The sequence below is a fragment of the Pseudonaja textilis genome, chromosome 4, assembly GCF_049901715.1.
Source record: "Pseudonaja textilis isolate UNSWEBS1 chromosome 4, rPseTex1.2, whole genome shotgun sequence".
In the NCBI taxonomy this organism is placed as follows: Eukaryota; Metazoa; Chordata; class Lepidosauria; order Squamata; family Elapidae; genus Pseudonaja; species Pseudonaja textilis.
The window spans coordinates 72,559,134-72,631,222 of record NC_141993.1 but is presented as its reverse complement, the minus strand read 5'-3'; the positions used below and the strand labels follow the sequence as shown (position 1 = coordinate 72,631,222).

Genomic DNA, 72,089 nt, shown 5'->3' with positions numbered 1-72,089 from the left:
TTGTTTTAAATCTTTCTTTCTGTGGGTTCCAAATGCATTCACAACTTGCCTTGGGCAACTTAGATATATGTTCCAAATGTAGTCAAAATGTCCATTAGAAGCTACTCATATTATCACTGAAAATATAAATTTGAACTGTATGGGACTGGATGCTGTCCACTCCTCTTCTTGTCAGAAAGAAAGGAGTCTTATACCTATACTGTCCTATGTGCAGGTGATGTCTTCATACTATAGGCAGTCCTCGACTTATGACCACAATTGAGCCCAAAATGTCTGTTGTTAAGCAAAACATTTGTTAAGTGAGTTTTGCCCCATTTTATAATCCTTCTTGCCAAAGTTGTTGAGTGAATCATTGCAGTTGATAAGTTAGTAACATAGTTGTTAAGTGAATCTGTCTTTCCCATTGATTTTGCTTGTCAAAGGTTGCAAAAGGTGATCGTGTGACCTTGGGACACAGGAAGGATGGAGAGAGGGAGGGGGGAGGAGGAAAGGAAGGAAGGAAGGAAGGTAGTTAAAGTTGTTAAGACAATCTTTCCAAAAAAGAAAATTAGAAAAAAATTACAAGCACTTTCAAAAATCCTACATAATGCTCAGCTTCTCCCATAGTCAAATGATTATCTTTCTCACATTACCACAGAAAGAAGAAGAAGGACACAAAAATCAGAAGAACTGAAAAGAAAGAGAAATTATCTGCTACAATGTCCTACCAGTCAATGGCTACTTCAGCTTCAACCGCAACAATACAAGAGCACACAACAGATACAAACTCAGTGTAAACTGCTCCAAACTTGACTGCAGAAAGTACAACTTCAGCAACAGAGTGGTCAATGCCTGGAATGCACTACCTGACTCTGTTGTTACAGCTTCTAACCCCCACTCCTTTAATCTTAAACTATCCACAATTGACCTCACTCCATTCCTAAGAGGTCTATAAAGGGACGTGCATGAGGGCACAATTGTGCCTACCGTCCCCATTTATTGTCCCCATTTATTTTTATCTATTTCCTGTATTCGTACTCAGGTTTATATTTCTACCTATTATCTTGTAAGCGATTGACAAATCAAATAAATAAATCAAATAAAAATAAATTGGGGCGGGGGGGGCAAAACCAAACAGAGATTAGGCAAGGGGAAAGGAAGAATTAGGGCAAAGAAAAGAAAAAAAGATAAAAGTTCTGCTTGGGTGATTTGTTCACACAGTATGTAAAACTCAGTGTCCAAGTAATACTGACCATCTCCTCACATTAGTGAAATTACCATTTGATTCAAATGTAGTATGGTCAAATGCAATAAGAAGCCTTTGCTGCCAGATGATTGGATCCAGTGCTACATGGTTTGCATAAATAGCATATCACTAATTCCGTTCTTTTCTAGTGTTGTTATATTTAGAAAAAATGTACTTGTGTGTATGTATGTTTAATGTATTTGAGTTTAGGAGCAAAATGGTAATTTAAAAAAAACCATGTTTACTTCGTTATCATCACAGAGAGACAGAAGTATAAGTAGTTCACTCCAGAGAATACTTTGTCCCCAACGTGGTAAGAGATCTGTGTTGCCAAAAAAACGGATAATAAGACACCAACCTCAGGATCCCCAGCTTTAAGGTAAGCCAAGAGACAAACAAGAGAGAGGTTGTTTCAAAGACCCTGACAGTGGGTTCATACAAGATGTGAAGGCTTATGTGGTCAGTCTACTTTTCAGGTCTGCTCTGATATGTTCTAATCCAAACAACTGTAGACAATCTGTTGCATTGTAAGAGTTCCATAACTCAAACAATTAGCAAGGTAACGGCCTTTGGGCTTTACTGAAGCAGAACGCCAATAGAAACATTCAGGAAAGGACCTTCAGATAGACTTGTCTCTATCAAAGTCTAACCTCTGGCAAACAGAACTGAGCAGCAAGGATGGCAATACATGATTAAAAGTGGGAAGGGGGAGGCTTAAAGCATCAGCAGTATACATTATGAAAAAAAGTGCATGATAAAGACATATAATTTTTTTTAAAAAAAATTCACACCTCCCCTGGCCTCTCTTTTCATCTTCCCAAAGGACACATGCCTCACAGTTTGGAAATCTTGCTCTGCTAAATGAAATGATATTTTTGGAAAAGAGAATCTCTGCATCCTTACTTGGCTGTATTTGTTGTATTGTTGCATCAGTTCTTAATTTTATAGTGTGTTACATGATGGTTATGCATGATTTATGCCATTCATATAAGATCAACATGTTTTTATGATTAAAAACACAAATTGTTCTTAATCATGCACACATCTATACTATTAGCTGAATGAGGGCATTGATGCAATTCCCACAGCTCCCACATAGCCATAGACTTTCAGTAGTAATGCTTGTTCAACAAGCAGGAACTTGCTTGGAAAGCCACTGCCAGTCAAAGTTAGAACTTGAAATTAGATAATCAACAGCCAGATGGTACCTTCCTCTATTCATAATGAACAGCTTTTCCAGAGAAGATCTACAATTTGTTTTATTGGTTTCCTTTGTGAAATAGATTGTTTTATATATCAATACATATACTTCATATTTATATTTAATCCTCTATTCAAAGGTACCAATCCTAGAGAAGATACCTTCCTGATGCATTAGGCAACAACTCTCACAATCTCTGTCAAAAACTGGCCATTTAGAATTTTTGGGAGTGTCAATACCGGGACAATTTCTCTATTACTCTCGAACCAACATTCTTTTACTTTAAAACTCCGTTCTGTAGAATTATAGACTCTATCTGGATTTTATACAATTACAGAATTTACCTGAGCTTCCAGCATTTTGTGATCCTTAATACATTTTCATCCTTAATGCTTCCATCCAAAATTTTGTAAACGTGAAGCTAACTTCTAGTCTATGTACCAGCATGCGAGCTCTTTCAAGCCAGAGATATTAGAATGTCATTTATCAAAGGTGGTTCACCACATGTACTTTCTGATATGAATGTGATAATATCATATGTTTAGAGATGAATATTTATGGCAATAGATATGTCCAGATGAATATCTATAGGTACTTAGCATGTATATGTCTTACTAAACATGGGAACTACATAACAAACAGAAATGACTGTTTTATCATCTAAAAATAGGTATTGGCACATTTCAAAATCATATGGGATTCTGACCACATTTTCTTTTAGAACCAAGTAGGCAGACAATTTATTTGTTTGTATCATTCCCTTATTATTTTTACAAATAAGTCAAGGGGGTGAACATATCTTAAAGAAAAGTGTGACTGAGTCTATATATTGGGAACTAAATTCTAGATTTCAATCTTAGATTTAATATTCAAGAGCTGCTCAAATTAATGATATATAATTGTAATGAATGCATTCCATTCAGATTGAACAAATTATTCTTGCTTTCTGCTTATTCCCTTTGCTTTCTTTCCTTAGTGACACCTCCTCTGCATGTCCAAGTAGGACTTGGAAGGTCTCTTGTTTGTTAACTGCTGCAAATTAACGCAAAGAATGGTGAGTTAGATGTCTGGTGTTGATATAAACAGCTTCCTATCTTCCTAACTCATTGATATCTGGAGTGATCCATTTTCTATTTTTTCATTTCATATTTATGTTCCTCAGCCTCTTGATACATTCTGTATAAAATACCATATTACTTTTACAGCATTGCACTTGAAGTGTTTGGTGAACAAAATGGCCCAAAATATTCTAACTAAAATATTAAGCATCTATACTTCATAAATACATTTTGTTATTGTTATTAACAATATATATATTTGTTTAGCTTCAGTATCTTCTTTTTAGTTCTGGTTTAATATGCATATTAAAGTGAATTTAATAACTCTGATGTTGCGTTTGTTTTCAAAAGAAAATTATCAGGATTGTTGTTTGTTTATTTTTAACTTCATTCTGACAACTTCCATCTTGACTTTTTCCAGAAAAAGTAGGTCATCTTTTTGCAGTCATTCAAATTCTTTTTGTATAATTGCTTTGGTGAATTAGCTTCAACTGACAGCAACATCAGAAGTCCCAATATTTCTTGAAATACAGACATCATTTTAAAAAAAGAAAGCTTATTATCTCCTACCTTAAGAATATTCTTATCAGGAGTAATCACTCTGTAGAGTACATTGCAGTAGACAATCTTAATCTTCAGTGCTAGTGAGTTATTTTGTTTCTTTTATTACTTTAATAATGGCCAATGAGAGAATGTAGAAAGGAAAAAAGAACTGGGATTGGTGACTTTTTCAGAAAGTCAACAGTATGACACTGAAATTGGAGAAAATGTAAATTCAGTGCCCTTCACAGATCTGAGTTATGTGATAGGTTTCTTTAGTCAGGTACTTGAAAGATGAGTGGATTTCAATTAAGCAACTGTGATGTGATTCTTTTTAATAAATGTTAGATTTATAGATGGCTTTTCCTCAAAAGCCTTCATGTGTTCTATCTACAGCATCTTTCCTCACAAGTTTATCTGTATGACAGCATTATGACATAAGTTTGATGAGAAAGAAATGACCAAGTGAACTTCCAAGAATGAGTGAATATGGATGCCTGTAATCCTAAATTTTACAAAGTAAATTCCCTTCAAGTTGAATTCAGCTCCTGATTAATTCATGAGTACATCTTTACTGTTTTCTTGACACATACAATACATACAATAGTGATTTTCCATTGCCTTATTATTCTGGGATATTTTTATGTAGCCCCTTGGATTTCCTCGTAGCTTGTCATATGAGTACTAACTAGGCTTGACTTGGCTTAACTTCTGCTCCCAAACAATGCCAGCCAGGTGCTGCCATATGTTGAGATGTAATCTGATTTACAGCACCTTAACTGAGCCATCTTACTAGTTTTATAAAATGGAATGGAACCTTAACTACCATCTCTTGAAGGAAATTGTCAGTTTTGAGAGGCAACTCTACATAGAAACATATAATGAATGCAAGACTTATTGCTAAGATCTTTTGAAAACTTAATTAATTACACTGCTCAAAAAAATAAAGGGAACACTTAAACAACACAATGTAACTCCAAGTCAATCACACTTCTGTGAAATCAAACTGTCCACTTAGGTAGCAACACTGACTGACAATCAATTTCACATGCTGTTTTGCAAATGGAATAGACAACAGGTGGAAAGCATAGGCAGTTAGCAAGACATCCCCAATAAAGGAGTGGTTCTGTAGGTGGTGACCACAGACCACTTCTCAGTTCCTATGCTTTCTGGCTGATGGTTTGGTCACTTTTGAATGCTGCCGGTGCTTTCACTCTAGTGGTAGCATGAGACGGAGTCTACAACCCACACAAGTGGCTCAGGTAGTGCAGCTCATCCAGGATGGCACATCAATGCGAGCTGTGGCAAGAAGGTTTGCTGTGTCTGTCAGCATAGTGTCCAGAGCATGGAGGCGCTACCAGGAGACAGGCCAGTACATCAGGAGACGTGGAGGAGGCTGTAGGCGGGCAACAACCCAGCATCAGGACCGCTACCTCTGCCTTTGTGCAAGGAGGGACAGGAGGAGCACTGCCAGAGCCCTGCAAAATGACCTCCAGCGGGCCACAAATGTGCATGTGGCTGCTCAAACAGTCAGAAACAGATTCCATGAGGGTGGTATGAGAGCCCGACGTCCACAGGTGGGGGTTGTGCTCCCAGCCCAACACCGTGCAGGACGTTTGGCATTTGCCAGAGAACACCAAGATTGGCAAATTTGCACTGGCAACCTGTGCTCTTCACAGATGAAAGCAGGTTCACACTGAACACATGTGACAGACATGACAGGGTCTGGAGATGCTGTGGAGAACATTCTGCTGCCTGCAACATTCTCCAGCATGACCCGTTTGGCAGTGAGTCAGTAATGGTGTGGGGTGGCATTTCTTTAGGGGGCCGCACAGCCCTCCATGTGCTCACTAGAGGTAGCCTGACTGCCATTAGGTACCAAGATGAGATCCTCAGACCTCTTGTGAGACCATATGCTGGTGCGGTTGGCCCTGGGTACCTCCTAATTCGAGACAATGCTAGACCTCATGTGGCTGGAGTGTGTCAGCAGTTCCTGCAAGACAAAGGCATTGATCCTATGGAGTGGCCCATCTGTTCCCCAGACCTGAATCCAATTGAGCACATCTGGGACATCATGTCTCCCTCCATCCACCAATGCCACGTTGCACTGCAGACTGTCCAGGAGTTGGGGGATGCTTTAGTCCAAGTGTGGGAGGAGATTCCTCAAGAGACCATCTGCCACCTCATCAGGAGCATGCCCAGGCATTGTAGGGAGGTCATACAGGCACGTGGAGGCCACACACACTACTGAGCCTCATTTTGACTTGTTTTAAGGACATTACATCAAAGATGGATCAGCCTGTAGTGTTTTTTTCCACTTTGATTTTGAGTGTAACTCCAAATCCAGACCTCCATGGGTTGCTAAATTTGATTTCCATTGATAATTTTTGTGTGATTTTGTTGTCAGCACATTTAACTATGTAATGAACAAAGTATTTAATAATAATATTTCATTCATTCAGATCTAGGATGTCTTATTTTTGTGTTCCCTTTATTTTTTTGAGCAGTGTATTTGTCCACCGTTCACAAGATAAAGAAGACCATTTATCTGGCTTGACTTTAGTATAGTAGCATTTGTTTATTTATTCCCTTTAAATACTACAGTTGATGAATCCAGGTGTTTCCTATTTACCTTAGAGAAGACATGCACATATCTACTCACTCAGCTTAAGGACATAATGCAGGTAAGTAAGTGGTAGGAATTGGGTCATCTCAACTTCATTAATTTATTCATTCATGCATTCACTTTTGCCATATAAAATACAATAATCATTTTAAAGCTGAAAAATGTAACCAAAACAACCTGCAGAAATACATCAAATAGAATTTATTGCATCAGATGTAGTGATGGTCACTAATGTAGACAGTTTTAAGGAGAACTGGAGAAATTCATGACAAAACAAGTTATTAGAGTGATAACTATTTCAAACAGCAGTATTGCCTCCCCAATCACAGGCAAGACAACTTACTGAAAATACCCATTGCTAGGAAGTAGACAGCCTACCTCAATTATTACTCAGTTATGAAAACTAAAATAGTTCCCTATTTTAAGTGCTAATTACAGGTTTTTTTAAAAAAAAATCTTTTTTCAGACAGACACAAAATGTAGGTATACAATTAATTATATTTTGTGTTTTTAAATATTATATTTGATTAACTGTATTTTCAATAAACACTGCTCTCTGCAGGCAGTTGGAATGCCACTATTTTACATTAAATACAGGACATAAATTTACCTCTATAGTTATAAATTAGGTGTGCAATTTTTTTTTGCAGATTTGCATTTGCAGGGGCATTTCGTCCACATTTGAGATATGCATAAGTAGACAATCTACAGAGAAATCTACAGAAAAACGTTGAAGTGGAACTATTATTTTTGCCCATTATTTAGATTTTCATAATTTTATTTTACTGGGTGGACAACATTCAAATATGTTATCCATTTACTCACCTTGAGCCTGAAATGGCATAAGTTAGGGAAATTCTAAACACTTTACATTACATTGTCATGGATTGCAACAATTCATTTTAATATATTTATTATATGTTTCCTCAGCAGAGCTTAGGGATAGGTTTGTGATCCCTTTGTTTTCATTATATAATACTAACAATATTTTTACAAATATATTAGTTTCAATTAAACTGAAAGCCAGGGATTGTTTGTTGTCAAACACACACCTATATTATCATAACCCAGTTCTCCAATCACTATACCATACTGTCTCTCACAAATTTGTGGCAATCTGTTTTCACACTATTGGATAGAAAACAATAAAAAAATCATTCGTATATGATATGACCCAACTGTTTTGAGATCATCTTTACCTTATTCTGATTTTTACTGCCCTAGTTCTCTGAATTTGTGTTTTGAAGGTCACTTACTTCAGCATATTTGCTAAAGAGTTTTCATTATTTTTCTTCATTTACACATGATAAAAACAGAATAAGCATCGAATTCTTAATAATTAATAAGAATGAATAATAAGAATGAATAATGAATAAGAATAGAATTAGTGTTGACCCTGAATAGAATTAGAGTTGACCCATATGTGTAGCCATATTTTATAGTAATCTTTTTCTATTAGCATTTAGGTTTGTAGTAACTGAATTTAAAAACACTTTCAGGCTTGAAAGCAGGGTGTAAAGATAAGAGGGGAATGTTATATCTAGGTGGCATTCCTTTCCTGTTGGGAAGAGAGAAGAGGCCTGCAGCTGGGCAAAGGAGTTTGGAGTTTGGAGTCACTGGGCCGTTGGACTGACAAGTGATTGGAGATTTGACTTGGGGGAAATTTCACACTTTTCCTTTTATTGGGTGTAATTCCAGATCCGGTTCAGAGTTGGAATTACACCAAGTCCATGCCAATTTAATGTGTTCCTAATAAATGGATTTGAAAAGGATGATGGATGCCTTGGACTTTATTTTTAGGGGGCACGTTATCTGGCGGCTTGATAATTAGAGTAATGGAATAAGAAATATACTTTATTTTCTCTTATCAGCAAACACATATTTATTCATATATAGTCCTTCAGAACAAACTCTTTGCTCTTTTCTGGAATCAGTTCCAGATTTACCCATCACCATGACACTGAATTGTTTTGAGGGCTGAATTGCCATTTTTTTGCAATTTATTTCAAATCAAAACAATAATGGAGCTGATTGTGCCATTGTGAGACTTTTATTTTCCTTCACTGTGCCTCCTAGCTCCTGGGCAGAAGCAAATCCTCATTCAGCATCTGCGGTGGCCTACAGTAACTGTACTAGAAAAAGCATATAGTTAACATAGCATCAGGAAACCGAATTTAATCCATTCAGTCAGTTTCAAGCTAGTTTTGGTTTATATAAGCAGTGGGTACACAACCCTTCCCGAACCCTACCACCCACTCACTACCAAGACTACAGCCATTAGTGCCCATTCTTCCAATGACTGGGACTACAGAAAAGTATGCCAGTATCATATTAACCATGATAAAAGTTTGGCACAGAAGTATAATAGACAAGTTTCCTTTTAAAAAACGAAATTGGGTGTGATGCTTAACTAAAAGAAAATATTTTTTTAACAGGAGTCGGAGATTATTGTCCAATCAAAATACAATTGGAAGAGACCAATGTCTTCTAGTCCTTAACCCCTGCTCAAACAGAAGTCCCTATATCATTTCAGACAAGTAACTATCCAGTCTCTTCTTAAAACTCTCCAGTGATGAAGCATCCACAACATCTGAAGGCAAGCTGTTCCACTGGTTAATTGTCCTCACTTTTAGGAAGTTTCTCCTTATTTCCAGGTTACTTCTCTCTCTGATTAGTTTCCATCCACTGTTTCATGTCTTGTCCTCTGGTGCTTTGGAAAATAAGCTGACCCTCACCTCTTTGTGGCAATCTCTCAAATACTGCTATCATATTTCCCCTAGGTTTTCTCTTCTCTAGACTGGCCATACCCAATTCCTGCAACCATTGTTCATATGTTTTTGTCTCCAGACTCTTAATCATCTTTATTGCTCTTCTTTGCACTTTTTCCAAAGTCTCAACATCTTTTTTGTAATATGAAGACCAAAACTGGATGCAATATTCCAAGTGTGGCCTTATTAAGGCTTTATAAAGCAGTACCAATGCTTCACGTGATTTTGATTCTATGCCCCTGTAATACATACAACCAAGGATTTTATGTATTGGCTTTTTTGGCTGCTGTTGCACACTGATGGCTTTTTTTTAAATGATTATCCAGTAGGACTCCAAGGTCCTTCTCACAGTTACTCGGTTTTTTTTTTGCCAAATCTGTATAAATCCTTTGAGTAACTTTTATCGTTCAAAGAAAAATCACAATGAATCAAAGCATAATACCTTTAGGAGTTTCCCTAAAAGTCCACAATCTTATTTAAAATCCACAATCTTATTTAAAGTCCACAATCTTATTTGAAGTCCACAATCTTATTTAAAGTCTACAATCTTATTTAAGGAGGCTTTTATTTTAAAGACAGAAAGATATAAGACCATAGTTTTTTGAATGGCCTTCTTTCGCAGAACCATAGGATTTGAAGAGACTTCTAGTTCAATCCCCGGCCTAGGATATGGGTCTTCAGACCATCCCAGACAAATAGTTTCTCTATGTGTAAAATGTCTACCCAGTATGGGTTCTTGTCCTACCTTTAGGAACTGTGGATAATAATCTATACCTCCATTACTGCTTTTCTGGTATTGGAAGACTGCTATCATCTTCTTCACTATCTCTTCTTTAGGCTAAATATGTATAGTTCTCTTAACAGCTAACTGATCTTCCTAGGCTTTCAAGCCCCTCGTCATATTTGTTGTTCTTCTCTGCACTCTTCCCAGTTCCTCATCATTCTTAATGTATTGTAGCAAGGAAAAGTGGACCTGATTAATGCACCACAAACTGACACTGTCATTTCCTGTGGTCTTGTCACTCTGTTCATATAGCCCAAGATTGCACTGACCTTTTAAGCAACTGCAGCACACTAGTTAATACTTGATCTGGTCTACCAGAATTATTTAATAAGAATTTTCAAGTAAAAATGAAGCAATAGCTTAAATTCAGCAAATTTAATTGATTGGAACACATTTATATCATTATGTTTTTTGCAGTTATTATTACATCCATTACATATGTGCTAATAATATCTTTAATCAGTCTTTTGATAACTTACATTACATGATCCCATTCAATTTGAAAGGTATTGGAATTAAAAAAAAATCATATTTTGGATTTTTTTTAGTAAAGGAAAAAAATCTGTTTCCTAGAATTTTTCAATAAAATCACATCTAATCATATTCAACTCTTAATCAAATCAATATCTTCATTTTTTATTTACACACTATAACTATTTACCCATAGTAAATACACATAGGTCTTTTCCTTTATCTTTCCAACACTTTTGTGAGAAACAGTAGGCTAAGAGATGGCAACAAGACTGAGGATGCCTGGTGAAAAATAGGGAGAACTGGAAATTTGAACCTTGGGGGTTTGGGGTGTTTTGTTTTGTTTTGTTTTGCTCTGGTCTAAATAACTGGCCTCTACATTGATTCTTTTCTTGATCTTCAAAGCAAAGAGATTACAGGCTAATCAGAAAACTAAAGGCTATTAAACTGTTGTCCATTAAAATGTGTACAAAGCTATTGTCAATTAAAAACTGAACAATTCATCCTTAACATTGAAGAACTAGAAATCTAGTATAGTACTGTACAGTATCAATATCGTGAATAGGAATAAATGCAACTGGAGACACAAAGTCTGTGGATTTAAATAAAAACTGACATTGTGTCCAACTTTAAGTGATGGATATTGTATTTGCATTAATAATTATGTTTCCTTTGTTTTTATTAATCAGGGTATAGCAAAAACCCTGAAAATACTGAATCAGTACTTTCATCAGCCACTAAGCCATTTTGAGAGGCATTCAAAATTTGAAGCCAAATTTCATCATCTTCAGAAAGTTGAACCAACATTGACCCAGAGACCTGACTAATGTTAGGTGAGGGCTGTCTTACACCAGACATTTGCTGAATTTGTTGGTCATTATGAAAAAGTGCAGCCTTCAGTGATTTGCTAGAAATGCTGAGATGATAACTAAAATAATAAGTACCTCCAGTGGTGGCTATAAATCTGCCAGATCTGCATGAAACCCATCATTTTCATTCAGAAAAACCTTATCAAATCTCACTGGAGATCCTGGCAGTGGGAAACTTCTCCTTTCCTGAAGACCAGCTGAAAATGCAATGGGTTCAACTGCTTTGCAGTTCCCCTTTTGCCCCTTTTCTCCTTTTTGGCCTTGAAGACCAGGCATTCCTTGGATTCCAGAAGAACCCATTTTTCCTTGTCTTCCTGGATCTCCTTTGATACCAGGAGGCCTTTGAAATCCCGATGACCCTGCTAAGCCTTTTGCTCCTTTCCTACCCACAGAACCTCTTTCTCTTTTCTCTCCAGGATTCCCTTTCAGTCCAAGGTCACCTTTTGAACCCAATTCACCTTTTTCTCCTTTGTCTCCTTTCAGCCCCTGAAAGCCCCTAGGGCCACGATTCCCAACCTCTCCTTTCTCACCTCTTTGACAAGGAGAATTATTAGACCAATCATGTTCTTCTGTCTGACCACTAAGTGACACATGTTCTTCTGTCTGACCACTAAGTAATTTGGAACTGGAATCCCCCCTTTATGCCATAGGCTCTTGTCCAATGCCTGTCAAATGTCGTAGTTGTCCTTTTCTTCCATCTAGTCTTGCCATTTCTAGAACCAAAGATAAGAATGTATTCATCCATTATCAAAGACATTGAAAGAAATACCTTAATCAAGGATGGAAAAAGCAAATAAAGTACATCAGGCTGCTTCAATATATGTAGCACTGGCTGGACAGCATATGCCACTCTCATCTTTGGAGAGAAAGGAACAGCATAATTTCTCAGAAGTAATTATCTAGAAGTGTCACTGTTGATAAGACCAATCCTACCATATGGATTCCCACAGCAAAGAGCAAAACTATTCCATTTCACAGAAATCATGAGACTATATCAGCTATCAACCTTTTAACCATAATGAAAATAGTGACATTCCTAAAATATTTTGGAGGAGACATTAATTTATAAAGAGAAAATCAATGGCTAACATTAAGAAAACACCAAGGTGTAATACAATCTAGAAGGATGCTAATGTTGATTTACTTGTGGTATATTCGAAAGTCTACTGAATTCTGTATTAGGAAGATTAAACAATATGTTTGAATAAGTTTAGAGGAAAAAGGAGAATATTGAGAATTAACTAGTGGTTAAAGCACCAGTATAGAAAGCAAAAGATGTTTTTTTCCAATCCTGCCTTAATCATTAAAGACACTTGGGTGATTTGGGGCCTGTCATTCATTTTCCTCCTCTCTCTCCCTCCCTCCCTGCCCCTCCTCTATCCCTTCCTAATTCACAGAATAATTATTGCGGGGAAAATAGAGGCAGGAGTTCACCACCTTGAATTATTTATAAAAATAATAAAGACAGGATAAAAAAGTTTTTTAAGAATCTCAAGGTTGGATGGAGTTGATGAAATAAGATTTTTAAAAGGAAAAGTGAGAAGTCTAAGGTATAAAAGAGATCTCTAAATCATTATGTGATAAAAACAAAAATGGACAGAAAAGAAAAGAGGGAAATATTGAAAAGTGGCTAAAAAGTAGACTAATGATATTTCCTTTCCTTTTCCTTATTGTCTTTCTGCACTGTGCATAACACTTTTTACTCCAAAAGGGAATAAAATCATGGTTATAGTAATATGGAATATTACTCCACAGTACCCAGCAGATTTTTCTAATGATGTTCCAGTATTTCTCCATCTCCTGCCAACAGCAGCTAGCAATCTGAAACATAAATTGGCAAAAGAGGATAATGTGAAGTCAGCCATGCATTGGATTGCATTGATTATTTGGCTCTATACCCTTCACATTACCCCTTTTGAATGCTTTTACCTCTGAACCTATGGAAACATCAAAATGCTTCTTTGTTAGAATCCATTCAGTATGATAAATTGCACCAGCTGTTGGCCATAATCACTGGAAATTTTGAATGTGAAATCTATGACATCCGAAAAGCATCAGTTTAGGGAAGAACATGCAGCCTAGCTAGTTTACCTAGGTCACCTCATCTTCTTTCATTACAAAGTTTTAAATACCGTACAAAGTTCACCATTTGAATTTCAAGAGCAATGTATGTAAATCAGCAAACAGTAGATAGTCCAGCCTCTCAAAATCAAATTTGATTTAATCTGGGGAGGAGATATGCTTTCATTTCATTTATGATATTATTTCTGTTATTTTTTTAAAAAAATATAGCATTATAATCTCCCCAGGATTTCTTGTGTGGCCATTCTGAAAATTTAAAGGATTGTTTGAGATTGTGAACATAAATAATTCACTCAAAGAACTGACCAGTTTTGTTAGAACTCATAATTGTCCTCAATATCCAACATTGTTACAGCTGTATATTTTAGGGAACAATTTCTTATCTTCTCAGTTTATTCCTGCTAAACTTCTAAGGAATTCCATGGCTTCATTCAAAATGTATTTACTTTAAATTGCCTCGAACTATAGTTACTTTAAGCCAAATCAGATAGATCTTGCAGATAGATCCTGTGCTTGCAGATAGATCCTGGAGTAAACAGAATGTTTGGACTTTTTATATGGTTATAAACAATATATAACCAAAGCAGTAGCGGATTATCGAGAATTATCCCACAATGCTGTGGGTCAGACATGTGACCAAAGAGCTTAACACAAGGGGATAATGGTAGCCCAAAGATTAGTAGACATTAGTAGACATTCAGAATTTTGCACCCTGGTGTCCAGTTTGCAAGGCTTCAGCGGCGGCAGGAATCCGTGATCATGCGCTGTTTTTGCCACGCTCGCTACTGGAGTGCCCCCGATCCCATTGGATTTAGAGGCTATAGTTACCCCATAGGGATAGCTGAAGATAGGGAGGAACCAGGCAGGGGTCCAGGGGAATCGCAACCCCGCTCCTCAGCCTGTTTAACTCCCTTCTCCGAAGGCAGTGGAGCGGTGGTCAGCAATGGCCTCCACAAAGAAGCCTTCAGCTGGATAAGAATTGTGCAGGAGGAAGTTTGAAGTGAAAGTTACTGGCTGAACCGGGATAACAAATAACATTTAAACACCCTGGAAACTTGATTTCATTAAAGATACATTGTTCCCAAAGAAGATCGTAAAAGCAGCGAAAGAAAGTTAAAAGGGAAAGTTTTTTTTCTCACTCTCCTTCCCTATGGAAATAGCAGATGGAAATAGGAAAAACCCTTTTTGGCATCAAGGTAATTAAATTTGAAAATTAAAGTCAAGGGGTCATTAAAGATTTCTGAACATCGGAATTAAAAAAAAATCTTTTGCCATAAGTGGGAAGGGAGAGGTACAGAATTAATATTAAGACTTTGCTGGAGGAGGCTGCTTGTAGTTTATAAGATCAGAGTTGAATTGTTATAAGACTTCTAAAAGATATACTTTGGAATTTTACAATTTAACTGTACCCCAGGAAGAGAAAGTTTAAAAAGAAGAAAGTGCTAAATGAAACAGCTTGTGCCTATTTGGATTGCTTGGTGACTTTGGGACTTTTGGAAATTACTATTTGAAAGACTAAAAACTTTTGGGTTGTTTAAAAAACTTTCACAATGGCATTATCTGTTGAAGAATTGAAAATGGAATTTAAAAAGCTAAAAGAAGAGGAACAAGAAGCGAAGGGCTCTTCTGGAACTGTTTTTCATTTTCTAGAAATGGCGATTTCTACCTATCAGGAATTACAAGAACAAGAAGGTTGGTATGAAGAAGAAGAAGCCATCTTTAATGAACAAACAACTTTAGCTGGGGAAGAAAAGGGAAAGAGGGGAAAGAGAATGGAGAATTTAAGACTTAAAAAAACAACCAAAAAAGGGAAAAATAAGGTGAAAAATCGATACAATGTCAGGAAGCAACAGAAAAGAGAAGAGAGTGGAGACTAAGAGAGTGGAGATCAAGAGTCGGTGGGGGTAAAATGTCTAGCTCGGAGAAGAGAGGTAGGGAAAAAGGGAAGAGAAGTTATAAAGGTTTGAAACAAGGTGCAAAGAAACAGGATTTTTTTCAAAGATAACGGGTAAAATTATAATTAAAAAAGAGATTCTGCAAAAGTACATAAGACAGTATAGTTGTATTTGTATTTGAAACAATGTTAGAAAACTGGAACATTGTATGAGTTAATAAAATATTAAAGGGAATGTGTAAAATGCTTAAGAATTAATGATAGAGTTTAATTTGCTATAGATTATTGTTTTAATTATATTATAAACTTATTATTTTTTTATTTTAAAATGTAGTATGTAGCTTAGAATGTGCTAAGCAGAATCAGAATGAAAATTTTATATTATTCTAAGTGTTAAATTTAGGGGAAAGATATAAAGGCGTCATACTTCAATTAGTGATTACAAGAGAAATATTGTGTTAATGAGAAAAGAAAAATAGATAATTGAAACAGAACGGACAAAAGATATAAGTATAATGATCTAAATTGAGATGAAATAAATAAAATAGAATTAAGAGAATGAAAAGAGGGGAGAAGCCATATAGAAAATATAGAATGGTAAATAAGATAAGAAATGGTATATAAAGTGAGCATGAACTTGATTTATGTCTGTACCAAAAGATGTAACCTGGGACTAAGCCGCTTTCCAAAAAGAAGTTTTATGTTTTTATGTTTTCTGTTTTGTTTGTGTATGTTTGTTTATTGAAAATTAATAAAATTCTTTTTTAAAAAAAGAATTTTACACCCTGGTGATTTGCCTACTGCAAGGGACACAATTTGTTCATTGACCATTCCTGAATATCTTTTTACTTCATTGACCAGAGAATTTGGATTTGGAGGATTTTCAGTACTATACTGATCTGGTTGTTTTTAATTAGTGAAATAAATGAATGGTTTTCATTTTAAAAAAAGTTTTTGAAAACCCGAAGGCATTAAAGTGATAAAATTACCTGCTTTCTTTTCTTTTTTTAACCTTGAACTCTCTTTTGTCCTTCTGCTCCTGGAATTTTATAAAACCAGTGCTTCTCTGGGTCACTGCCATTTCCCTTTGGTGTATCTGAGATGGCAGGAGCTAAGTAGCCGTCAAATGTAATGCCTTTGTTAGTTCCAGCAAATGGCATACGTGTGCTACCACTGTTCTCATCTCCAGAATCACCTTTTCCAGGAAAGGCCAGTCCTGTATTTGCAGCTGTGAACAGCTTGAAAGCCATCTGTTGTTTGGATTCAGCAGTCGTGGCTGCTGGTTCTGGAAGGTTCTTATTTACCACTCCATCCGCTCCGTTAAAGGAAGAGGTTGCCAGTGATGTTATGACAATCTGGGAACTTGCTTGACTCCCACCATCTGTGACTGGCTCAATTTCATTTCTCTCTGGGTCCTGACCAGAGGGAACAGTGAAGGCTTGTTTTGGGGCTTCGGTTTCAATCATGCTGCTAAGTGACTCCATTGTGAACAGCTGGTAGGGAGAAAAGCTAAGGATGGCTGTCATACTCACAGGACCCCAAGAGACAATAGACAGCAAAATTTGAATTAGAAGGAAGGACAGCATGCCTGAAATTGCGAAAAATAGAAAAACTGCAGTGAAGGTTGTTTGTATGTATGAATGTATTAAGTTGCAAAAGGAACAAAACCAGCGATTTTGAGCAATGCTGATTCATAGAACTGTATGAAGCACAGTTGCCTCAGGCTAACAAAAGTCATGATAGAAAATATATCAACGTGTCAAGCTTAGATATGAAATTGACGGTCCGCCCCAGCCATGAAGATCAGTGAGTCACACACAGCCAAGGGAGGGATGACAGCCAGGGGTTCCAGCCAAGCCTTTGCAACTCAACTCTGGTCATAGTTTGCTGTGAAACAACCACACTTCTAGAGAAACCTAGGCAATTGCCACAATGGCAATAGGGCAGAGTCTCAGGCAGAAGGTCTGTGTGCAATATGGGCCCTCAGGTACAAAGAAACCCTCTTTCCAGACATCTATTGATCATCATGTTGTTGCAAGCCAGATTTAGTAGCTCTTGTAGTGGTACTGCTTCACCACTTCAAAGACCATCCCAGGCTGCTGTTCTGCTGTTCTTCTGCTCCCAAGAACTACTTATATATATAAGACCAAGACCAGAATGAGTATGCTGTCTCAAATTCAACCATCAACTCTTGATGACTAATATTGGGAAGGAGCAAATGAGAGGTTTGCTTTGGGCCCAAGAGAGTTCTATTTATACCTCCAGAGCCCCTGCTCTCACATTTAGTTTGTACAGCAAAATTATTGTGAAGAGTAACAAAAATCACAACTTTCAACCAAAATACAACTCCATATAAAGTGCATTGTAAAAACTCAATTGAGAGCTTATTGGACATGAATTACCGAAATGAGATGATATCAGTATGCAGTCATAACTGCCACACCAGCAAACATGGATATAGGACTTCTCATCACTGAGATCATTAATTTTACCTCAAATTATAGATTTGACTAAAGAATAAACCACATCTGCTTTTTTGATGAGAATACTACCTTGTCTTTTATCTATTTACCCAATTCTCCAATCAGAGAACTGCCTATCCATAGTACTTCTCCCTTATCTGGATTTAGTTTCAGTTTACTGACTGCCATCCATTTCATTACAGCCTCCAGGAAACTGTCAAGCAGTTGCTTTACTTCTCCTAGTAGAAAGATGAAAATAGGTATAGAGCTGAGTATCATCCCAAACTCTATATCTTGATGACAGAATAACAGAGTTGGAAGGAACATTGAAGGTTTTCTAGTTTATTCCCCTGCTCAAGCAGGAAACCCTATAGCATTTCAGACAAATAGTTTTCCAGTCTTTTCTTAAATACCTATAGTGTTGGAGCACCCACAAGTTTTTTCACTTATTAATCGTTCTAATTGTTCTAACTGAGGAAATTTATCCTTAGTCCTAGGCTGGTTCTTTCCTTTATTATTAGTCTCCATCCTTTGCTTCTTGTCCTGCCTTCAAGTGCTTTGGAGGATAGGTTGATACCCCTCTTCTTTGTGGCATCCATTTAGATATTTGAATGCTGGTATCCTCCTAGTCCTTCATCTCATTAAACTAGATACTGTAGTGTATACCCAAATTCCTGCAATTGTTCTTCATATGCTTTAGTCTCTAGTCCCCTAATCATCTTTACTGCCCTTCTCTGCACTCTTTCTAGAGTCTCTGCATTTTTTATAACATGGCAACCAAAACTGGATGCAATATTCCAAGTGTGGTCTTACTAAGGCTTTATAAAGAGGTATAAAGAATAAATCTGCATATGATATTATCAATAAACCATCAGGAAAAGAAATTCTGCCCTGTTGGTTAGTTTCTAGAAACTAGATAGCTAGACTTGGAAAGATTATAGACAGAGGGAGCTCTGGGCTTAATTCTGCAATGCTCTTCCTTGAAAACAATTCTGAGTGCCAATGAAAATGGGAATAAACACAAATAGTAAATACAGAAATAAAGCTTACCTGAAAAAAAGTCTTCAAATACAGGAAAGACTTTTCCAATGCATCCATGACACTGAAAAGCAAGTTGGACTGTCTTAAATACTAAGAATGAAAACAAAAGCACATATTTTGCACAATCAGAAATATGAGCAGGAGGAGTTAGACAGTCTATGGTATAAATTATTATTTCTTAGAAAGGTTGAAGAGGACATTCAGTTTGTTTTTTGTTGTATCTTTATAAACAAAACTTGTTCTTAATAATCTCTTGTTATACATGAAATGATATGGTAGCTGTCCACCTTAGTGATTATTCCAAACAGCTGTTATTTGAAATAACAGAGGGCATTATTAGAAAAAAAAGAACTTGATTTTTAAAGGGTTCAGGTCCAGAATGTGAAGCAGTTAAATTTCCCCTATCATTAAACATATTTTAAATTATATGTTTGAAAACAACTGGCATATATCAGTGCAACAGCTGACAAAAAATAGAAGAGAACTGAGCACAGAATATTTAGTAAGTTCACCTCTTCACTATGTTTAATAAAGTCCACCTATTGTGTCTTCATGTACCAATATTATTAAAAATATACATCATTGTATACGTTTCAAACCTAGTCAGCAATCTGGATTCAAAACAGGAAAATGCGATTTGGCATCTCATCATACCTGTGCAAACTATGAAGGTCTTCTAGGGCTCCAAAATATCTAAAAGAACTCCAAGGTCTCTCCAACTCTATTATTCTATGTTCTGCAATGTGTTCTAAGTCCAGGGAAATAAAAAAAAGAGGGACATAAACACAGACACTCAATGGGGTGAGCTTCTGGCTGCAAAATTACAGATATCAAAAAAAGAGAGTATTTGTAACTCAGGGTTGAAATGAGGGGTCCTTGGTGCTCTCTGAGTTTGGTTGTTTTTTGCAGAAGTTTCATTACCCAAACTAGGTAACATCATTGGTGAGGTTTTCTGACAATCAGTGCTAATTCTGATGGAAGAAGACATCCTCAATTAAAGATATGTTTAAGATAACATCAATATCCCTCAGTCCTACTCTTCAAATTGAGTGTACAGATAAGACAACATCAACATACCTCTATACCAAAATTGATAAATTTTAACAGATTAACAGATAATCAGAGTTGGAAGGGACCTTGTAGGTCATCTAGTCTAACCCCCCTGACCAAGCAGGAGACCCTACACCATTTTTGACAAATGGCAGTCCAATCTCTCCTTGAAAGTCTCAAGTGATGGCGCTCCCACAATTTCCAAGGGCAAGCTGTTCCATTGGTTGATTGTTCTCACTGTCAGAAAGTTTCTCCTTATTTCCAGGTTAAATCTCTCCTTATTCAGTTTCCATCCATTATTCCTTGTCTGGCCTACAGGTGCTTTAGAAAATAGCTTGACCCCTTCCTCCCTGTGGCAGCCCCTCAAATATTGGAAGACCGCTATCATGTCTCCCCTGGTCCTTCTCTTCACTAGACTAGCCAAGCCCAGTTCCTGCAACCGTTCATTGTATGCTTTAGCCGCCAGTCCCCTAATCATCCTGATTGCTGTTCTCTGTACTTTTTCGAGAGTCTCAACGTCTTTTTTATAATGTAGTGAACAAAACTGGATGCAGTACTCTAGGTGTGGTCTTACTAAAGCTTTATAGAGTGGTATTAGTATTTCCCTTGATCTTGACTGTATCTCTGTTAATACAACTTAGGATTGCATTAGCTTTTTTGGCGGCTGCTGCACACTGCTGGCTCATATTTAGCTGGTGTCCACTAAGACTCCAAGATCTCTCTCACAGTTACTACTATTGAGCCTGGTTTCACCCAGTCTAAATTTGATTCAGAAGAATACCACATTGGTCACAAAGTGATTGAGGTGGATTAATGTGGTCATGTTAAATTCCTCCTCTCTTTAAGGAGAAAAAAAATCCATTAGGGTAAACATATGTTTCATGTCAAACTACTGCAGATTGCATGGATCCACATAATCTTTTAATGAGCCTATTTTTAAGGAACTTTTTATAAAGCAACTATGCTATTGTCTCCCATGCTAGAATTATTTTATTTCATGTAGACGTATTGATTACTTTTTTATGTACCAGTCCATCTCAGTGTAATTAACCATACTAACATCACACAGTCTATATTTCATTTACCTCCTTGGCCCACATCACCTGATAATAAACCATTCAGAGGAGTTATCCTTCTGCAAGGCTATAGTCAGAGAAAACAAATAGGAAGGATACACAAGTTCAGATAACAAGGAGGTTTAGAAAACTAGGGTGAAATTATTTTTTCTGTATATCCATTCATTAATCCTTGGAACCAAAGTCAATCACAGTAATTATTTTTTCCCCAATCATGACATTCAAATGACAGGGCTGTGATTATCACAAAGTTCAAAACAGTACTTGTCAGCATTAAAATCAAACCCATTTCTTTTTACATATTATTTCGTTACCTAACATATCCTTGAATGAACTGGAAATTGAGCAGCCATGTGTTTTAATTTGAAGAGGAGAGCACTGTATAAAGAGCTATCTGAAGACTGGTCTCCATTTGAGGACTTATCCTTTTTGATAGAGTGCACAGACTAACATTTGTTTAAGAATAATGAACCATAACTAGATAGAATAGTGGTTCTGAAATTGCCTATCACAGTGAGCACCTGGATGCCTGATTTAAGCACACACCCATACGCAGAGAGATAACACTGTCACAAATTTCTCCACTCAGGTGGAAAATATTACATTTTATTTAAATTATAATTTCCAAATGTGCACCCATATCTATATGAAGTATATAAAAGTGAAATGCCATTTACACATCATCACAAAATCTCCAGAACGGTAAAACCTACAAACTTGAAATTTGGCACATATGTTCATCTTGGCTTCTAGGTGATCACTAAGAAAGGATTTTTCAAAATGACCATCAGAGCATTAGTATTTCCTAAATTATTATTAACAAGCTCTGATGCTAAGGAGTTCTACTTCCCCTCCCCACTTGAAAAGAAATCTGTTCCAAATGCAAAACACAAGCAAAGGAGAGGAGTTTCAGTTTTAGTTTCACAACAGCAACCAGCCTTAGTACAGAACAGTTGACCTAAGCATGCCCAGCCTCCTTGCTGTCTCCTTCTTGGTCACACAACAAAGTTTCAGTTTCCAAACAGGACGTGAGCCAGATGAATACCGATGGATGCTGGTAGGCAGAGGCAGAATTTTTTCCCCCTTATTTTCCTCCCCAAAAACTCAGCCGGACAACACAGTTTCATAGTGAAGCACAGGTATAAAGCTAGTTTATAATATAAAGGAAAACTTGAAACTTGTTCTTGGAAGCTGTTAAGTCTGGATGTGGTGAAGTAGATTTAGACTGACTCCAAAAATATAATGTTTTTCATCAATCAGCAGTCAGAAATGTTGACCATAATAATTATACAGAGAGAGTTGTACTCCTGATGAACATGAAGCATGTGAACTAAAAGTTATCCTGGACTTGCAGATTCTGAATGCCAGTCATGGCATCTTGAATATCTTTTCCAGGTGTTCATTGGTATCATATCAAGAGCTTGTCTGTGAAATATTTCTTGACTGCCCATTCCTTTATTGTTGATTGTCAGAAGTAATCCACATTTCAGTGTCCTTACTGTCAATTCAAAGCTTGATGGCTATATCTTTGGTGATTACTTTGATTTTCTTTCTATTTTAACCTTAGTCTGATTTTTTTCACTGTGCTCCTCCTATTTTGTATCATCAATTTGGTGCTGACTTTTATCAATAAAACAACTTGGGCTTTCAGATGTTCCAATGCTACACTCATCACTACTAAAAATTAACTTCATCCACTTTGCAAGGGCATGCGATCATTTATTAAAATATTTTGCTGCATTTGTACAAAAAGACAAACTGGTTTCACACACAGGAACCTTCTAAACTGGGTATACTCCATTTGCATGGAACAGTATGTCAAAAATGAATGTGCTGAAGCTCATTGGAATTCATGAATACAACAACTAAGGATACACTTAAAAGGACTCATTTAACCCCTAACTTTTCTCTGATTTGGCTAATTTTATTTTAAACATAAAAAGAGCACCAGCTTTCTTTGTTGCCCAACTAGCTACCAAACATACAAGAACCTCAAACTCAAGAATAGCAATAGCACTTAGACTTTACACTGTTTCACAGTGCTTTACAGCCCTCTCTAAGCAGTTTACAGAGTCAGCATATTGCCCCCAACAATCTGGGTCCTCATTTTACCAACCTTGGAAATATGGAAGGCTGAGTCAACCTTGAGAGTCAACCAACCTTGAGCTGGTGAGATTCGAATTGCCAAAATGCTGGTAATCAGCAGTCAGCAGAAGTAGCCTGCAATACTGCATTCTAACCACTGTGACAATACAGCTCAGGATAATCATTGCTCTCCACTGGTATTCCTGCCAGGTAACCCATAATTATGGAGGTACTTCACAGAAATCAAGATTAGGAGCCTCCGAGTTCCTGATCTTCCATTAATGTTGTTGGTGCCCTCTAAAATCATTTAAACCTTTTCCACATCATTTGGCAATAGTGTGTATGTTCCTTGAGTCAGTGTTGATTCCTATCAAGTGTCTTGACTGATCTCTGAAGTTTAATTGGCAAGACATTTTTTTCAAAAGTGGTGCAAACATCTTCAAAAAGAAAACCAAATTCAGCAAACACCAAAAACCCAATATTTTAGTCCTGAGTTTTGGATATTCTCCACTCTTACAACTTCATTGTTACACTTAAAAGATACAGGCATTCTAGGATATAATTTAATTAGTTTATTAATGTCCATGTGCCATATGTGCTCCTAAGAGAAATGAACACGTTTTCAAGCTATTAAAGGAAAGTCAAAATCCAGGTGAATTGCACTTAGTTTAGAAGCTCCCATACAATTCAGTGGCAGGATTTCTGCCAGTTATTCTCTTGTTTGAGAATGACTGTGATTTCTCAACCCAACACAAAGATTTTCTTCTTCCTCTTCCTCTTCTTCTTCCTTTTCTTCTTCTTCTTCCTCCTCCTCCTCCTCCTCCTCCTCCTCCTCCTTCTTCTTCCTCATCACCATCACCTTAAAATGTACTTTTTTTCTTTTCCTTCTTGTGAAGACAGATTCAACATTAAATAATGAAAGCTGTCCAGCAGAGGGCAGCCTTTAAACTATCAGAAATATTTTTTTGTTGTATAGTAGACAAATTATTCAATCCCTACACAGTAAAACTTATTGCCATTATTCCATGCTTCTTGTTCCATAGGTATAATGCAAATCTGTTTGAATACCTTAGCATTTTGTCTGAAGGTAAAAAAAACTGATTTATTTATTTTTATTTCTTTTTTTTATATCCCATCTTTATTGGTTTTATAAAGGTGGAAAACCTTTAAGGTGGCAAATACACACAATAGACTTTCTACTGATGTTTTTTCCCCTACAACAACAACCCAATTAAGTGAGTTAGGCTAAGAGAGAGTGATTGACCTAAAGTCACCGGCTTCTGACACATTCATTTTTATCTTGTATGAAGATAGTGTAAGGATGACAAACACAATGAAACACCTTGTGCAACAAGAATTTTTCTTCTTATTTCTTATTGGAATTAAGTAATATAATTAGTATCATTAACTAATATAGCAAATACAAGCCATTAGCCACATGAACTTTGAGCTGATTTTTACAAGGTATGTTTCTCAAATGCAAAACTGAGATTCCTAGATTGATAAATTAAGATACCTTAATTAATTAATTAATTTCACTGAGCAAGGATTGGGTAAGAAATAAATGTAACACTTGTTTTTAAATAATTATTGTTAGGGATACACCCTAGCAGAATCTGCATGGCAGGCAGGCAGGCAGGCAAAATATGTGAGATAAACGTTTTTGTAGCTTACACTCAGTAAAACAGATACACTGTGCTAGTTAAATAGTTTATTCCAGTAAGAGTTATAGCATAGTCAAAAACAGTCCATATATCATTCACTAATTCAGTCTGTCCAGGAATTATTCAGTTGCAAAGTCCAGTGTCGAAAAAGAGGTCAGTAAACTTACAAATATCAGTCCAGTAATATATCTCCTCGCAGTAGAGATATGAAGAAGTCAAACCTCCTTTTCTTCCTTCAGCAACTCAGCAGTAGGGAAAACACGCAGTTAGCAAACCATCAATCCATCAAACCAGCAATCGTCAGCAAGCAATCCAGCAGGTTCTCTTGCTCCCTCTTATGGTGGTTTCACACCGCACCCAAAATTACATGCTTTGCAGTTTAAAGTGATACACACTTAAACTTACTATCATAGTTTATATATATTGTTTTACCCAAACTACGTTAGGTAACCTTGTTATTCCTAACATTCTCCCCTTTTGGGTAATATAATAATATATATATCTATTTACAACCTTAACCCATAGTCATCACAACTTTCTTTGTGTTTGACTGGACCTTGGGCTTTTGTAAATTGATCAGCAATATTTTGCTCAGTCATACAACATTCCAATCTTATTAAACCATTTTTTACAGATTGCCTTACATTCAGATATCTAAGATCTGTATGCTTAGATTTCGTTTTCACTGCAATATTTGTAGCCATCTGTATGGCTGCTTGATTGGCCTCATACACTACAATGGAATCCTTAATAGTTAGTCCCATATCCAATAATAACTATTTATACAGAATTAAATCAGTACATAATAAAGATAGACATGAAAATTCTGCTTCCATTGTAGACATACTTATGTGTTACTGTCTAATTGACCTCCAACCAATCAATGCTTTTCCTAACAGTATAGCCATTCCTGAAGTTGATTTCCTAGTGTTTATGTCTGTTGCAAAACTTGCATCAGCATATGCACTTAAAATCAAATCATCTTTTGGCTCCAAATACAATGCATAGTGCATTGTCCTTTTAAGATATCTTAAGATACGCTTTGTCGCTTGCCAGTGTCGTTCAGCGGGTTCAGCGTTAAATCGTGCCAATTGATTAACGCTATAGGCAATATCTGGCCTTGACCAATTACTAATGTATGATAGACTACCAATTAGCAACTGATAGATAGTCTTATCGAATTTGGAACTTTGAGCATCAGTGCGGCCAAATTCCTGACTCATTGGAGTTTTTGCCGGTTTACAAAGTTCCATCTTGTATGGTTTAGTAATTGATAAATCTTATCCTCTTGAGATATCTTATAGCCACCGTTGGTTTTATTTATTGTCAATCCTAGATACTGTTTTATCTCTCCTAATTGCTTTAATTTTATCCTCTTACCTAATAATGATATTATTTCAGTAGCTTCATTATTAGTTTTTGTAATTAAAGCAATATCATCTGTAAACAACAATAATAATGACACTATTCCATTTGTCTCTTTTTTAAATAAACATGGATCAGCTAAACCTGCTTTAAACCCTATATTGTTTAACTCCTTAACAATATACTGGTTCCATTTATAACCAGATTGTTTTAATCCATAGAGACTCTTTTTCAACTTCCAACAGTCATTATTAGTTTTATCATCCTTAATACCTACAGGTTTCTTTAGGTATATAGTGTGCTGCAATGGTGCATGCAGATAAGCAGTTTCTACATCTAAATGATTTATGATATAGTTTTTCTTAGCTGCCCACACTAAAGCTGCTCTCAAGGTTGTTACTTTTAGACTCGGTGCAAACACTTCATCATAATCACATGCAGTTTGATTAAATCCTTGAGCTACCAACCTAGCCTTATTATGGGTAACAGTCCTATTTTTACCTGTTTTTAATTTAAATATCCATTTGCAGTCAATGGACTTTTCACCTGGAGGTAATTTAACATTCTCATAAACTTCCATTTGTTTCAATGAATTTAGTTCCTTTTCCATCGCTCTATGCCAATTTTCTTGATCCTTTGCAGGATACATTTCAAGTTCTTCCACAGTAGTTGGAACTTTACTAACTTGGCAAACTACACTTGCTTGGTACCTGTCAGGTGGTCTGGTTTCACGTGTTGAACGTCTAGGTATTACAGGGCTTACAGGTGGACTTTCATGTACTACCTGTTCCTGGTTATCTATTTCTTCCTGTTCACCTATTTCTTCTTGTTCTGGTCCTATTTGCTCTTCTTGTACTTCCTCTTTAATTGGAATTTTCTTATTACTGATATGTTGGTTTGGTCTTTTGTAGGTTTCTATGATTACATCCTCTTCATAGTGTTTATATGAGTCAACATGTCTCCATTCTTTTGAAGATGTGTTCTGAACAGCTTCCGTGTAAGATTTATATGTACTCCTACACTGTCTCAAACATAAATCTTCTTTAAATTCTCCCAACACTTAGCAGCTGTTTCTTCTCCACGAATATGGACAAGCTGCTTGTCACAGAGTGCCAGTCCTATTATACAGAGAGCTTGCTCATTCTTCAGTTTATATTCTTGTATTTTCTGGGCATCATCTTCATCCTCCGGATCCCAAGCATCTACCTCTGGTGGGTTTTGAATTATACTCCACAAACCTTCTCTGCGTAGAAGTAGGCTGCATTTCATAGACCATGAAACATAGTTTGTTCCATCCAGTTTGGATATTAGAGAAAAACTTGGTAAATTGACTTGTGCCATTTTTCTCTGGATATTAAACTATAATTAATAAAACACAGCTGTCTGGTTACAGTATTGTGTAATTACACTAACTCTCACTTTATATAAGCCTGTTATATCCTGGTTAGTCTGACTGTGCAGCTGGGCCCATAACCAGTGTTAGGGATACACCCTAGCAGAATCTGCACGGCAGGCAGGCAGGCAGGCAAATATGTGAGATAAACGTTTTTGTAGCTTACAGGCAGTAAAACAGATACACTGTGCTAGTTAAATAGTTTATTCCAGTAAGAGTTATAGCATAGTCAAACAGTCCATATATCATTCACTAATTCAGTCCGTCTGGGGATTATTCAGTTGCAAAGTCCAGTGTCGAAAAAGAGGTCAGTAAACTTACAAATATCAGTCCAGTAATATATCTCCTCGCAGTAGAGATATGAAGAAGTCAAACCTCCTTTACTTCCTTCAGCAACTCAGCAGTAGGGAAAACACGCAGTTAGCAAACCATCAATCCATCAAACCGGCAATCATCAGCAAGCAATCCAGCAGGTTCTCTTGCTCCCTCTTATGGTGGTTTCACACCGCACCCAAAATTACATGCTTTGCAGTTTAAAATGATACACACTTAAACTTACTATCATAGTTTATATATATTATTTTACCCAAACTACATTAGGTAACCTTGTTATTCCTAACAATTATATACAGGCATACATATGAATCACACCATCGCATAAAGTAAGATGAATAATACCCTGAACTTTACTAACACATACACCTCCATGGATGCTGCAGTTACTCAACAGTTGTTTGGCACATGTAACACCTTTATTCCATGAGCTGCATTGATTGCCCTTGTGCTTCTGGTGTAATTTAAAGTGCTGGCTGTCATTTTTAAAGTTCATCACAGCTTAGGATCAAGTTACTTGAATAATTGTTTCTGCCCAGTTGTCAAGCAATATGGGCATCTTCACATTCTTTTGACTAAGAAATGCTGGGTTGACAAGGCCTAGAAGAATTGTGTTTTCTATGAACATTTGGCCACAATTGTTAATCAAATCGCTTCAATTGTTAAATGAATCATGTAGTCATTAAGTGAATCCAGCTTCCCTCATTGACTTTACTTATCAGAAGCCAGGTGGGAAGGTTACAAATAGTGATCACATGAACTTGGGACAGTGCAGCTGTCATAAATACATGCTAGTTGCCAACTGCCTGAATCAGAATGAGGATAGACCCTAACCCTTGAATGTCTTCTAGTCCAGACCCCTGCTCAAGCAGGAGACCCTATACCATCTCAAACAGTGACTGTCCAGTCTCTTCTTAAAAATGCCCCATGATGGAGCGCCCATGATTTCTGAAGGCAAGCTGTTCCACTGGTTAATTTTCCTCACTGATTGGAAGTTTCTCCTTAATTCTAGGTTGCTTCTCTCTCTGATTAATTTCCATCCATTGTTTCTTGTCTTGCCTTGTCTTCTGGTGCTTTGGAAAATAAGTTGACATCCTCTTCTTTGTGGCAACCCCTCAAATACTGGAATACTACTATCATGTCACCCCTAGTCCTTCTTAGACTAGCTAAACCCAAATCATGCAACCATTCTTCATATGTTTTACTATCCAGGCCTGAATTTTGATCACATGACCATGGGAATGTTTCAGTGGTCGTAGGTATGAAAAATAGTCATCAGTTACTTTTTTCAATGCTTTTGGGACTTTGAATAAATGGGTGTTAGTCGAGATAGAATTCACTATTACAGGATGCAGCTGCTATTGGTTGAAAGGGGAATTAAACAAATGTAACACTCATTTCCTACCTTTACCTAAATGGTATTTCTATGCATAGGTATATTCAATCTATCCCACACAGAAGGGAGGAGTTATGGCTATCATCTTCAACCTATTCCTTACCAGACTCTTTGAACCAGTGAGATGCTGTGTAGGAATGTAGGAAATACATGCCGTTCAAGGTTTTCTTTCCCAGAATGATCAAGAGTAAGAAATCACTGTATCCAAAGCTTTCTGGATGATTTCAGACTGATGAGATTGATTTTGGACACAACCAGAATGTCACATAAAAAGCATTACACTTCTGTCAGCTGTCAGAAAGGGATCTGGATAGAAAACTTGCTGCCCTGGTTTGTCAGCTCTTCTCCACTACAGTAACAAGGACTGTACTGTCTTTCTTATTTTAGGATAATATGTGAAGGAAAAAGATTGAGGGCTTCCTCCAACCTCATTTGTCAAAGGTAGTATTCAGCAGATTCTGACCAGTCCTGAAGAACTGGTAGCGGAAATTTTGAGTAGTTCAGAGAACTGGCAAATATCACCTCTGACTGGAGATTTTACAGTATCCTTCCCCTGCCACACCCACCAAGCCATGCCCACAGAACCGGTAGTAAAAAAATTTGAATTCCACCACTGACACACGCACACAACAGTTCTCAAATACCCCCCCCCCAACTTACAGGTAGGTCTGTTGCGGTTGCAAGTCAAGGACTACATGTATTATATCTACTTCTGTAGAAACTAGGTCTCCTGCAGCCCAAGCCAAAATGACCCGAACAATAACAAAAGAGAGGTTCATGCCCACAACAACTATACACAACAGTTACTACAAGAAACTAACAGAAGTAGGGCCTATATTATTTCTGGTCACAGCAACAATGAAACATATAACATAATAATTGTGACAAATATTGTGATAGTTAAAACACTACAGCACTTTGATACTGGAACACCAAAAATGATTTTAAGCTGCCTCAGTTGTGAATAAGGGGGTAAGATTAAGGTAACAGTATGCAGAAATGACATCAAAAGTTAGTGGGGCATATATGTACTATGATTTTAGGGACATGAGAATTTATTTATGTATTTATTTGTAATATAAATACATATAACTCAAGGCAGCAAACAGATCCAACACAACCTCCTCCTATCTTCCTCACAACAATCCTATGAGGAAGGTTGGGCTGAAAGAGAGTCGTTGGCCTAAGTTCACCCAGCTGGCTTTCATGGCCGTTTCATTAAGAGATGGGAATGGTCTAGAGATGGAGCTTTCGGCTCACAATTAGGAGGCTGTGAGTTCAATCCTAGGTAGAGGCTAATATTTGAAATAGACTGTCCTGCTAGAGCAGGGGCTTGGACTAGATGACTTCCAAGGTTCCCCTCTAACTCTGTTATTCTATGATCTATGGCTAAGGCAGAACTTGAATTCATGGACTCCCACTTTCTATTGATGTCTTAACCACTAGATCACACTGGCTCATTGAGAATGAACTCTCAATTCATTAAAATTTATTGTCAGGCATAATATTGACAGGCTCCCTGAAACTGGATAGATGCAATCCCTCCCACTCCCCACATACACACTCAGTTGAATTATTAGGGGGCTACATAAATTCTCATGCAAGAGAAGACTCCATTAATTGAAAAACATTAGTTCAGAGCAAAGATCTATAAAATACCCATACACATAAAATCAGGCATATTATAGAACAATGCAGATAGTAAGGTTTTTTTCTCCTTTTCATACAGTAGGTATCAAGCAAGACTATTCAAAGGTTCAAAACAATAAAAGGAAATACAACTTTACACAGCTAAATTAAAGCATGGAGTTTGTGTCCATCAGATTTATCTAGCTCTCTATCTGTCAGCTGAATAAGTACGTGCCAATTTCATTATGAAGTCCACCAATTGTTCTAATTCTTGATGTCTTCTACTTCCAGAATTACCAGCAGGCATTTTCTAATGCCAGCTATGAAGGAATAACAGTAGAAGAGAGAAACTCCCTTCCATCCATGCTTGCCCAATGTAAAAATTATGCTGGACGAGCCTTTGATATGATCCAATATGGCCTTTTTTATATTCTTATAGATGAGCTATGCATTTCCCATTAGGAATATTGAGCCAAGCTACATCTCAAATTACAAAACTTTGAATCTTCCAAGAGTTAACAGGAAGTGACCACTTCTGCCATATATAGGTTGACATTTAGAGCTTAAGAAACTTCCTTCACTCTGCTTGTTTTTCTACTGTATAGAGAAAGTTTAATTAATGCCTCACGTATTATCAGGGTTTTTCTTAAGATCCTTGCATTGTAACAGACCCCAAATAGGTTTATGAATACTGTATCTTCTTTATTTTTTTAAAAAAAACACTACATTTTGAAACCTTATAATTATATTTCGAGCAAGGATGAATTAGTGCATTGCCTGACTGATCATGAGTTATTAGTTGTTATCATGGAAGGTTAATGGAAGACTGATTGCAGTCACCCGCTAACTAAAACATATAATTACATTATCTATACAGCTGGCAAATAGGTTAGTAAAGCTTTCATTGTACATATATACCAGAGGGAACAAAAGTGCTTGAATACTTATAAGAGGAATCATCTTATCATGTGTGAGAGTGACTTTAAGTCAATGGTAACTCCTGTTAACTGCCTGGATAAGTCCCTGTAGTTTTCTTGGTAAGATTTCAGAAGTGGTTTGCCAATGTCAGGACAGAGGGAAGTTAACTGGCTCAAAGTCACTCAGTTGGCTTTGTGCCTAAAGTGGGACTATAAAACTGGTTTCTCAGTTTCTAGCCTGGATTCTTAACCACTGCACCAAACTGGCAACCTCAAACGTAAACAACAATAATTGAAATGAAGGCCCCTCAAAAATTTCCATAGACCCGTTTACTCTGCATGAAAAAAGATCCAACCTTTCTATTCTACAATTGGCTGAGCATCCTTTTAACTACCCTATTTGCATGGATTGTATAGAAGAACCATGTTAATCTGTGTAGCCAAAAATCAAAAGGAGTTTGGTAGAACCTTTCCAATTAGCATATTATATTATTCTAATGGATAATAAAATAATATTTTAGAATTTAATATTTATTTTATTATTATATCTTTTGAAAATTCAACAGTCAGTCATGCACAGTGAGTAGCACTTTTTCAAATTCAATTACAAGCATATTTAGGGGTTGGATATTTGCATTTTGTATATCTGGTGACGTCTTAAGTAAATAAATATCAACATTTTCTACCTTTTATTTATACACAGAAGAAAAGCCATTAACCAAACTAGATTCTATTACATTTATTCCTAAATGTATCTTTTTCTTTGATAATCATTTTTACATGTTTTTCACAATTTTGTTTCATACAAGAATCTCTTTCTTAACACAGTCTTTCTCTGTCCTTCTAATATCCCTTGGATTTTCTTTATCTGATACATTGAAGTTTATTTTCTATCTCCTCAAAAATCTTCTTTCGCATTCTTTTTTAAAGCAAGAAAACCAAAGGTTTGACAACTCAAATTGATCATTTTTCAGCCCACATAAATACCACTGTTGATCCCGCTTGACAGAAGGTAGTTATTGCCTGCAGCTTAATGTTGCAGTTTACCATGCTGTAGTAAATTTAGTCATAAAAGTGATTTGTAGGGATGAGATGGGACTTGCAGATATTATTTCACAATGAGAACTTTTCTATAAAACCAGTCAATCTACTATGTAGAAATAGAAAATATGAATAACATATACAGGTGGAAAAACCTAATAGGCTCTTAATCCTATCAGGTTATGATCTAACTAGCAGGAGGAAGATGATTAAATGTCTTTTATTTTCTTGACTTGGTCAGTGTGTGCAAATAATTGAAAACACATGGCAACTACTTTTCATTTCCATGTTTTCAAACTCATGTCTATACAATATTCCCATGCACCATTAAAATATCAAAGTAAAATATCAAAATATCCAACAAACATTATGAGACTCTTTCAGCAACTGATTTTGAAGTGAGTTCCCAGAACATTTTCACCACACAAACACACAAATGCATACACACACACCATGATGCACTAAGGCTGTGTCCCCACAATGTACCTAGTAAGGTCAGGGATACAATAGCTGCATTTGCTCATTTGCCAAGATTGGTTAGTGTGAATCTTGATTAGCGTTGTGTGTTTATATATGTGTGTGAATCTTGTTGTGTGCATGGCGTACTTATTGCTCTATATTTGTACATTGCAGTATGGCATACTACGTGTACAAATTTAGTCCATTTATTTAATTTATAGCTCATTATATTGTGCAAACCCACAACATTGGTTATTGTAGTAGATGGCTTATGCTAACCTTGGAAAATAGATGAATTTAGGGCAAATCCAAACTTTCCTCTAGCTGGGTTTCTATTAAATGGCTGATGACATGCCAAAGAGGTCAGCCCAACTGACCTTTTTTTTTTCTTTTATCACTGTGTGTGTGTGTGTGTGTGTGTGTGTGTGTGTGTGTGTATCTTCTAATGAGTCCATAATCCCTTGCAGGGTGGAGTCTGGGCAACTGAATGGAGCTGAGTGTTTACTGGCCGGATGCCTTTCCTGTCACCAATGCAAAGTTTTTTTCAGCAGATAGAGTCTCGTTGTGCCCAGGGAGAGGAACATCTGCCTCTACTTACGATCAAACTTACAGCCTCCTGATTGTGATGTGAGAGCTCCACCCACCATTCTGTGTGTGTGTGTGTGTGTGTGTGTGTGTGTGTGTGTGTGTATGTGTGTTTTGTATTTATTTTTTTTAACTCAGGCTACCACTGTCTGGCAGAACATCAGACCAGAGTCGGGATAGTTTTCTGCTAAAGCAAGGATGGATGAATATCCATCCCATTCTGATAATGATCAGAACAGTCTCTTCTTCAGCATCTGCTGAAAGATTCTTTCTCCTGGAATTACATTATTTGCACTATTTTGGGTAGATACAGAAGAACCTTCACAGCATGGCAAATTTTGGGAGCAGATGTAGATTACTACAGGGCAAGGTTTATGAGCAGTTATTGTTCCTTTATATGATCATACCATCTTTCAGACATTACCTTTAGCTTATTTTGCCATTTGGGGAGATGGAAGTACAGCTATGCATTCCATTGATAAATAAATTACTCACATTAATCAGACACAACGTAAAATCCTGTTGTTGGGACCATCGAGTCAGAGAAAAAAAAGTCTTCCTTTTATTTTGTTTCCACTTGAAGCTGACATCCCTCACCGGGCATCTAACTTTCAATTGTCCATCCCACCAACTCTTTATTTCTTCTGAGGAGAAAATTCATAGTGTGATGTCCATCTCTAACTAAAGACACTCAAGTCAGAAGCTGTGGAACTAGCTCTGATTTCTCACCCTCCTTGCAGCCCTTTGTTTATTGCAGGGAAGCTTTTTGAATCACTGGGACTTGGACCTAACCAGAATGACCCTGAAGCAAGCAGAGCATTCTGATGTTTAATTGCAGTTACAACCCATTGCTAGGTTTTCTAAAATTCCCTCCAGTCATTGCCCTCCCAGATCCCTGGAAAAGGGATGGGATTCAAAAATATTTTTCTATCGGTTCTGTGGGCATGGCTTGGTGGGCGTGGCAAGGGAAAGATACTGTAAAATCTCCAGTCAGAGGTGGTATTTGCCGGTTCTCCGAACTATTCAAAATTTCTGCTACCGGTTTTCCGGAACTGGTCAGAATCTGCTGAACACCACCTCTGCCCTGGAGCAATCCTGATGATTGAGTTTCGTAGTGTGGAAGGGCTTACCTCAGCATTTGGATCCAAATCAGAAAATTAGCCCATTTTATGAGTCACCAGGTCTAAAAGAATTGTGAGTTCTGGAAGTCAAGAAATATGTCGAGCTTCTTGGCTCCTTTTTCTTTCATCCCCATTTTTTGTGAACCAACACTCCTGCTTTCTAATATTCGTGTGTTCCTTCTATCTTTGTCTTTCCGCTTCTCAATTGCACAAGTTTATACAGGCATGCATTGGGCCTGGTTTCTCTCCCTAAAATTTGCACTGTTAGCTACCAGGAATTGTTCACTACAACTCTGTCATTACTGTTTAAATGCTATTTCCCCAATGAATGCTCCTTTCCCCTTCAATGCTTCTTCCTCCAATGAGTGTTTTATGACCCATTTTATGTTTCAATTTATATTCCCTTATCTGTTCCAGTTTCAAAGGCCTTTAAATGCTCTTTCCTCAATGATAGGTACCCTCTTTTACCATTTACCACGGCCATGCATGCCATTGTATTAATTACCCTATTGCCTGAAGAGAAGACACAGAGGATTGTAAGTAGCTGTAGGGAAATCGGGAGCCCTATGAAAGATGACCCTGTGAGATGAAGCTCTGCTAAGGAGGATCAACCAGCCTTAAAACAGGCATGGCCAAGCCATGGCCCAAAGGTCACAATGCATTCCTGGACAGCCCCACAAGATTGTAAACTTCATTATGTGGTTTTATATTATAGAACTATATTACATATTTTATATGGGGTCTGAGACAATTCCTCTTCACACATTGTAGTGCAGGCAAGGCAAAAGGTTGAACACTCATAAAGGAATGTAAGACCAGTGAGAAGATTAGCCAGCTAGATAATAAAGGCTACGGGTGAAGGGACCCATAGTTATAAAGAAAAAAAATCTGGGAACATTTAACCTTCCATGAAAACCCCCAGGAAATATTGATACAGTTTGTTCATCTTACACAGGGTACATTTCCACATTCTTGTATGCCTATAACTATTACCACTCCCTTTTCTTCCTTGTTATTTCATATTCTTTTGCATATAAATTTCTGAAAACTTGTTCTCCTAACGCAAACACTTCCAGCCATTCAAAAGGTGAATGTTCAAGAGATATATTATCTTTTTGTGGGTGGAACAGCGTGGGACCATATTAATCTCTTGTCAGTTTATCGAGTTTGTGTGTGTATTGTACTGCAATGATTTTTTTTTACAAAACTGTAACATTTTAAAAAATAAGGTGGGGTGAAAAATAAACCCATTTAACAAATGTGTAGCCATAGTACATGCATATTGATAACTTTATTTCTACAATAAAGCTTAGGTCAATATTTTTTTGAAATAATAATTCCACACCCAATGAACAGAGAAGACTAATTTCTAAAAAATAAAAATGGTTAGATATGATTTGCAGGATGTAGCCTGCAGGACAAGTACCAGAGTTTAAAAGTAATCAATATCAAAGCTTTTTACTGACTTATATAATAGAACGTTAGATCATTGCATATATATTTTTTCTATAAAAAAGCTTACTTGTGATTTTAAAAACACCAAGTTGTCAGGATTGCAGAAAAAACAATTGCTACCAACTTGCCTTCAATCGAGGACCTGTATACTGCATGAGTCAAAAAGACGGCTATGAAAATACTTACAGACCCCTCACATCCTGGACATAAACTGTTTCAACTCCTACCCTCAAAACGACACTATAGGACACTGCACACTAGAACAACTAAACAAAGAACATTTTTCTCCGAATGCCAACATTCTGCTAAACATTCTGTTTGTATCCTTATGGTTTATATTGACTGTTTCTTAGGATGATGTGATTGCCTACTCGTACCCTATGACTATATTAAGTGTTGTACCTTATGATTCTTGATAAACGTATCCAGGGATGGGATTCAAATTTTTTAACAACTGGTTCTATGGGCACGACTAGGGGTATGGGCATGTGACTGGGTGGGCATGGCTTTTTTGCAGCACACCCTATTTTGGGGGCCTTCTGGGCCTCAGAGAAGCCTTCTGGGGGGGCACTTTTGCTTCCAGAAGGCTTCCCTGGGGCTCAGGAAGAAAAAATGGACCCAGGGGGTGCATAGCACCCCCCACACTCCATTTTGGGGCCTTCCGGGCCTCAGGGAAGCCTTCTGGGGGGGCATTTTTGCTCCCAGGAAGCTTCCCTGGGGCCCTGGAAGGCAAAAAATGGAGCACGGGGGTGAAGTAAGATCGAGAGGGGAATCCTGGCATAGCGGATCATAGGAACAGCTGATCGTCGGGAGAGGGGAAAGAAATACTTCTGGGCAGGGAAGAACGTAGCCAGTGATGTAGAGCATGCGTGCAATGTTGCACATGCACAATAAGGACTGACTGGGAGGGGAGAGGAGGGGAGGGCAGAGAGGGGTGGGGCCAGCCAAGGGCACGATTTGCTGGTTCTCTGAACTGCACAGAATCATAACAACCAGTTGTATAGAACCGGTACAAATGGGTAGAATCTCACCCCTGAATGTATCTTTTCTTTTTGTGTACACTGAGAGCATATGTACCAAGACAAATTCCTTGTGTGTCTAATCACACTTGGCCAATAAAGAATTCATTTATTCATTTTCCCATGTTGAAATCCACTTGGGACATGTGCTGAATTTATTATAGTTATTTCCTTGTCCATGACTCAATTATGATGAGATAATAATGGAGGGCTGCCATTTGTATGTTGAAATCATTTTTGCTTCTTAATCATTTTCAAGACCCTCAAAATGAAAACAAAAGAATACTCTTTTATTCATATCTCCACTTGGCCTCATTTTGTGCACTTCTAGCTTAAACTATATTAAACTATATCTAAAAAGCTGTAACTTAAAAAATCATAATTTTATTTTGTTCTGTCTACATACAGTAAAATATATTTAAAATAGTCACTTTAGACAAAAGAAAAAAGCATTGAGAGAAAGGAATGCTTTATGATCCAATAATATAAAAATAAGATAGAGGTGATGAGAAAACTTTAGACAGGTATTTGACACCTTTCTATTTGTTCCCAGAATGTATCTTGCCTGGAGCACCTCCTATGTGTATTTTGTTATTATTACCATCAAACAGGGATGGGATTCTACCAATTCAGATCAGTTCGACTGAACCCTTGCTCCTAAAATCAGCTGGCAGCGAACCAGTTTACTGTGACTATCATGTGGCCCCCGCCCTGCACTTTACATATCTATATCATCTCAGCTGATTAGTGCAGCACAGCAGATTGCCGCTTCTCAGTTGTGTCGCTCATGAGTCAGGCGCGGGCACCCACAAAGCACACGATCACTAAACCAGTTGTTAAACCTGGAGAATCCTACCTCTGCCATTGAACCATACTGGATGGAAAAGACAGAGTTCTTGCATTTGTAGATTTTTATTCAGGGGCAGGCTAATATAATCTATTCATATATCCTATAACTAATAGTACTTACATCTGAGTATTGTACAAGAATATAGAATAGAGGAGAGGAGAGGAGAGGAGAGGAGAGGAGAGGAGAGGAGAGGAGAAGAGAAGAGAAGAGAAGAGAAGAGAAGAGAAGAGAAGAGAAGAGAAGAGAAGAGAAGAGAAGAGAAGAGAAGAGAATTCTTTATTGGCTAATTGTGATTGGACATCCAAGAAATTTGTCTTGGTGCATATGCTCTCAGTGTACATAAAAGAAAAGATTCATTTGTCAAGAGTGAGAATCATAAGATACATCACTTAATAATAGTCATAGGATACAATAAGCATATAGAATTATATAGGGCACAATAAGCAATATTGAATTTAGGAAATATACCAAAAGGCAAAGATAATTGCTTTCTTTATTGACCTATTTTATATATTTTCAAATAAGCATAACAAATTCCAATTTCTGATTAATTTCTCATAGGTTCTAAAATAATTTCTTGGAAACTAAAATTAGCAGTTTCATATAAAAAGAAGGAAATAAAAGAATGTTTATCCTAAAATTATTTTCTACAAAGAAAGAATTAACAAATTTGGAAATGTAGATATTCATATAATTAATAAATTAGCATATATGTGCATCTATACCTATTTTCTCTCCAGGAGCATACTTATTTGTTTGAACCTAGATAGCACCACCATTAGATGGATTCGCAACTGGCTGGCAAACCATATTCAATGAGTAGTCATTAATGGGTCTAAGTCTACATGGAGGGAAGTAAGCAGTGGGGTGCCACAAGGTTCCGTCTTAGACCCAGTACTCTTCAATATCTTCATTAACGACTTAGATGAGGGAATAGAAGGGGAACTTACCAATTTTGCAGATGATACTAAGTTGGCAGGAATAGCTAACACCCAAGAAGATAGGCTCAAGATCCAGATGGATCTTGACAGACTAGAACACTGGGCTGTATCTAACAAAATGAAATTCAATGTAGAGAAAAGTAAAGTCCTACACTTAGGCAAGGAAAACCAACAGTACACATATAGACTGGGTGAAACCAGGCTCAATAGCAGTAACTGTGAGAGGGATCTTGGAGTCTTAGTGGACAACCAGCTAAATATGAGCCAGCAGTGTGCAGCAGCCGCCAAAAAAGCTAATGCAATCCTAAGTTGTATTAACAGAGGGATACAGTCAAGATCAAGGGAAGTACTAATACCACTCTATAAAGCCTTAGTAAGACCACACCTAGAGTACTGCATCCAGTTTTGGTCACCACATTATAAAAAAGATGTTGAGGCTCTAGAAAAAGTACAGAGAAGAGCAACCAGGATGATTAGGGGATTGGAGGCTAAAACATACAATGAACGGTTGCAGGAACTGGGCTTGGCTAGTCTAGTAAAGAGAAGGACCAGGGAAGACATGATAGCAGTCTTCCAATATTTGAGGGGCTGCCACAGGGAGAAAAGGGTCAAGCTATTTTCTAAAGCTCCTGTAGGCCAGACAAGGAATAATGGATGGAAACTGAACAAGGAGAGATTTAACTTGGAAACAAGGAAAAACTTTCTGACAGTGAAAACAATCAACCAATGGAACAGCTTGCCCTCGGAAGTTGTGGGAGCGCCATCAGTTGAGACTTTCAAGAAGAGATTGGACTGCCATTTGCCAGAAATGGTGTAGGGTGGGGGGTTGGACTAGATGACCTACAAGGTCCTTTCCAACTCTGGTTATCTGTATCTGAACATCTGTTCTTCAATTGCTTACTGAAAGCAAGTGAAATTTGAGGTATTATGTTTCATCCCGTAGAATTAAAAAAACAACTATGATTTTTCCCACTGTAACTGAACATAATGATTAGCCTATCATTAGCCTAACCTGAAAGTTTTTTCAGGCTCTTCCATAACTAGTGACAACATTTAGCCAACCTTCTCTGGACACAATAATTATACTTGATAAGGGAAATCAACGAGAAATCCTTGAACTGTGGACTAGACTGGGAAGCTGAAAAAATACTTGTTGGAAACAGGCAAAGACAAATAACCTCTGTATGTTGCCCAGAAAACTTCATTAATGTGACCACACAGTCACTAGCAAGGCATTGTCACCTTCTTCCAAAAAGTTCATGAAGTCATCAGAAAAGGATATTAGCATCAAAAGTAATATTACTCATTCTAACACTGAGAAGCCTTGTATCACATTTCTTCAAATCAGCGGGTCAAGTAACCCCAGGTGTTGCATTCATATCTTCCACTTGTAAGGACCTATTAAAATTTCAACATACAGAGCAGCCCTATGTTTTATTGAGATGAGAGTGTAGGTTTATATTCTGACTTTCTTACTGACTTGAAATTTTGAATCTCTCAAGAATTGTAGTCGGATAGGAAAAGGCCAGGAGACCTGTGTATAAGTGCAACTGTACACGTGGTTCTAGGATTGGATGAGAAGTAGACTCAACCCCTTTTTAGGAGTATAGAAATACTGTACAGGTACTATTTCTGTCAATTGACTTTTGGATGTATAACACACCTGACATTTCACAATAACCTATGACAAAAAAAATATGTAATACCAGCAGCCTGTCAAGAGGTGCAACAGTACAGTATTTGCTACATTGCAGTGAAGAGTTCTCTGAAAGGTTATGCAATTCAAATAAGAACTAAGGAAAAAGGACCAAAAGAAAAAGAGCTGGGCCTTGGACCTGGTACCATCTACCATAAAAGAGCTGGGCAGTAGCAGACCGTACAGGTACAAATCACCTGATGTCTTGTATCTCTTCTAAAACAGCAAAACATCCATTGCTTAAATTTGCACATAAGCATGAAATTAATAAGTAGTCTGCAATTTGCTGGATAAATCTATTTTTCAGAATGTAGGTTCAAATTTATTTGTTTAGTTTGTACTTGTTGGTTTGGAGGAAGAAAAGGAGATTGTACTTAAATGGTCCAGTGCAAACACATAATCAAATTAAGGAAATTGGCTGCTATCCATAGGGACCTGGGAATACTTCTCTTGCGCTTCCAATCAGTACATGTCGGCAAACTGAGGACTTTCCTCCCTCTTCTGTTGTTTGAAATGCAGCAAGGATGGAAGTAAAGAGAGAGCCAGTGTGTGTTGTTATACTGCTGGATGAATCAGAATCAGGAAGATCTGGCCTCAAGTGCTCCTTCAGTGGCTGACTTTGGGCCAGTGACACTCTTTTAGTCCAAACTGCCTTAGAGGATTGTTGTGGGGTCCTTGGTGCTCTCTGAGCTTGTAGTTTTCTCGCAGACATTTCAGTACCAAATGAGGTAGCATCATCAGTACTAGAAGGATGTGGGGTTTGCTCTTATTTTTATATACTGGCTTGCCCCATTAGTGTTGGTGGTAATGTTCTTGATGATTCCTTGAGTAAATTGTTGTTTATTGTTACCTTGTTTGTCCACATTAGTAACCTAGCAATAAACAACAGCCTAATCATGGAACCACCAAGACCATTCCCACTAGCGTTGACAGGGCAAGTCACTAGTATATAAAAATAAGAGCAAATCCTACTCCCTTCTAGTGCTGATGTTACCTGGTTTGGTAAGGAAATGTCTGCAAGAAAACCACCAAGCTCAGAGAGTACCAAGGACACAACATTTCATCCATGAGATACAAATACAGTAGAACCTCTGGTCACAAACGCTTCTGACCATGACCAAATCGGGTTCCAACCCAAAAATTCACAAAATTTTGAATCTGGTCACAAACACATACTTGGGTGGCGATTAAACATGACCCCTGATCCAGAAATTCCTGAAGACAAAACATTAGGAGAGAAAGAAATTGCCAGTTATGGAACAAATTATTGTCATGACCAGAAGTTCTACTGTATTCTCTTTTTGACAGGATTGTTGTTGGATTGATTTGGATTGATTCAAGATGTCTTTGCTCTCTTTAACAAAAGGTAGGATGTAAATATAATATACAAATTAAATGTCCAAATACAAGTGTGCCAGCTAAAACTTATATATTGCAGGGAAGTTTGTTTTAAACTTGGAAATGCGGAATTCACTCATGTACCATTTAATGACCATGAAACAGCTAGCAGTTTATATTTACTCAGGCTAGACAAAATTCAGGTGGGAAGAGTCAAAACTTGGGGAACAGTGTACAGACTCGCCATCTATTTCACTCTGGGTCTAAGTGAAGAGAACAAATTTATAAACTGATGCAATATTTTGTTCCAGCCTTTTAATCTGCTTTTATAATTGTGAGTGTAAATTGCTTCAAAACCAGGAAGAAGCCCTATAACATCAACACCTTTGATAAGTAAGTCAGTAAATAAAGGAAACCAGATTTCCAACACAGCATTGATGGGTCAGCAACCCACGATCCAAGCCATTTTTAACTGTTCTGTAGAAAGGTGTCAAAATGCCTTTCTTCCAAGGATTCGATTTTCCCGCTGGGAGAGCTCCAGCACAAGGATACGGACAACTGCTTGAAAGCTAGATCTTTTTATTTTTCAGGAAGGTGGTGGACAGCGAGAAGTCTGCATTCCTGGACTAGCTGGTTTCTTACAGTAAGTCCCTGGTTTTTATACCCTTTTCTTCCTTTGTGAGTTGATTTTGTGTGAATGTTTGTATTTGTGCTTAATGTTTCAAATTTTGTTTGTGTTTGTCTTTATTCCCACCGGAAGGCAAACTCCACGGGGTGGTTAGATTGTATTATCGGTTTTTCCTAATCTCTTTTAGCTTTATAATGGTTTTTTTCATATTTCTTTTGTGGCGATCTCCTGTCTGTCTCTTTTGTAATTTATATTTTTTTGTGTCTTTTGTCTGTTTGTTTTGCTTATTTGGTATGTCCTGTGTTTGTAAGGATTTCCTTTTCTTATTTGTATAAGTTTCTTAATTACATAGGCTTTTGTCTATAGGGATTCTTTAATACCTTTTATTTGATTCCTTTTCCTATGTAAGTTTGTTTTATGGCTGGCCTGATGTTCCCCTTGGGCTTTTCCTGTTTGAGTGACACTACTGTCTTCGTGAAGTTCCCTTTCCACAGTTCTTAGAAGAGATGTCTGTCCCAAAGGTGTTTTTTTAGAAGGTAATTGAAGACATTTCGCTTCTCCTCCAAGAAGCTTCTTCAGCTCTGACAGGATAGTGAGAAATGGAAAGATTTATAAGAGGTGTCGGTGTTTTGCATCCAAGGAGAAGCCGGACCGCGGGTTGACCTTTGTCCCCTCCTGCAAGTGGCCTGCGGCGGTTCCTCGTTCCTCGAAACTCACGTAATTTCCTCAAAATGTAAATTATTAGTTTTGGGCGCGAAGAGGAAACTTCCACTGACGCTCTTTTATTCCTCACGGATTTTTTTATCTGTCTGTCTGTCTATCTTTTTTCAAGAGCTGGGCGAGAGTTCGCCCTCGTCTCCTTGCACAACTTGCTCAAGTCCACCCCACTGCGGATCTGACTCGGGGCGGGGGGAAGGGGAGAAACCAAGCGTCGGTCCACGCGTTACAACTAGACACTTTCCCGGTTAATTCCATTCATTCGTTCCTTCAAAAAGCGCGAACGGGAGTCCCCTAGGGCCCGGGGCGAAAATTTCGTGTGTCCGCGCGGGGCGGAAACCTGGGCGGTAAGTCAGCGATTTGCGGCCGCGAGAGGCATCCTTGGAGGGGAAAGGAAAGGCTGGCTCTCCCGCCCCTTCTGCCGCACGCAGCGCCTCCGCAGTATCGGCGTTTTCTCCATCCGACTTCTGCGCGCTTTGTCTCGGCTCTGCTTCCAACCTTTCTTCGTCCCCGTCTCTCTCTCTCTCTCTCTCTTATTAAAAAATGCATCGAAAGCTAACCGGGTTCCCCGGCGATTCCTGAGAAGGGAGAAAGCTTCCTTCGTTCAGGCTGCAGACACTAGTGTGGCTTGTTTCTTGCCTTCTTTTTTCCTTTCCTTTTATTTTGTTCTCTCTCATCCTTGGATCTCTTTCCCCCGCAACTTAACGCCGAGCCCGGCTTTAAAGGCGTGAGCTTCTTTCAGACGGTGGCGGGAGAGCTGTTTATCCACATCGTTTGGAAGGTTTAAGGGCGGACTGACGGCGGGGAGATCTTTTCCTCAGCCTCCCAAATGGAACAGCCATTTCCGTTAAAATATCCTAACGGTCTGAGAAAAAGGAAGAAATCGCGAAATAGGAAAGGGGAAGAAATAATCCTCCTCCCCCCCCCCCCCCCATCCCCCCACCCCGCTGCCTGCGGTTGACCTTCTTTAAGATATTCCTGGCACTGCGGCACTTCCCGGGCTGGGTTTAAGCAGCAGCAGCGCACCTGAGCAGCGCTTCTGTGCAGCAGGCTTGAATTCTAAAGCAGCAGGAGGTGGTGGCCAGGCTTGTATTTGCTCTTGATCCCGTCCTGTCAAAAGGAAGCAGCAGAGCCATTTGGGGTTTTTTGTCCCTATCAATGACCAAATCTCTGGAACTGGGCTGGCCTCAGAAAGGGAGTTGACTACAGCAGGGTGGAGCTATAGGTGAGTGGAGAAACCGTGCTAAGTTCTCAAACCGCTGAACTCTTAGTAGTCAGCCCGGCTAGCAAAGGAGTTTCCAGCATCACCTATTTCCCTTTGGAAACACTAAGGTGAGTACCTCTTTTATGCAGGACCTCTTTTACATTTTTTATGTTTGGCTCCGATCCTCTGGGTGCCTCTTGGTACCTAAATCTTGCTGATGCATACCTGAGCATAAAGTTGCCTGCACAATTTCACGGAATACAAAATCTTCCAAGTCACATCAAATCGTTTGTAGACTTTATTTTTTTTAAAGGAAGGCCCAATTCTACCTGGTAATAATAAGCCAGCTTTTTTTTTTCTTTTCCTCTTTCCAACCTCCATTTTTGCATCCAGCCAGATAAAGTGCCTTGTGGAACTCAAAAAATCTGTTGGCTGCTTACTGACTATTGGGTTGGCATTGATAGGGTAACCTGATAGGTAGCTTGAAATAGGTAATTGGTAATTTCTATTTCTTAGAAGCCAAAGAGTTCTAATTAAAATAGGGTAGAGGTACTTATCCTGCCAAGAAAAAGCCTGGAAGGCAGGTCAGTTCTACAGAGGCAGGATCCAATATTCCTACAGAAACTTTTTCAGGTAGGGATCTATACTTGTGATTTATTCTACCAGTTGTAGGACTAAATTGAGGCTTTTTAGAAACAAGGTGAAGGCAATTTCAGCTTAGTTGTCTTCAATGCTCTTTTGTTCATCTAAAAAGTTCTAAGACCTATGCCATATACTTTTTGTACTTCCAAATTAGAAAAGGAGACACTTAGAGATAAAGAAAAATGGGTTTGATGCAAAAAAAAATTTCTCATTTGAATAATTTGGGTTTTTTTTAAAAAAAAAATATTGAAAGCTTAGGAAACAACAATAAAAGAAAACATGAAGGAAAAAAGAATGCAATGGAAAATGTGCAAGAAAACAAAAAAAGTACAGGTAATCCTTGACTTATGACCATAATTGAGCCCCAAAGCTACAGTCATAAATTATGACAGTCATAAAGTGGGTCATCATGTGACTGGACCCAATTTTATGACATTTTTACAACAGTCATTAAGCAAATGCAGTAGTCACAAAGCAGACACAGTGGGATGCAGCAAGTCATAAAGCAAATGCAGCAGTCATTAAGTAAACACCATGGTTATTAAGCAAATCATTGTTTGCTGTGGAGTGGTTTTTTTCTGGAAACCAGAAGTAAACACTAATTTCCAGAAAAAAAAAACATTGTAAATCATGGTCATGTCATCATGGGGTGCTGCAAACAACCTTAAATGGGGACTGGTTGCCAATGCCCAAAATGCAGTTACATGAATGTTGGGGTGGGGCATAGACATCCAAACTGTGTAATAGTTTTTGGGGCATCCATGATACATAAGCCATGGTGGCACAGTAGTTAGAGTGCAGTACGCTACTTCTGCTGCCTGCTGGTTGCCTGCAATTTGGCAGTTCAAATCTAACTAGGCTCAAGGTTGACTCAGCCTTCCATCCTTCCAAAGTGGGTAAAATGAGGAGGCAGATTGTTGGGGGCAATATGCTAACTCTGTAAACCGCTTAGAGAGGGCTGTAAAGCACTGTGAAGCGGTATATAAGTCTAAGTGCTAGTGCTATCCATCATAACTTCTGTCATGACAAAATTCCAGAAAAGAAACAGTAACACAAATAATAATTCTTACTTTTAAGATTCAGAGGTTTATTTCATGAGCAATTTGAAACATGAACAGCCATCCTAGTACAACTGTTGTAATGATGAGGCAGTCGAGTTGTTTGATCATGAACAACTGAATCATGATGATCTTTACTGGAGTCTAATCTTGCATTTATACACATTTTTAGTTATCCTCCATCACTGGTTAACTTTGGTTACTGTTTAACTTTCGTTACTGTTTACCACAGTAATCCATACAATTAATTATCTCTAGTTAAAGTCTAACATATGTTTACTTCCTCTCTCTAATCCTCCTTTAGATTAGTAACTTTGTTTACCTGAGTTGTATTTGCTTGGAAACATTCTTTATCTGAGCTTTGCCATCCGAGATTGGAACATTCCTGCAATTACAACTCTACATATCCTCATTTTTTATTTTAAATGGAGGATTCAGAGATTTATAAATGTATCACAATTGGAGAGGATTAAGAGAGGGGGAAGCAGGACGAAACAATGCAAATACATTTGGAATACATTGAATAAAACAACAGGTTGCAATTAGTACAATAATAATTATAGCATAAAAGAAAAACTCTGAGCCAAGACCAATCAGGGAGCCAATTGGTTAGCCACTCAAAAGGTGAGTAATGAGCATGGATATTATTTTGAATGTACGATTGTAAATTGGCAAGCTCATCCTCAATAGTTTTATTCAAAGAATGAAAATGTACAGCACATCCACAGCATCCAACTAACATACAGAACCCTCCCTGACGGGCTAAAAGGTAGTCTATGGCAAAACGCTGCTGTAAGACATCATGATTTAAGTCTTCTATTTCATGCTGAAAATCACAAATAATATTAGCGGTAGCATTGATGGATTTTTCAAGTCAGCAGGTGAGACCAAGAATAGATCGTATGTTTTCTTGAGCAATTATGCCAGGATAAGAGCCTAGAGTAAGGACTCCTGTAACGGCCCCTGCCAATGCACGGCCAAATGTAGAACCAGAAGACAATTGCGTGTCAATAATGACTTCATCATTACATGTAGGCCCCAGAGAGGAACGCTGCTGTCAAGTTGATGGGAGCGTACCTATTTGAACAGGTAGAGTAAAATAACCTATAGTTGCACACTGATAATTCTGAGGATGAACATTAGTAGCATATTTATCAAAAAAGAACCACATATTAGGATCCTTAAGCTGCCAACCAGTGCATATCGATCCTGTATTAGATTGATCAGAGGCATTAAAAATAGGAAAATTGTCAGGATACATATCAGGAGCTATATTAATTCCATGCAAAGAAGAATTAAAGATACCTGACAACCAATAGTAGTCAGAACAATAACAATAATTCTCTAGTTTTTTAATATGTGCTGAGCAGCATCATAATCAGACCAATTATGAAGACAAGTGTGTTTAGCGTGACAACAGAAACACAGACCCCTTGTAAATTGACTAACTTTCAAGTAACACCAACGGACAGAATTCAACTGCATAGGGGGTGTAGAAAATAGCCAGGAGTGTGAAATAGATTGTAGTTGTGAGACAATAAATGTAGAAGACATGATCAAGTTAGGGGTAAAAGAAATTTGACCAAATGCCATTGGGGGCTCATAGTATAAAGTAATATTTGTGCCATGGGTCATAAACATGTATTGGGCATGACGAACCCACAAATTAGGGTTAAGACGAACCACAGAAGTGTCATTTTGAGCAGAAACACCATTAACCATAAACAAGAAAATACAAAGTAAAATGGTAACAGAGTTAGCAGTAATAATAGCAAAAACAGCAGCAACAAGATTTTCAGGAGTCTGAGGTAATGAGGCCTGTTGCAGTTGTTGTTGAGCTCGATATGTAGTAGATTTAACCTGGCCCCAAATGATGGGTTGCGGGCACATTGACCTTGAAGACGGACTTCCGTGTTCAGATGAAGATTGAAATCCAGAATCGGGTTGTGAAGGCCCTGATGCCATGCCATGATATGGATGAACACTGCACGTTGGAACCCACATTGCTTGTCCAGTAGAAGGATCTTCCACGGTGGCGTAACCGCGACCCCAGGCAATACTTTACCAAAGGCCTTGCTAAAGATTCAGTAGTTCAAAAATGCAAATTAACAGGTGAGTCTGCAAGAGAATCTAAAAAGGTTATATAGTTCCAAGTATATAATGCTACAGCAATGAGAGTTTGAATATTTCACAGATGGTAAGGGCCAGGGTCAGTTTGTAATTGTTTCTGAAGCAATGCCTTAAAAGTACGATGAGCTCGCTCAACTATAGCTTGACCGTGAGAGTTGTAAGGAATTCCATGCACTAAAGTAATATTCCATTTCTGACAAAAGGTTTGAAATTCCTTACTAATATAAGCGGGGCCATTGTCAGTTTTAAACTGAGAATGCCTACCCATTACAGCAAAAGAGGATAGGCAATGAGAAATAACATCTGAAGTATATTCATGTTTTGAAGCAGTAACCCAAAAGAAGTGTGAATGAGTGTCAATAGACATATGAAGATAACAGTATGGCTTAAAGGTTGAAAATTGAGTTACATCCATTTGCCAGATTTGATTAGCTTGAGTTCCTCATGGGTTGACACCCACTGGAAGGGGAACTGCCAGTTGCTGACAAGCTGGACAAGCACGGACAATATCCCGGGCTTGAGATAATGAAAATTTAAATTGCTTTGCAAGCGATTTGGCGTTTTGATGAAAATAAGAATGACTGGCAACAGGATCAGCAAATAAAGATGCAACATCCTTTAAGGATTCATCTGCCTTCCGATTTCCTTCAGTCAAAGCATTAGTAAAGGGAGTATGACTTCGAATGTGTTCTACATACAAAGGTTTCAAGTGAGTTTCCAAACTATTCTTTAAAGATAAAAACAAGGATAACAAATTCTTATCCAAAGAGAGAGCACAATAAGAAAAGGGAAGAGATTGCATAGCTAAATACACATATTGAGTATCAACGATCAAGTTAATAGGTTGGTCATTGAACAATCGTAAAGCCAAAATCACAGCAGCCATCTCAGCATGTTGAGCGGAAGTCTGTGTGGCAGTAAATTTAGAATACCATTGTTGTTGAATCTGCCAGACAACCACACCCCTTGTAGGTGATCCATCAGTAAAGACTGTTAACAGCTTTAGAAATAGGATTTCGTACAAAAATGGAAGAAAAGGCCGGATTTAAAGTAGTAGTAACCACTATTCTAGGATCCTTGGGTAAAGAATACAACAAGTTTCCCACATACTGAGAAAAGGCTATCTGATATGATTCTGAAATCATCAACAAATGCTCATGTTCAACTTTTGTACGAATGAAAGCTATGCTAATGAGATCCTGTCCTGTAAGATGTAGTAGAAGGTTCTATATGACCAGCAGCCAATTGTTCTTGAACCAATTGTTGTAAAGCAGTGAGTTTTTCCCTTGATAATGGCCATTATTCCACCCAAACCGGTGTAGAACAAAGCCATTTAAAAGGAAGAGCCATCATCAAGAATCAAATGGGCATTAAGAAGAGAAAGGATATCATGGCCCCAAATATTAGTATGAATATCTAGAATGTATGGTTGTAGGAAAAAGGACTTACCAGCAGATGTTGTAACATTAATTTCTTGAACACTCTGCCAAGCAGCTGTAGAACCTCCTATTCCCCACAATGAAGAAACTGTCGTTTTTGGCCACTGTACTGGCCATTGTAAAGAGGAGATGACAGTAACATTGGCTCCAGTATCCAATAACCCTTGAAATGGTTGTTTATTAAGGAAGAACATTAACAAAAAACGAGAGGAGTTCAGCTGATGAAGTAAGCCTACAGATAAAGAAGTTGATCCAAATCCTGCATCCCCACGATTACCTATACCAGGAGATGGATTTTCATATGGAAGAAGAAGCAATTGAGCAACAGAAGAATTACAAGGAAGAACTTGAAGAAGATTCACCCAAATCTGAATCATGAGGATACCAGTCTAATCTGAATCTATTACCTCAGGCACAACAAAGCAGCCCTTTTTGTGTTCAGAAGAATGAGACAAAATTAAGCCAACTAATCCCGAAGGAAGAGGACCTTTAAATTGAGATGGAACTATTTTAACTTCCATGGGAAATTTAAACTCAATTTCCTCTTGAGTGATTAAATTGATCCTAGCGCTACCGGCTGTGGCTGGGAGGAGTGAGAGAGACTGCTGGAGGAGTCAAAGTTGGGAAAGGCACGCTTTGGATTCTGGGTGGATGCCACACCCATTGGCAAGTTTCCCAACCGAAACCAACATTGTTTGGCCCAATGAAATCCCTTTTTGCAAATAGGGCACTTTTTAGAAGGACGATTCCGAGGCATAAAAGGTGTAGAACAACAGTCCTTCTGAAAGTGAGAAAGTAAGAAAGGCTTCTTACACTTAAAACAGTTACCAATTGGTCGCGGTCCTTTCTGAATAGCAGCTGCTAACATATGCATTTTATAAGTTTGTGATCCAATATCCTGGCAGACTCGCAGCAAATCTGCCACAGTGTAATGAACAGTAGCCTTTAACGGCTGTAAAGCTCTTTTACAATCTGCATTAGCATTTTCAATAGCTAACTGGCAAAGAAGTTCACCAGCAGCTTCCTGATGATCACACTGCTGTCTGATTGCTTTAGACAGACACTCAACAAAGTCGGCATAAGGCTCATTGGCATTCTGTCGAATGTTTGAAAAATTTGCTCTAGGTTCTCCAGCTTGGGTACCTTAAGAAAAGCATGAAAGGCACATTCAGAAACAATAGTTAACGTAGCTGGAGGAAGAACAACTTGAGTAGGAATTGTACCAAATGGTCCAGAACCAAATAGCTGCTTAATTGTATATGTTCCTCCCCCTCCTAAAGCAGCAGCTTGAGCATGTCTCATATATTCACTCTCCCAAACCACATATTGCATGGATGTTAAAATCATGCGAAATATTTGCTTCCAATCTTCAGGAACCATTTTTTATTCCTTCTACAAGTCCTCTTGTAAAATCACCACTAATCCCATAGTCTGTAACTGCCTTTTTTAACTCTCTTAAGATCTGATAAGATCTCCCATTCTGCTATTTGCAGTCCAAGCTGTGGCCCCTTACCAGGATGATATTGTACTGGACAAACAGACAGTAATTCTGCAAGTTCTGTTCCTGAGACAGAGGCATCCCTTTTACAAGTCTCTACCATTTTCTGAAAAGAAGACTGAACAATAGAGTCAGGAGGCTTTTGCTTTGTATCTGCAGGAGCTGAGGGAATTGAAGACATATATTCAGGTGAAGAAGGGGGACAAATGACAGCATTAGTATAACGTGAAGGTGGAGGTGTTAAAAGAGAAAGTTCATTGTGACCAAATTTTTCAATTGCATGCCTACATAAATGCCACACCTGCAAAACTTCTATTTTTGCTCAAGGTTCAGTATGAAGTGTTTTCCCTATACATTCCCAATCAGTTAATTTTAAAGACCCCTTTTCTGGGTACCATAGGCACTGAGCTGCAATCTCCTGGACCAGCCTTAAGAGATTTCTCTCTGGTACCTCGATATTATTTTTCTACACTGCAAAAACATTTGAACATAATCTTGACCAGCGTAAAGCAATAGACACAATTTACATAGACTTTTGTAAAGCCTTTTATTCAGTTGTGCATGACAAACTACTGTTGAAACTAAGTTCTTATGGCGTTTCCAGATCCCTGCACAAGTGGATAGCCGCATTACAGTCAAACAAGCAACAAATAGTCAAAATAGGGAGGGCCCTATCAAATCCGGCACCAGTTAATACTGGTGTCCTCCAAGGCAGCATTTTAGGACCCACACTCTTTCTGCTTTACATCAACGACCTAGTGGTCATATTAAAAGAAGCTGCATCCTCTTTGCTTATGACATAAAATTATTTAACACCACTGACAATGCTGTTGCCCTACAAAGTGACCTTGACTATGTGTCAGACTGGTCATGCAATTGGCAACTACAAATCTCAACAAATAGATACTCTGTCCTACACATTGGCAATAAAAATCAGAATACCAAATACAAGTTAGGCGGAAATGATCTTGTAGACAACCCTCACTCAGTCAAGGTTTTAGGAGTATTCATCTCAAATGATCTAAGCCCCAGAGCTCACTGTAACAGCATTGCCAAAAAGGCATTAAGAGTTGTTAATCTAATCCTGCAAAGTTTCTTGTCCAGTAACATTGTATCGCTTACTAGGGCATATAAAACCTTTGCCAAACCAATGAAACAGCTCGCCCTCCTGGAATTTTCACTGTATATCGGATATTAATACAGTTGAGCAGGTTCAGAGGTATTTCATGAGAAGAGTACTCCACTCAGCTACTCTCAATAGAATCCCTTACGCCACCAGGCTTGAAATTTTGGGCTTGGATAATCTGGAACTATGCCGCCTATGGTCCGAGCTAAGCATAGTACACAAAATTGTCTGCTACAATGTCTTACCTATCAATGACTTCTTCAGCTTCAACCACAATAATACACGGGCAAATAATTGATACAAACTCAAGGTAAACCGCTTCAAACTCGATTGCAGAAAATACGACTTCAGCAACAGAGTGGTCAATGCCTGGAATGCTCTCTATCTGACTTTGTTGTTACAGCCTCAAACCCTCACAGCTTCAACCTCAAATTGTCTACCATGGACCTCACCCCATTCCTAAGAAGTCCATAAAGGGTACGTGTATAAGCAGCATGCCTTCTCTCCCTGTCTTATTGTCCCCATTTATCTTTACTTCCTTTGTTCATGTTTATGTTCATACTTTACCTGCTATCTTGTTCATGATTGACAAATTGTTAGGGATACACCCTAGCAGAATCTGCACGGCAGTCAGGCACGCAGGCAAAATATGTGAGATAAACGTTTTTGTAGCTTACACTCAGTAAAAACAGATACACTGTGCTAGTTAAATAGTTTATTCCAGTAATAGTTTTAGCATAGTCAAAACAGTCCATATATCATTCACTAATTCAGTCCGTCCGGGGATTATTCAGTTGCAAAGTCCAGTGTTGAAAAAAGAGGTCAGTAAACTTACAAATATCAGTCCAGTAATATATCTCCTCGCAGTAGAGATATGAAGAAGTCAAACCTCCTTTCTTCCTCCAGCATTCAGCAACTCAGCAGTAGGGAAACACGCAGTTAACAAACCATCAATCCATGCAATCCAGCCAGGAATCGTCAGCAATCGATCAGGTTCTCTTGCTCCCTCTTATGGCGGTTTCACACCGCACCCAAAATTACATGCTTTGCAGTTTAAAGTGACACACACTTAAACTTACTATCATAGTTTATATATATTATTTTACCCAAACTACGTTAGGTAACCTTGTTATTCCTAACATTCTCTCCTTTTAGGTAATATAATAATATATATATCTATTTACAACCTTAACCCATAGTCATCACAACTTTCTTTGTGTTTGACTGAACCTTGTGAACTGATCAGCAATATTTTGCTCAGTCATACAATATTCCAGTCTTATTAAACCATTTTTTACAGATTGCCTTACATTCAGATATCTAAGATCTGCATGCTTAGATCTCGTTTTCACAGCAATATCTGTAGCCATCCGTATGGCTGCTTGATTGTCCTCATACACTACAATGGAATCATTAACAGTTATTCCCATATCTATCAATAACTGTTTATACAGAATTAAATCAGTACATAATAAAGATAGGCATGAAAATTCTGCTTCCATTGTGGACATACTTATGTGTTACTGTCTAATTGACCTCCAACCAATCAATGCTTTTCCTAACAGTATAGCCATTCCTGAAGTTGATTTCCTAGTGTTTATGTCTGTTGCAAAACTTGCATCAGCATATGCACTTAAAATCAAATCATCTTTTGGCTCCAAATACAATGCATAGTGCATTGTCCTTTTAAGATATCTTAAGATATGCTTTGTCGCTTGCCAGTGTCATTCGGTGGTTCAGCATTGAATCGTGCCAATTGATTAATGCTAAAGGCAATATCTGGCCTTGATCAATTACTAATATACGATAAACTACCAATTAGCGACTGATAGATCGTCTTATTGAATTTTGAACTTTGAGCATCAGTGCAGCAAAATTCCTGACCCATTGGAGTTTTTGCCGGTTTACAAAGTTCCATCTTGTATGTTTTTAGTAATTGATAAATCTTATCCTCTTGAGATATCTTATAGCCACCGTTGGTTTTATTTATTGTCAATCCAAGGTACTGTTTTATCTCTCCTAATTGCTTTAATTTTATCCTCTTACCTAATAATGATATTATTTCAGTAGCTTCATTATTAGTTTTTGTAATTAAAGCAATATCATCTGTAAACAACAATAATAATGACACTATTCCATTTGTCTGTTTTTTAAATAAACATGGATCAGCTAAACCTGCTTTAAATCCTATATTGTTTAACTCCTTAACAATATATTGATTCCATTCGTAACCAGATTGTTTTAATCCATAGAGACTCTTTTTCAACTTCCAGCAGTCATTATTTGTTTTATTATCCTTAATCCCTATAGGCTTCTTTAGGTATATAGTGTGCTGCAATGTTGCATGCAGATAGGCAGTTTCTACATCTAAGTGATTTATGATATAGTTTTTCTTAGCTGCCCACACTAAAGCTGCTCTCAAGGTTGTTGTTTTTAGACTTGGTGCAAACACTTCATCATAATCACATGCAGTTTGATTAAATCCTTGAGCTACCAACCTAGCCTTATGGGTAACAGTCCCATTTTTACCTGTTTTTAATTTAAATATCCATTTACAGCCAATGGACTTTTCACCTGGAGGTAATTTAACATTCTCATAAACTTTCATTTGTTTCAATGAATTTAGTTCCCTTTCCATCTCTCTATGCCAATTTTCTTGATCCTTTGCAGGATACATTCTAAGTTCTTCCACAGTAGTTGGAACTTTACTAACTTGGCAAACTACACTTGCTTGGTGCCTGTCAGGTGGTCTGGTTTCACGTGTTGAACGTCTAGGTATTACAGGGCTTACAGGTGGATTTTCATGTACTCCCTGTTCCTGGTTATCTATTTCTTCCTGTTCACTTATTTCTTCCTGTTCTGGTCCTATTTGCTCTTCCTGTACTTCCTCTTTAATTGTATTCTTCTTATTACTGATACATTGTTTTGGTCTTTTGTAGGTTTCTATGATTACATCTTTGCTTGAATCTTGCTCCAGTTTTTCCTATCCTACATGTTCAAGGAATTGTGCACTAGCACTACAGTAAACTCTAGATGTACCTTTTCCCCAGAACCTGTATGATTTGTGATTAGATTCGTAACCTACAAAAAATAATCTTTTAGCCCTATGCTGCCCCTTACGTCTCAGTTGTGTAGAAATATGCACCCATGCTGGTGCTCCAAATGTGTGTATGTAGCTTAGGTCAGGTTTTCTACCATGCCACCGTGTGAATGGTAATTCACCTGTTGTTGAGTTAACAACATTATTCAATATATGATTACCACACATTATTGCTTCTCCCCACAAATTTTCAGGTAATCCTGAATCCGGCAACATAGTTCAAGCCATTGACTGTATTGTTTGGCCTCGTCTTTCTATAAAGGAATTATGTTGTGGCCTATATGGTGCAGACTTTTTATGTTCTACACCTGCCATCTTCAGTCTATTTTGAAATTTATTGTTTATAAATTCCGTACCATTATCAGTTACAAGAGTTACTAGTTTCCTTTTAGTTTCTCTTTCTGCAAACTTCAACCAATTAAAGAAATTCTGATATGTTTCCATTTTACTCTTCATTAAATAACAGAAACCATATCTAGAATAATGATCCATTATACTTAATATATAATGAGCACCTCCCACACTTGGTTTTTTAGGACCTATAATATCAGCAAATACGACCTCTAGAGGCTCTTTAGTTTTAAATCCATTAATTCTATTTGCTGGTATTACCTTGCTTTTTTCTTGACTGCAAGCATTGCAGTGCAAATACTTACTGCAAGGCTTCAGTTTTATACCTTTAGACAGTTCAACCGTTTGCTTGAGCATTTTAAAATTTATATGCTCTAAACATCTGTGTAACAAATGTATGCATTCATCATGAGGTTTAACGTTATTATACACTGTGTTAGCCACCTCTAATTGATTATCATTTAACACATACAATTCACCATTTAAAGTTGCAGTCACTTTTTACCTTCCTTTTCTATTATGCAGTTTTCTCCCCTAAAGGTAACTACATAACCTAGTTTAATCAAAACTCTAACGGAAAGCAAATTAAACTTAAGTTGTGGTACATATAACATTTTTACATTTTCTTTTATGCAAGAACAATATGCAATACCTTCACCTTTTGCTTTCATTTTCCAGCTAACGATATCTGCTGTGAACTCGTGGACATCTTAACAAATCTTTTCTTATCTTTCATTATGCAGTGCAATGCTCCACTATCTACAACCCACAAATTATTATTGTTCACAGTTTCATTGCTATACATGGCTAACTCTAAGCATTTTTTATCCTTTTGATGCCTTTGTGCATTCTGGCTGGCATTGTGGCGTTTTTCTTTCTTGCAGAATCTAGCCAAATGTCCTTTTCCTCCACAATTAAAACATTTTCTAATTGTGTAGGCTGTCGAAGATAATTTCTCTTCTTGTGGTTGTTCCCTTCTCAGTTGATCCCTTTCAAGTCTTCTCCTAGCTTCTTCAATTAATCTGCCAGTAATGTCAGTTAATATGAGGTTATCTTTTGGCAGCACTTCCAGTGAAGTTACATAGTCATCATAGCTCTCATCTAATGAAGACAAAATTATATAAACCTGATGCAGTTCAGTGAAGATAAGTTCTTTTTCATGCAGTTCCTGAAAAATCCTCTTCATAGTGTTTATATGAGTCAACATGTCTCCATTCTTTTGAAGATGTGTTCTGAACAGCTTCCGTGTAAGATTTATATGTGCTCCTACACTGTCTCGAACATAAATCTTCCTTAAATTCTCCCAACATTTTGCAGCTGTTTCTTCTCCATGAATATGGACAAGCTGCTTGTCACAGAGTGTCAGTCCTATTATACAGAGAGCTTGCTCATTCTTCAGTTTACATTCTTGTATTTTCTGGGCATCGTCCTCATCATCCAGATCCCAAGCATCTACCACTGGTGGGTTTTGAATTATACTCCACAAACCTTCTCTGCGTAGAAGTAGGCTGCATTTCATAGACCATGAAACATAGTTTGTTCCATCCAGTTTGGATATTAAAGTCAAACTTGGTAAATTGACTTGTGCCATCTTTCTCTGGATATTAAACTATAATTAATAAAACACAGCTGTTTGTTTACAGTATTGTGTAACTACACTAACTCTCACTTTATATAAGCCTGTTATATCCTGGTTAGTCTGACTGTGCAGCTTGGCCCATAACCAGTGTTACACCCTAGCAGAATCTGCACGGCAGGCAGGCAGGCAGGCAAAATATGTGAGATAAACGTTTTTGTAGCTTACACTCAGTAAAAACAGATACACTGTGCTAGTTAAATAGTTTATTCCAGTAATAGTTTTAGCATAGTCAAAACAGTCCATATATCATTCACTAATTCAGTCCGTCCGGGGATTATTCAGTTGCAAAGTCCAGTGTCGAAAAAAGAGGTCAGTAAACTTACAAATATCAGTCCAGTAATATATCTCCTCGCAGTAGAGATATGAAGAAGTCAAACCTCCTTTCTTCCTCCAGCATTCAGCAACTCAGCAGTAGGGAAACACGCAGTTAACAAACCATCAATCCATGCAATCCAGCCAGGAATCGTCAGCAATCAATCAGGTTCTCTTGCTCCCTCTTATGGCGGTTTCACACCGCACCCAAAATTACATGCTTTGCAGTTTAAAGTGACACACACTTAAACTTACTATCATAGTTTATATATATTATTTTACCCAAACTACGTTAGGTAACCTTGTTATTCCTATCACAAATAAATAAAATTTGAATGCAGGATTCATTTTCTTTCAGGTGTAGAAAGATAAGGAACAAACTATTGCACTCCCACACAGACCCATAGACAACTGCCTCACCATAATAAAAAAAATAATCTTCAAAGGAATAAAATTCACAAGAGAAAAAGAAAACAACAGCAGTCATTTTCCTATATATCCTTATCAGCAGAGAAAATAACTACAAATTAGAAACATGAGTATATTGAAAAACAACATACACTGACCAAGTGCTCTATTACCAAACAATGCAACTGTGAAACAAGAATTGCATAGGCACATTGTTTGTATTTGTATTTCTTTGTTTGGCTATCTTTTCTAGTAAAGTCAGTGTACAAAGAGGCATAACCATGTGTATTCTTTTGCAAAGGACAGACTGAACAAACTTCAGCTTGTAAAAAAGTCTCTTTAACTTAAACTTTCATCATAACTTTTTAATACATTGTTCAAGGTTGCTATGCTTTCATTCAGTTTAAAATGCTTTCATCAACTACTAGGATGGAAGTCGTTTATTGAACTTTATTGATTTATAGGTCATTGGGATAGAATGTACAATCAGTGGATATCACTGCAGGCAGGCAGGCATTAAATTTGTGAAAATGCATCTAAAGTGGTGCCTGCTTTCTGTTACATATGAGTAACACTCAATGCAAAATTGTTGAGTTCTTTTTAAATGTAAACCATTTTGGCCTCTGGGGTAGCAATGTTCAGGACCTGCTTTTCTACTTGCTCCAAGGCATTAATGGGGTTGTGAAATCTTGACTTACCCACTTGTTACATAGAAGGCATGGAAACAAGCAGCTGGAAAAACATAAAAGCAAAGGTCTCTGACCTGCCAGGCTGCATCTAACAAGATCTGAGGTACGTTGGAGTGATCCAACTGTTTGCTCTGCAAATGGATTAATGAATAATTCTAAAAGAACCACTCAGAATATTGACTGGAAGAGTATTAAGCAAGTAAACACACAGTATGGAAAAAGAACTGTCTGCAGTATAAAAATTCAATAATATCTATTTCAGAAAGAATTATGTTGGACATAATTCTGTCTATGTACAATGTACGTAGGGAGCAGCTTAAGATAATGTTAATTAGGTGGCAGCTTTACTATTACAATATTCGATCTATAAAAAACAATTAATCTTGGTTTGAATTTTAAACACACGTGCTGCTTCAGAGTATAAGAATCATTTCTTTGAGTTACATCTACATTTTTACCAAAGGTTATCTAAATTTGACATTCATTTTGAACCATATTGATTATTCAGTTCTAACAAAGTCTTTCTTTAACAGTCTGCTCTTTAGATACTCTTAATATTGAAAAAGTATAAATAGAAAATGCATAAATACAGCCAGATTGTTGGTCCTTGTAACAGTTTGGTTCAAACTGATTAGCAGGAATATTTCAGAGATTTAGCTGGGGATACTAAAATTGAGAACATCTATAAACAAAGTAGGTTTTCTACATTTAAGCTATTGCTTTTATGTAAGTAACAGTTATTTTCTCATTGGGAACAAGTCCTCTGACTTTATCTCTACAGACTGAACCAATCTTAGATGTGCTAAGTATCAAATTAGCTAGTAAAACCAGTCTTAATGGAAGAAGGTGAAGCTGTTTTTCAGGTTTTCCCTTATGTGTTGCTCCAAGAAAAATATTTTTGAGGAATGTTAGAAGTGGGGTAGTGAAACGGGGTGGGAGATTGTAATGCCCTTTCAGTTTTACAATAGTTTAAAATAATTGAATAACTGCAAGTGTTTTTGCTTGATAACAAATAATATACATAACATAAATATCAGGTGGATCTTCAGCATTTGTGGTAATCTGGAGCTCAGTTCAGGGGACGAGTGAAAAGGCTGGCTAGCCTTGAGTCACCGATGGGAAGGAAGAGGCTGAAGAAAATCCTCCTAAAATCTGCTTATCTAATATCCTAGTTGTATAGTGATTACTTTAGTCTGGCAAGATTCTTGTCTATAATCAAGGAACAATAAACATACTCCCCTGATCAGCTCCTTGTATGGTTCCTTGCACCTAACAATATTCCATTGTGGCGGTGCCACTTTATAAAAGAGTGACTCCGTTATTCAGTTATGTGTCTGATGCAAGAGGTCAAATAATTCACATTTTCTGGTAAAAAATACTAAACTGGGAACCCTTATTTAATTTGGGTCCATGGAATTCCCATGGAAAACTAACCCAGCCTTCTTTCTTCCAACCTGCCGGTTTACGTGTATAATAGAAGTAAGATTGATTCAGAAATAGTTGAGATGAAAGTGAATATTGAATGGAATAGTGAATACTGTTCATTATTAACAGTATCATTCAGTGACTACTGAATGAAATGTATTAACAGAGGGATAGAATTAAGATCATGTGAAATGTTAGTACCACTTTATAATGTCTTGGCAAGACCACATTTGGAATACTGCATCCAGTTTTGGTCACCATGATGTTGAGACTCTAGAAAGAGTGCAGATAACAGCAACAAAGATGATCAGTAGACTGAAGGCTAAAACATATGAAGAACAGTTGCAGGTTGGGTGACATGATAGCATTGCTCCAATATCTAAGGCAAGAGTGTCAAAGGCACCATGGCGGCATCACGTGATGTATCGGGACTTCTCTCCCCTTCACTAAACCAGGCAAGGGCAGGGCTCATTCGTGATGCATCTAGCCCACGGGCTGCAAGTTTGACACCCCTGATCTAAGGAGCTGCCACGAAGAAAAGGGGTCAACCTATTCTCCAAAGCAACTGAAGGCAGGTCAAGAAGCAATGGATGGAAACTAATCAAGGAGAGAACCAATCTGGATCTAAGGATAAATTAGCTGACAGTTAGAACAATTAATCAGTGGAATGACTTGCCTTCAGAAATTGTGTGTGCTCCAGCACAGGAGGTTTTTAAGAAGAGACTACAGACAACCATTTGTCTGAAATATTATAGGGCTTCCTACTTGAGAAGTGGTTTAGACTAGAAGACCTCCAAAGTCCCTTCCAACTCTGTTATTCTGTATAGTTTCCTGCAGTGGCTTGTCCTAAAGGGAAGCAACTCTTTACACCTTACATCAGTGATGTTTCCTCTGGCCTAAATTACAGCAGAAATTTGCACCCTGCAAGCACTGAGGAAAGGAGAGGCTCAGGCTCAGTATCTCTGAATGCTTCCAGTGATTCATTCACCAAATATTGTGGGAGGGAAAAGATTATAGGGGTTTCAAAAATCAGTGATGGTCCTGCTCTTTTATGGCAGAGCCATTCCCACAGTCGAAAAGAGCAGCTGTACCACATGGTTGAGAATTCAAGACAGAGATTTCTATCCACTTCTGGCTTGATGTACTTATGGTGGACTTGTTCATTTAAGGCAGCTCTGATATGTTAGCAATACATCAGGTGAAGGATATTTCTTTTTTTAAAACACTGATAACCATATAATAACTTTTCTTTTTTCACTGTTACTCTACATTGTCTGTTTTCTCTTAGGTTTCCTGACATTTGCGCCAACAATGGATCTGAAGAAAATTAAGGATTACATTTACTGGCTGCATTTTCAGTATCTCCTGGTTACCTGCAGTTATGTCCTGGAGCCTTGGGAACGATCCATGTTTGATACTATCATAATTACTGTTGTTGCTATGGTGGTGTACACTGCCTACGTTTTCATCCCCATCCATGTCCGCTTGGCTTTTGACTTTTTCTCCCAAGTCTTTGGAAATCAAACTGAGAACACACTGACCCTCCAACACTGACTCAAGGCTTTGCCTTCTCTGGAAGTGCTCTTCCTCCACACTATTATACTAAGCTCTGCCTAGATTTCTTTTGGGTGTGATTGTGAGCCTGTTGATTCAAATGCACATATCTCTCTCCACCACCACTCCTTCCTCTCGAATAAAAAGCCATGCCATCAGGCTGGTCCTCACAGGAATGCATGCTTGCACAACTTCAGTCCAACCATGAGTCAGCCTCTGGAATTCGTTTCATGAACTGAGTTCACGCTTGACAGATTTGCAACTGAACGTAAGAATTTGTTCTTTGAACACCACTCCCATTGGAAGAAACAATCGACTTGCATTTTACTTTTCACTTGTCTGGGTTCGCATTATGTAAGCTGACGATTTGGGTTTTGTTGATGTTTTAATTGGGACACACAGCTGCGAATTTTTTAATACAAGGAAATAAAAGGAAAAATCGTTAAGGCTTTCAAAAGATTCAATAATGTTTAATTTTATGATGGCGCCTGCCTCCCCTATGTTCCTATGTCAACATAACAATTTTTTATCTGAAGTAATAACTTAACAGGGAACTTAGTTTTATAGAGATGGCCTCATTGTATTTAAAGGACAAAAGTAATTTTTTAAAAGGCATATAACCAGCTGCAGATAAATTTGGATACACCTTTTCTCTTCAGTAAAGCATATTCTCCTATTGTCTTTTGATGCATGCATTTTGGCCAATTCTCACAAAAAATTGGTTTTGACACTGGGGACTGACTGAAAAATTAATGTGTCCGTCTCTCTCATAATGGTTTTTCTGGCTCATCAATTGTTATATTAGCAATACATTGAATTCCAGTATCTTAATTTTCTTTTAGTTCTACAGAGGCAAGAAAATATAAGGATACAAGAAAAAGAATAATACCTGAAATAGTAATATTTTCCATTTTAAGATGCCTTGGCTTTCTGCAAGAAGTAATCTTAGACTTTCACCTAATATTTATTTGGATGTTTTTGCAAACTGGTATTTTGCTTAATACCAGCCAAGAATTGCTTTTTATTCTATTAATGTTCAGCTGAGAGAAATGCACGTGCACATAAATTTGTGTAAAAGTAGTACTCTAATAATTGGAAGGGCTCGAAAGCATGTATGTGGAAGATTCAGCACTACAATACTGCTTCTTTTTAGAAAGCAGAAAAATCATCTTTATTAAAAGGGATTATATTTTCTTTTTGAAAAATGCCAGCGTTGTATTTTGTATAGATGGAATATAAATGCCAAAGAGCAAGATTGCATTATCAGTGTATTGTTGCAGCTCACAAAGTTTGCGGTAAAAGTGGCTGAATGCATCCAATATCTGCACAATTACATACAATGAAATATTTGTCCCTTGTGCTAATGGCATTAGTTTCTAATGGCATTAGTTTGAAAAGCAAGTGCTGTAACTCTCCCAGCAAACTGGACTGAAAAGATCTGAATGTGTATGCAAAAACCATAAAAGTTGAAATTATCTTTAAATGTATTTGTGTATTGTGTTGTTATCTGCAGTTCAGCTTTCTTCATGCACCTCCCAGATAGGATCACAGTAATATTCCTGTGAGGATACATGGTTTTGTTAATATTTTTATTTTATTAGTGTTTTCAGAGATTTCATAAAGTTAATTTTATTTATGGAATGTATTAGTAGCTTTGAAAGATAAGAATCTGTTTTGATATTTGCATATGATTGTTATTGTACCATTGAGAATGGCTGAATGAATGGATTTGAATGGATTTTAATACATTGTCTAGTTATACATTTACAGAGAGTTACTTGTTTTGCATCAGTAATGTGGAATTATTTTTAATACTGATCTTCTATTAGTCATGTTGGGAATTATTCTTGAAAGAAAACTGCCTTTTAAATAGTTATGTGCAAAAGTTATTGTTTTGAGGCAACATTCTGGGTAATTGCAGAATATTCTGTTCTTCAGAATGAAGAACATCAGTTGCACATATTCAACCACTAGATGACTTCCAGGATGGCCATATTGGTGAGATCTGGAATTAAAATGGAATATTTCAGTCTTTGCCTGAATTGTAAGTTAAGTGTATTGTGAACCAAACCTGATGTCAGCATTCCAAAGAAACTCTCCATTTTCATTCAGCACTCAGAAACAAAGTCCATCCAAGTAAGAATTTATTAAAGAAGTCATGTTGGGACATCTGGAAAAACCCAAATCTGAAAGTTCCGGGTTTTCCCTTCCCCATGTGAAAATCAAAGACCCATCCCCTGAACCCATCTGTCCATCACATGGCCCAATCAAACATCATTCTATCTGAAGACAAACCCTTGCCCACTCCCATTCAGGTGCAGGATGACATGTCCTTGACTTTTGAGAAAAATGTTGAGTCTAATCTACTCACTAAGAATTTCCCCCTCCCAAATTCCCAGGCACCAACTGTGGCAGTCTTGAAGCTTCTAATAAATATGTGTCAGGAAATGTTTTATGAGTTGACAATATGGCTAATACAACTATGGCTTCCATGGCTGGAAATGAAAACGTATCAAGCCAAGAGCTCAGATGCTTCAGTTTTTTAGATTCTGGGGAAATTGCATGAAGACCAAAGACGATAGGAAAATGAGGGTTTCTCCTCCCCAAATACTGTAGTTACCTGGGAAAGATGTTGACTTCACAGTCCAGCCTCTGATCCTGAGAGTTCTCAAGGTTCTCCCAACCTAAGTAAATAACCGAGTTGATCCCACTTAGGTTTTACACCTGGGCAGGGAAAGCCAAAGGTACAACTACAGGTTAGGCAAAATCTGGCTCAAAGACAGTAACTGTGGGAGGGACCTTGGAGTCCTAGTGGATGATCACTTAAACATGAGTCATCAGTGTGCAGCAGCAGCCAAAAACTAATACAATCCTTGGTTTTATAAACAAAGACATAGAATGAAAATCATGTGATGTATTAGTACCAATTTATAAAACCTTAGTAAGACCACACCTGAAATACTGCACCCAGTTTTGGTCACCAAATTACTGAAAAGATGTTGAGACTTTGGAAAAAGTGCAAAGAAGAGCAACTAAGATGATTGAAGGCAAAAACATATGAAGAACAGTTGCAGGATTTGGGTTTGGCTGGTCTAGAGAAAAGAAGGATGAGTGGGGACATGATAGCAGTATTCCAGTATTTGAGAGGCTGACACAAAGAAGAGGGTGTCCATTTATTTTCCAAAGAACAAGAAAAATGGATGGAAACTAAACAAGGACGCAACCTGGAATTAAGGAGAAATTTCCTAACAGTGAGAACAGTTAACTAGTGGAACAGCTTGCCTTAAGAAGTTGTGGGTGTTTCATCACTGGAGGTTTTTAAGAAGAGATTGGACTGTCCTCTGTCTGAAATGGTATAGGGTCTCCTGCTTGAGCAGGGGGCTGGACTAGAAGACCTCCAAGGTCCCTTCCAGCTCTATTCTGATTGATAGCTTTCTTTGAGATCAGCCCAAGTCAGCTAGGTGCTACCACATGAATGAAAAAAAAGTGAATATGGCTGAAAATATCCTGCTGAAAAACTTGGTGGCTGCCATTATACATTGAAGATAAATTGCTGTTTGAGTAGAGCCATTTGCCTGGTAAATTTAATCATTTAGTAACACTTAAACATAAGTTCTTTTTTCTCTCCAGTTTCCCCCCTGATTTTATCTACACCTGTTTCTTTTCCCAGTTTTCTCTTTCCTTCCCTGTCACATTGTCACCTTTGCCTCACTCTTGGAAGGGAGGGTGGAGGTGTTTCTTTCTCTTATGCCGGTTCTGCTGGGGAGAAAGGAATGTGTGTGTCTGTGTGTTTATGTGTGCATGAGAGAGAACGGTTGATACAGGTAGATAGGTATTTTTAAATGGGTATCTTATTTTACAGGCAACTTTATGAATAAAATATTTTATCACTCTAGCCCTTCTTTTGCAGTATGGCTTCTGGCAATGTATGTATGCATGGGTGTGTGTTTGTGTACAGATATAGACTTATTGGAAAGAGGAAAAAGAAATTTATAGGACTGATTTTAGCTACAGTTGGCAAACCTAATTAGAGATGTCAAACCAATCATGATTCACATTTTTATGATTTTTAAAATTATTTACTTTCTCTTTCTTTTGGGGTGAAAGAATTATCTTTTTGGTAAAAAAAAGTAGTTGTGCTGAACAAATTACTGATGCATTCCATATAGCTGTGTCTTGAGGGTACTTCTTCAAAATTCACTTCATATGTGTTCTTTCTGGTGTATTTCTGAAACAGCCAACCTCTTTTTGGCTCCAATTTCTTCACTTAGATTTTTGATGAATTGGAGTAAGATTGTGTGAGTTTAAGGAAGTGCCTGGAATTCAGATATATATTTGGATATCATTAATACTCCAAACCAATGGAAGTTCTTTTCCAGGAAATTCAGGTAAACAACAAGAAAGAAAGTGAACTATATGGAACCCTGCATTGTGCTAATAAATATGGTTAAATCCTTCTTCACCCATTACCACCCACTAGAACTGTCCATTCAGGAAGGAGCAGGACTGCAAAACAATGCTCTCAGTTTCCAACCTCTGAAGGAAGTCCCCAAGGATTCTGTAGGAGAAGTATCTGTGGCAGCAAAAGATCAAGAGGAATCTGATTGTATTTTTTATTTATTTGGCATAAACTTTTTGAAGATCTATTGAAGTGAATTGCAGCTCACAAAACATGTGCCATTTAATAAACTGTGTTCGTCACAAAAGGCATTACCTGATGCCATAAGATCACTGTAGTTGATGGAATCAAATATAGCTGGGAGATTGAAGAGGACTAGGAGAGCCACAATCCTTGTATCCAAGTCTCCCATTAGCTCATTCATTGTTACGACAAATGTAGTTCCATCCCAAGCCCACAAGTGAAAAGGATCCAGATAATCTGCCACCATACTTCTAGACCAGGGATGGGCAAACTTTTTGGCTCAGGGGCCTCATTGACTTTTAAAATTTGACAGATGGGCCGCCACCTGGTGTCGAAATGCCTGTCATTACAAGTCAAAATCAAACGAATGCAATCATTCAATCATTCACATCAAACCTTAATTCTGTACCAATCTTCGGCGGGCCGGATTAAAAAGACCAACGGGCCAGATGTGGGCCCTGGGCCGTAGTTTGCCCACCCCTGTTCTAGACACTACAGCTAAATGGCCACAGTTTTTCCTAGAGCAGGAAGTAGGATATTGCATGACAGTTGTTGAACATGGCTGGACCTAGAAAATCCTCTTAAGAAGGGGACACTATGTCCCCTCCCTCCACACACACACCCACACCCCCCACACACACACAGAGTTATAGATAATACTCCTCAGACATTTAGCAAATGATTTTCCAAATTAATTTCATTCACAAAATGAAATTATCTCTCCAATTTCTAAGCTCCCAAATAAGGAGAAGAACATCAGCAGACCATCAACAGACACCTCTAACCGGGTAGAAAGAATTGAAACAGGAACAAGCAGACAAAAGGGTAAATTAGACGTCTCATTGGGTAGATGGATTGAGTCACAAATGAGCAATCTTTTTTAAAACAGTGGTCAATCATAGTCTTCAGTGTCACACATACAAAAATGCAGCTCAGAGAACCCAACTTGACTTTCTTGTTGACCAGCTGGTCAGATGATCTAGCTAGGTGTCAAAGAATAACTTATCTCCTGGCACAAAGAAACCAATGTCTTAGCAAGATTGCTAGAGGGTATGGTGAAAAGTCAAGAAAACTTTTTCAACATCATTAGTCCTCTTCAGCAAGAAACCCAGGTGTGCTGGAAGTGGAAGACCTCAGTTCTCATCCCATCCCACCATACCTATTTAGTATCACTAGGAAGAGGACTTGTCAGAGTGCTCTGGTCAACGTTGCTCAAGATTGACACTCAATGCAGTGGCTATGGAGATTCTCAGTCATCTAGGTCATAATTGTTCCAAAGGTGCTTTTTCAAGAGGCAACTGGACTTTCTGGTTTTTTTCTTTGAAGACATTTCGCTTTTTATCCAAGAAGCTGCTTCAGCTCAGAGCATCTTCAAAGAAAAAAAACAGAAAGTCCAGTTACCACTTGAAAAAGCACCTTTGGGTCACTACAGAGGGAAAGCAGTCATTTGAAAGTGGGACCATTGGAGCAGGAGGGGAATGTCATGGGTTCTTCCTTCTTTTCCTGAAGATTGCTGAAAAGAGGATAAGAAGGCATGTATATGTGATATACAGTGTAGATGAATGTGTGTGAATGGATGTATCTCTCATGTGACAAATCAGTATGGAAGCCACAAAAGAGTTACACCTCCCTTAAAAGCTTTTTATGGCAGTTGCCTTACTGGAAAAAAGACTGAAAAAAACCAAAGCTACAGCCAATGTCAATGGAAAACAAGTAGGCTCAGAAAGCAGGACATGCCATCTCAGTAACTTCATTTCTCCTTGCTAGTATGTAAAACTTTTCTGCTGCTTTTAGTCCAAAACAGCAGCCATATAATGTATTAGTGGGATCCATATCAGGGTAAGCAACACAGTCTACCACACTTGTTTTATCAGGCTTTGTTCTTGGCTTCAACACCCAGCTCTGAAAGGTATGCCATCCTTCAGCTGATTCATGATCCAAGTGATCCAAGGTTGATGCATTACAATGATGTGAACATTTGAGGAAACCGAGCAACATGTGTATCTTTGCATATTAATACTTGTAGGTTGAGCATTTTTATTTGATTCAAGTTAATATTTTTATCTTACCTTCTAGCAACCTGAAACAGCAAGAGATATGAAAGTTAAACATTTTGGTGTCAGGTTTTTTTTTTCATTGTATGATCTGAAGTAAATTCACACATATGTATACACACATACACATATTTTATTACAAAATAACAGAAACAAATATTTCGACCATGTACAGAGATTCTCAATCTCCATGTCATGGTTGTCCCAAAGGTGCTTTTTCAAGAGGCACCTAGTTTTTCTTTGTTTAGACAAAGTCCAGTCACTTCTTGAAAAAGCATTTTTGGGATAATATTTGGAAGGAAGGAAGGAAGGAAGGAAGGAAGGAAGGAAGGAAGGAAGGAAGGAAGGAAGGAAGGAAGGAAGGAAGCAAGCCAAAGGTGCAGAGAAAAAGAAAATATAAAGAAAAAGCTTCTGATTTTCTTTATAACAGTTATAAGTATAATCATATTACTGCATGGTTACAGCATAACTTTCATTTCTTTTAATCTATTTTTATCTAATCTTTTAAGGAAGAGAAAAAATGTGTTTACTATAAAATGGGCAAACCTAGGAGTGTGTTTACTATAAAATGGGCACAGTTCCTAGAGTAGTGTATCTTTCTACCTACTTCCATTTTTCTCTTCCTTGTTCAGTTTTTTAAAGAATGCAGAGACTTTGTTAGAGACTGTATCATTTCTTTGCACCCTTTGACCACTAGGAAAATGGCAAGACATAGATGAAGGAAAGGTTCTTTGTATACTGTCCTTCTGTCTCTCTCCCTTGCTTGAATCAGCCTTCCAACCTTCCAAAGTCGGTAAAATGAGGACCCAGATTGTTAGGGGCAGTATGCTGACTCTGTAAACCACTTAGAGAGGGTTGTAAAGCACTGCAAAGCAGTATATAAGTCTAAATGCTTTTGCTATTGCTTGGCCTATTGTTAGTTCAGTTTCTTACCCTTAAATAGATATGATATCCCAACTTGCAACCCACATAATGCCAGAATCACAAAGTCATCACATCTACAAGGTATTAGTTTAACTGTTTACCTAATCCCACCAAAACAGCTGCCAGCCAATCCTAAAGTGAATGATTGACTTACCTACTTCTATATGGATTCAAATAAGAACTAAAATGAACAATTAACAAAACCCTAGGGTTCACTGTAGTCCAAGAAATCTAAGGATAAGGCTTTGAAATGTCCATGATCTGGTGTTGGGCAAGCAGAATGCATCGAAAGCTAACAAGCCATGTACATTAGGTATTACACAGAACCCACTATTACATTTTCTGAATTATAGGTTATGACTTAAGCATGTTGTGTAAAATTAATCAAAGCAACTCTGTTGGTCTTTTATGATATTTTTCTAATAAACCTGGCACCAGCAAATTGCTTCTGAAACATTTTTACTAACAACCTTGGTCAGGTTTTCATAGCCGACTGATTAATGTTTTAGGCAAAAAGAAGTACTATGATAACAGCAATTTTTAAACGATCAGCACCAAGATAAATCAGATCCAAGCTTGGTTCTTGCAACTTTCTACTGATATTCTTGAATGTGAAAAAGCAATCAGGTTTTCTATGAAAACACCCAGTCTGAGATGGAGATTTCTGGATACAGTAATGGTTTCTTGTTTTATAAATTTCATCAACAAATACAGCAGACAGTGAGCAAAACATAGAAATTCCCCTCTACACTAAAATCAACAAAATGGCATCTTTATTTCTCCAGGACTAGTACAAAGAACGTCCCAGGTCAGCCAAATCACTCTTCTTCACAATAGTCTGCATTATGTAAATCTCCACACCATAACACATCACCATTGCTCCACAGTATGTTTTCAACATAGTTTAGGAACCCTTTAAAATTCCTCGATGATTCCTAATAGAAAAGAGAAATTGATTTGGACCATAAGTGTCCTTCCTGAGATTCAAAATTATTTGTGTATTGTGCTAGAAGCAGTATTCAAAAGATTCTGTAGATGGTTATGAATGACATTTATGACACGTATGGGAATGAGCAGATACAATTAAGATCGGCAATCATTGCAATGTATAAGTAAAAAGAACCCACATTGCTACCAGTAATAGCTAGCTGAGAAAAATATTCTCTTCAGTTTAAAGGATTGCTGTGGGCTTACCTGTTCAAACAACCTTCTTCTGCCACCTTCTGGGATCATTTATATTACTTAATTTGCTCTGGCCATCTAAAAATCAGAATACATTACATAGAACAATATAAATCATTTAATTCAATCCTTTGCTCAGCACAGGAATTAAAATACTGTATGTATAACAGGTGGCCATTTAGAAATATTTAAAAGTATCCAGAGAGGAATCCACCATTTTCTTAACTATTATTTTATACACTTAATAGATTTTAAAGTCAAAAGATTCTTCCTAATATTCATCCTGAATCTTTAATTTCAACCCTTGCGTGTTCCTCAGTCATCAGAAAACATGTCTGATTCTTCATATGGCCCATACTTCTGGGCCGTTATCGTATTTCTTCTTTTCATTTGCCAGTTAAACATGCCCAGCTCCTTTTAACTGTGCCTTTTTGGGTCTGGTATTCAGGGCCCTTAAATTTATTCCAACAATTTATTCATTTTCCTTTTAAAATCTGGTGTCCAGAACTGGATACATTACTCCAAAAGTACAGTAGAACAATTATTTCCCATTATCTGGATGCAACAGGTAAAAACTGCTTTTTCAGTTGCATCATCACCATGACCCATGCTTGACAGTCAGCTCCTTCAACACTGAGGTGTTAATTTGAATGCCCTGGGATACAAATCAATTAAAGAAAGTGATATGGAGTTTCAGTGTATCTTTATTAGTAATGAATGAAGTTTGGGACTTTTCCCAATACATCCAAAAGAACCCATTCCCTTTTCTGAGAGTTGATAAATGCAAAAAAAGTATCAAACCATTCAGTTTTGTCCTTATTTCCAATTATATTTCCTCACTTTCCCTGTGCAGCAGATAAACAACTTCGCAATTTATTTAAAAAATAAACGGTCATGTCCCCTCCCTCTCCAAAATCTCCTTATGTTCCTCAC

General features: G+C 37.6%; 2 protein-coding genes across 6 annotated transcripts in view; one reads left to right on the top strand and one right to left on the bottom strand.

Moving 5' to 3' along the window:
* OTOL1 (otolin 1) overlaps positions 1-4,103 on the bottom strand; it is a 13,854-nt gene extending 9,751 nt beyond the window's left edge. Inside the window, exon 1 of one of the 2 annotated variants that reach the window (XM_087933375.1) lies at positions 4,055-4,103. The gene's annotated coding sequence lies outside the window, so the exon portion shown is untranslated. The remainder of the gene's footprint in view (positions 1-4,054) is intronic. The other variant, XM_087933373.1, reaches the window with a different exon arrangement.
* A 37,014-nt stretch (positions 4,104-41,117) lies between these two features.
* SPTSSB (serine palmitoyltransferase small subunit B) lies at positions 41,118-63,837 on the top strand. Of its 4 annotated transcripts, none has more exons than XM_087933371.1 (3): positions 41,118-41,282; positions 43,025-43,077; positions 62,089-63,837. In XM_087933371.1, exon 3 carries the CDS (start codon positions 62,112-62,114, stop codon positions 62,352-62,354), a length of 243 nt encoding a protein of 80 aa, XP_087789497.1. In that variant the 5' UTR covers positions 41,118-41,282; positions 43,025-43,077; positions 62,089-62,111; the 3' UTR covers positions 62,355-63,837. The 4 variants fall into 4 exon arrangements, with proteins under 4 accessions (XP_087789497.1, XP_087789496.1, XP_087789498.1 ...); XM_087933370.1 differs by lacking the exons at positions 41,118-41,282; positions 43,025-43,077 and adding exons at positions 44,507-45,111; positions 53,280-53,353; XM_087933372.1 differs by lacking the exons at positions 41,118-41,282; positions 43,025-43,077 and adding an exon at positions 44,507-45,004.
* Positions 63,838-72,089: the final 8,252 nt, after the last annotated feature.

What these genes read in the sequence shown, in the direction of transcription:
- SPTSSB (XM_087933371.1), top strand. Translation starts at nt 62,112, where the DNA reads ATGGATCTGAAGAAAATTAAGGATTACATTTACTGGCTGCATTTTCAG.